The sequence below is a fragment of the Salvia miltiorrhiza genome, chromosome 8 (genome assembly GCF_028751815.1).
Source record: "Salvia miltiorrhiza cultivar Shanhuang (shh) chromosome 8, IMPLAD_Smil_shh, whole genome shotgun sequence".
Lineage (NCBI taxonomy): Eukaryota > Viridiplantae > Streptophyta > Magnoliopsida > Lamiales > Lamiaceae > Salvia > Salvia miltiorrhiza.
The window spans coordinates 32268830-32340918 of record NC_080394.1 but is presented as its reverse complement, the minus strand read 5'-3'; the positions used below and the strand labels follow the sequence as shown (position 1 = coordinate 32340918).

The window sequence follows — 72089 nt, the reverse complement described above, 5'->3', positions numbered from 1 at the left end:
AAAATTATGTTCGAAGTGTATAATGAATAAGTGTTCAATAATTAATTCAATAATTTTATTAAAGTTAAATTATTGCCATCAAAAGTTAATTGAGAATTAAGGACTTTAAAAGTCATATTAGCACTACCCCTATAAATTTACTTCTTTCTCCACTTACACCTACTTTAACAACTTTCTTAAAACTCGTGCCAAGTCTCAAATGGGACTCTTTTTCATGGGCGGAGGGAGTAGTAGTTTTTAATGCAGTTAAAAAGAAGAAATTTTGTATTAATTTTAATATAAATTTGTAAATAAGAAGTTAGTTATGTATCTTAATATTAAATTTAAAATATTATATATATTTATTTAATGAGTAAATATATAAAACTATCCACTTTCATATTGTAAAGATAAAAATTGTCCACTAAGATAAAAATAATAAAAACTGTCCACTTTTTGATTGAAAAGACGGAAATACCCTTAACTTTAAAAACATAAAAATTAACCACTTTTCTCTCATTCTCTCTCTCTCACTTCCACCGCCGTCACCACCTCTCTCTTCCTCCACCACCTCCTGCTTCACCACCACCGCCACATCTCCGATGCCGACCTCCGCACCACCGCCTAACGAGATCTACACCGCCTCGACCTCGTCGCCTCCGCCATCTCCTGCTTCGCCCCCCGCCGCGAAGCGCCGCCACCCCGGCCTCGACCTCGTCGCCTCCGCCATCTCCTGCTTCGCCCCCGCCGCGAAGCGCCGCCGCCCCGGTCTCGCCGCCCTCGTCATCTCCTGCTTCACCCCCGCCGCGACTTTAGCCTCCTCCCGCCACCAATTCCTTCGAAGTAGAGGAGGATGAGTGCGGCAGCGCTTCGAGTTCCGTGACAGCTGCAGAGGATCTCACCGACGCGCCGTTCTCCTGCGTTTTTCGGTGTTTCTGCCATCTCCTCTCTCTCCCTCTCTTTGCTGCGACGACATTCTCCGGTGTTTTACTATTAAGGATCCAAGCCACAATTTCCTCAACAGAATCCCCAAAATAAAATACTTGGTAATTTCATGTTGGCTCTGCTGTGATATTTCCCATCTGCACAAACTCGAAACATTGAAATTTTCCGGCTATTCCGTCTTATCAAAGTCAACTCTCGTGTCCCCATCAGATTTCAGATTACCTTTCTCTGTGAGAAACTTGTCTATTACTTGTTGTGAAATAGTTGTCGAATTCATGGAATATCTTTGTGAGGAGTTACCAAATCTTGAAGTTCTTAAACTTCGAGATTGCAATTGCAGGGTTAATTAATTAAATATTGAGAGTGTGTGTGATCAGATCAGATGTTTGTGTGTGTGTTTGGGAATTTCTGTTACCGGGATGGAGAGACATCAGACATCGCATTGGATTGTGAGAAAAGAAAAAATCATTATATTATTTGTTTATGAATTCACATCTTAATGTTTATAAATTCACAATTAGATCTATGAATTCACGACTATATATATGAATTCACAATTTAATATTCTCGAATTCACAATTAGATCTATGAATTCACAATTTAATATTCTCGAATTCACAACCATCTCGATAAATTCACAACTTATATTCTTGAATTCACAACCAGATTTATGAATTCACAACTAAAACTCGAATTCACAAACAAAATAAATTACTTTAGTCGTGAATTCAAACTTTAAAAATTCAAATTCACAACCAAAATAAATTATTGTTGTGAATTCGACTGATTGTGAATTCACAACCAAAATAAATTGTGGTTGTAATTAAATTGTAGTTGTGAATTCGACTGGTTGTGAATTAAATTTTGATTGTGAATTCGACTGGTTGTGAATTCACAAACAAAAAATTCTGGTTGTGAATTCGATTGGTTGTGAATTCACAATTCACAACCAGTGTGAATTCACAACAAAAAAATTTTGGTTGTGAATTCACACTGGTTGTGAATTGCGGGATTTTTTAAAGGGGTGATGTAAAGTGGACATTTTTTTAATTTTTAATGTGAAGGGTATTTTGGTAACAGTGGACATTTTTTAAGTTTTTTATTTTAGTGGACATTTTTTATTTTTACAATATGAAAGTGGCCATTTTAAAAATTCACTCTTATTTAATTATGCGTACAAATTATTTATTTATTTATATAAACATATTTGTTGTTATATATATTCTTTTTTATATTATTCGTATTTTTATATTTTTTAAATTAATTTTGGACTATTTAAATATGAATTTTTAATAATAATACAGTTTGGACTTTTGAGAGTCCAAAATTGTTATGATGACTATTAATAGGGTTAAGTACCAATTCCCCCTATCGATGGCGTCTCTATCGCGTACAGGACCCTATAATCAGGATACGCATTGTGTACTACCTCAACGTGGCAAAACTGAACCAATTTCCTTGCCCCCTCCCCGCCACTTAATGGACATTATCACCGTTAGATTAAATAATTTTTTTTATTTTTAATTAAGGTGGACCCCTATCGATAGGGGAAATTTGGTCCTGGGTGCAGTGGCTGGCCTCAAGCGGTGATTTCTTCTTCTTCTTCTTCACCGGCGACTGCGACCGCCGTCGGTCGCCGCCTTTTCTCTCTCTGACCTTCTTCGCCGGAGATAAACGCCACCGTGTGCCCAGCTTCCCTGACGAATGGAGAGCCACTGCTAGATTTCTCTTTTCCCTCTCTGAAAACCCTAGCCCCAAACCATGACAGCTCACCCACCTTCTTCGCCGGAGATAAAGGCCAACCACCGCACCCAGGACCGTCTTTCCCTCTCTGGCTCAGCGGCAGACATCGCCGCCAGGTTTACAGACGACAGCGCTGCCTCACTCCTGCGCTCGTGGCACCGCCGTCAACACCACAACAGTCGAACGGAATGGACAGCCATCGCCAACCATTTCTCTCCCTCCGCTGGATGAACAACAAGGTCCTGCCACCACCGGCGAAGAAGGTCAGAGAGAGAAGAGGCAGCGATCGACGGCGGTCGGTGTCGCCGGTGAAGAAAAAGAAGAAGGAAGTGCCGCCTGAGGCCAGCCACCGCATCCAGGGCCAAATTCCCCCTATCGATAGGGGGGAAATTGGTTCGATTTTGCCACGTTGAGGTAGTAACGACGCTTATCCTGACTATAGAGTCCTGTACGCGATATGGACGTCATCGATAGGGGGAATTTGGTACTTAAATCATTTTGTTATATTGATGGTTTAGTGTTATTTGCTTAATCAATGAGATTTGACTTAAATTATTTGCTTTGCAATCTATAAATTTAATTTATTAATATTATTATTATTATTATTATTATTATTATTATTATTATTATTATTATTATTATTTCTATTACTATTATTATTATTATTATTATTATTATTATTATTATTATTATTATTATTATTATTATTCAATTAGTATAAAATACTCATTGAATTTAAGGGTGGAAATTTAAAGTATCCACTTTGATAATGTGTCTTAGAAAACTACCCACCCATATAATATATCTTACAAAACTACCCAAAGCACAATTGATGTTGATAGGTTTAATTTGCATGATTTTTTGTAAAAGTTCTTACACTTTTCTTAAACAAGTACAATTGTATAAGAAATGTGTAAGATAAATAGTTAAAAAATGTACAAAATCTAATAAATGTGTATTTATTGTAAAGTCACGTCACTTTGTAACCCTAAAATGTCTTAAGTTTGAAGAAATGAGGACACGTTTGTGTGTTATAAAACATTACTACAAAGGCTGAAAAATTCAAATTTATGTATATCGTGAAACAAAAAAAATTCCGAAGCTAATGGATCAACTAGCCTTGGATAAACCCTAGCCGCTCTTTCACGCTCGTTTCAAGGGATGACTAAACCAATTTATGGGGTTTTAAACTAAAAAATACTCCAATGGGCCCTACCCACTAATCCATTAGCCTTTGAACACATAACTGAACCCGTGAAGTCAAAGTAAAATGCAGCCTTTAAATGTTGTTGCAAAATTAGGTGTAAGAGGTGTAAGAAAATTACTTTAAAACAAAAAAAAAATGCAACAATTAAATATAAAATATTATAAAGAGGTGAAAATTTTCAAACAACTATATATTGTGAGATAGAAAAATATTCTACACATAAAACAACAACTAGCCGTCTAAAAACCGTAGCTTGCGTCACTAGTCGATGGTGACAATTTTTTTTCCGGCTAGTGCGTTCGAATAAGATAATTAGGCGGCTAGTTTCATGGTTTGCTCGAAAATATTGTGTTGTTCATAATATATGAGTTTCGAAGTTTTTCTTCAAAAATTGTCTATTATTTTATGTCCAATCAAATTATGCATAAAGTGAGTATTATTACCCCCACTATAATCCAAATTTTGGCAGATTCATTATCTCTCATATTTCACATCTATGTGTGATGAGGACTAGAATACTCATCAGCGCTGTACTTAGCAATACAGGAACATATTACTTGATTACTATTACTGTTATCATTATTCTTATTGAACGAGGCCAACCAGCGCAGGTTTAATTGAAGACCTTAGATAATAAAGGGACTCGCCAGCGCAGACTACGGGATTTGGCGGCGCAGATTAAGGGACTCGCCAGCGCAGACTACGGGACTTGACGGCGCAGACTACCCAGGTTACTCGGCAGCAAAGACTAGCCTGCGCAGCTCAAGGGAGCTACTCAACATGAGCAACGAAGGACAGCGCAAATGGATTAACTCAAAACTAAAGTGTATTAAGGCATTAAAGGGCCTAAATCCAATTATTAGAGTTCATGGGCCTAAGGCCTTTAGGGCTCACTTTCACATCTATAAATAGAAGGTTAGCTTTAGCATTAAAGGGGGGATTTATCTTTCTAAGCAACACTTATGTAAAGATGTCGCAGCCCGCCCTAACTAAGGATAGTTAAGCCGAGTGATCTACGACTAGGGATGGGGTTAAAGAATAAGGAGAAGAAAGGGGCGTCATTTGGAATCTTAAAACTTACTCAACTTAAGAAAAACTCGTCATAATTCCTCATCAATACTCATTTAAACAGTCTATGAAAGACAACATAAAAACTTAATAAATATCATTAATCAAGTTGTACATCATATAAAACCATTCTCTTAAGACTCATAGTATGACATAACATACTATAACATCATAACATTTTTGCAGCGGAAAGTAGCTAGACATATGTAAGAAGACATATTCTAGACAGGTTAACTATTTATTAACAACCTTGGAGACTCCGCTCATTGCAGCACCATCATCACATCAGCTCAACCTGCACATTTTTGAAAAACATATGCAGGGCTGAGTACAAAAAGCACTCAGTGAACACATGCCAAACATCTCATCTCATCTCATGCTTATAAAGCTATAAATATTGCCATTGCCATTTCATATGCATAATACAAGGAATTTGTAGAAAGGCCCTGTATTAGCTAAACTCATTTTCATTTTCTCAAAGTTGTCTGCGCAGACTTTTCTCATCAGGTAAGTATCATATCTGTTATAACATCAAGTACTGAGAGGGAGGCCTCCCTCTGCAGCACTGTGATCGGCCAACCCGCTCGATGACTCACGACCACCTCAGTGTACACAAATCCTTACTAGTATCTACACTAGCATAGGACCGAATTCTTCATCTCAAGCAGATAGATAACATACCAAAACATCAAAAATTTGGCAATGCAATAACTTCAATATAACATCCTTCATATAATAATTCCCTTCATTTCATTTCATAAAGAACCATTCATCATTTGATCATTTTCATAAAATCGAAACTTAACAATTATATCATATCATTCATTTCATTTCGTATAAGAGGCCTGCCTGTATGCAGGGGATCTCTATATACGTGTTTAAGAAAGCCCACCTCGTTGTGTCTCTGTATCAATGAGTATCGTCACTCTCTCCCTCAAGTCGTTACTTCCCAAAAGGACCTTCATCGTTATGAAGAATCAGTGAGAAGTTATTAAAGAAAACTCGATTAATAATCTAATCTCTTTTATGAAACATTAGTATCTCTAATGTTCATCTCTCTTTTGACTATGCCCAAATCCTAATTTCACTAAGAAATTATAATGATTATTTGATGATATATCAAAGTATTCACTAAAAATTTCGGCATGACCTATTCATACATAACGTCAGCCACGAGATTTCAACGCGTGAATCTCACTACGTGAACTCGTCTCTCAACTCAAAACTTAACATCTTGACATCTCTTCAACGCAAACCAACAATTCAAAATCATCAAAACTCTTTATCAGTCAACTATCATTTATACTCGAAACCAATTGTTCGAGTGTCAGATACCAACATTTATGTGCGTTAAACATAACTCTCACACTCACTCCATTTAGACATATAATCGACAACAAACTCAAATAATAAATCATATCTTAACAATTTAACATGCTCATAATTCTCGATTAAATCTCGGACTTAGTAATTAAATACTAAATTCCAACTTTAATTAATAACATGCTTCTCTAATTTATTTATCTCATTTAAACTAATAAATCTAATCCATGCTAATTTCTCATACTTGGTCATTTTATATGCATTTCTCATGCAACTCAAAAACCTCGATAACTTACTAATCATGCTCATCTCATAAATACTCAAATAATTCATAAAGTCTTACTAACATTGCATTAACTCATATGCACTGCTAGTTCACTTACATGACTTCACATACGCCACATATCTCAACTTAAAATCGAGCATCGCTCGTCTCTGGCCTTATGACTCACGGCCTTCATCAAATTTGAACCTCGGTGTTCAAATTAATCTAAGTAAATTATATGTGCAATATTTAATAAATATAAACACATATAAACTCAAATCATTCATATAAAAATCAAATATTCACATCCGGGCATCAAACCATTCGGTCCTCATGCTTCTCGTTTCTAACCTTCCTCGAAAATTCCCAATTTAATCTAGCATGCTCATGTGATATCGTAGAACACATATATGCAATAATATTCATCATGCAACGTCCCAAACTTCACGAATTTAAATAATCATATTCTAAAAACTTATACAATTTTCGTGCTTGGAAAAATACGAATTTAATATATATCGATCCTAGCATACCCCTAAGCACAAATATCAAGTCAAAACGATCAAACAAAAATCGAAAGACAAGCTAATATGTGAAAAACGGGGCTGCCCTCATGGGTTTCATAGCTACGGTTCGTTCCGTTCTTACTCTCTTCATTAAACATGCTCGATATCTACCCAAGAACATCATACTAAAATTTCACGACGATCCGACGTCGTTTCAAAATAAAGTCGAGAATCGACGTTTTTCGACGTCGACGAAAATCGAAAAGAAAACCATCAAAACGTAGGTAGAGATCTTACCTACTTAGATACGTGATCGAAAAGATGATCGGCGCTCGTCTCGGTGCTCAAAACGGAGCTCAAAAGCTTGAGCTCAAGCTAAAATGGTGTTTGGCGTGAAGTGTGTGTGTGTTTTAGGTGTGTTTAATGTGTGTGCTGCGTGAGTTGGCTGATGTAGAGGGGTTTGGGCGGTTGGGGGGTGGTTAAGGGTAGGGTAGGTTAGATATTTAGTCGTTAAATATCTCGTCTCGTCTTGTCTCGTCTCGTTTTAACGACTAACTACCCATACTCTTCATTACTCGCCCTCTCAACTCCTACTCACTTTCATTACACTCGTAATTCTATATAAATATAGAAAATACAAGCTCGTTCTCGAAATTCTGATAAACGAGCTCGGTTCGTTTATCGAGAATTCCCGGTTTACTATTCACTCGTCGTCCAAAAATAAAAACTTTCATTATTGGACTCGTATCGAAAAACTAAGAATATTTCTCGACGACGTGCACATAAGATTTTGAAAGTCGACAAAAAGACGAAATAGCCGTATTTTACTATTCATTGTCAAAAAGTCAAAAATTTCAAAAACGTCTTAACGGACTCAGATTTCACTTCCGAGTTCACCGTTCTCATTCAAATAATTATCTAGAATTATTCAAATACTCAAACTCAAATACGGATATAAAATCCCACATCATTCTCACATCATCAAAAGAACATCTCAACATCTTTAAAATATAACAACAAAACTTCATATAACTCTTCATCTCTTTACAAAGTAAATCAAACAAGGGATCTAAACCCTAATTACTCAAACTCAATCAATTAAACACGTCATCAAAAGTCCGGGTATTACATACCCTCCCCCTTAAAATAAATTTCGTCCCGAAATTTGTACCTCCTGTAAATGTTTCGGGCACTTCTCTCACATCTTATCCTCAAGCTCTCTTTCCACTTCTTTCTAACTATCATATTTCCATTGGACCTTATCCAATGCAATCGACTTATTACTCAATTGCCGAATTTTATGATTTAGCATCATCTGAGGTCTCTCTCTCTTCATAACTCAAGTCAATTTCTAAGATCATTTCTTCTTAGTAAACCACATGGTTTGGATCGAAAATATATATCCTCTCAATTGTGACACGTGAAACACGTTATGCACATTTCCAAAGCTAGGTGGCAAAGCCAACCTGTACGCTATTGGACCTATCTTTTGCAAAATCTCATAAGGACTTATAACTCTGGGTCTAAGCTGTCCTTTAACTCCAAATCTATTCATCCCCTTTGAGGGTGAAACCTTCAAGAAAACTTCGTCTCCTATCTCGAAACTTTGTCTCACATCTTATAGGCAAACTCAATTTGTGGCAACACATTCTCCCGATGTACTCCTCTATCAAGGATAGTAGTTCTTATCATATCTTCTATCGTCTGGATGGTCTTTTCTGATTGTCCATCATTTTGGGGATGAAAGGCTATGCTGAAATTCATCCTTGTACCCAACTCTTTCTGTAAACTCATCCAAAAACGTGATGTAAATTTTGGATCTCTCTCTGAGGTGATCTTACATCGGTACTCAAAGCAATCTTATAATCTCACGAACGTACAATTGTGCTAACTTATCTGGTCCATACGCGATTAGGATCAGTATGAAATGTGCAGATTTTGTTAGTCGATCTACAATCACCCAAATTGCTGTATTTCCTCTTTGACTTTTCGGTAAAGCTATCACAAAATCCATCGCTATGTGATCTCATTTCCACTCGGGAATTTCCAACGGTTTTAACTTCCCATAGGGTCGTTGGTGTAATGCTTTCACTTGCTGACAAGCTAAGCATCGCTCTACAAACGAAGCTATGTTTCGTTTCATTCCGTCCCACAAAAATCTCTTTTTCACAACCTGATACATCTTTGTGTCTCCTGGGTAGGCGGTGTAAGGCGTGTCATGAGTCTCACTCATGATCGTATTCTTAAGTTCATCATCGCGGGGAATACATATTCTCCCCTCAAATAAGATAGCATTGTCTGATGTTTTTTTTTTTTGTAACTCTTGAGATCTCCTGCTCTTATCCTTTCTCGTAACTTGTTCATTGTCTCATCTTTCCTTGTGCTTCAATCACCATTTTCCTCAAACTAGGCATCGTCGCAACAATACTCGATATCGTCACCGGTGGTTTTATCATCTCTATCCTCATCATGTCAAAGTCCTTTATAAGCTCATCCTCTCTCGTGAGAAGACATCCTAACTTTGACGAGACCTTTCGGCTCAATGCATCGGCTACTACATTGCCAACATCCTTTACTAATTCGAGCCATCTCATTTGCCTCATGTTAATATCCTTATGCTCGAAAAAGTATTTCAAACTTTTGTGGTTCATGAAAATCTCACATCTAACTCCGTACAGATGATGTCTCCAAATTTTCAGGGCATGCACAACGGCTGCAAGCTCTAAATCATGCGTTGGATAATTTATCTCATGGGGTCTAAGTTGTCGTGATGCATAGACTATAACTCTCCCTTCTTGCATCAAAACACATCCTAGCCCATTCTTTGACGCATCTGCGTAGATGGTATACTCTTTATCCATTTCTAGGACTATCAGCACTGGTGCTGTAGTCAATTTCCTTTAAGCTCTTAAAAACTCTCTTCACACTCCTCTTTACAATTGTACTTAGCTTCTTTTCTAAGTAATTGTGTCATCGGTCTTGTTATCGTGGAAAATCCTTCAATAAACCTCTGATAGTATCCTGCTAAGCCTAAAAAGCTTGCGTATCTCGTTAGGCGTAGTTGGTGATCTCCACTCATGTACAGCTTGTACCTTGGCGGGGTCAACTTTAATTCCTTCGGGTGATACAATATGTCCTAGAAAAATTACTTCGTTCAACCAAAACTCGCACTTGGTGAATTTGGCAAAAAGCTTCTCAACTCTTAACGTTTCCAACATCGTTCTCAAATGTTTTGGCGCCCCTGCTCATTCTTCGAATAGATGAGAATATCATCTATGAAAACTAGGACAAATTTATCCGGTTATTGATGAAAACTCGATTCATGTGATCCATGAAAACTACTGGTGCCTTCGTCAAACCGAATGGCATAACTATGAACTCATAGTGCTCATACCTCATTTGAAAGCTTTCTTAGGTATATCCTTCTGTCAATATTTCAACTGGTGGTAATCTGATCTCAAGTCAACTTTTAAGAAAAAAGCTCGCTCCTCTTAATTGATCTAACAAGTCATCTATCCTCGGTAAAGCATATTTGTTCTTGAGTGTCAATTTATTCAGTTCTCGATAATCTATGCACATTCTCAACGTGTCATCCTTCTTTTTGACAAAAAGTACTGGTGCTCCCCACGGGGATACACTAGGTCAAATAGAACCTAACTCGAGCAATTCTTGCAGCTGAATCTTCAGCTCTTGTAGCTCCTTAGGCGCCATTCTATAGGGTGCCTTCGACACTGGTGCTGATCCAGGTTCTAGGTCGATAGTGAACTCCAACTGTCTTGTTGGTGGCAATCCTGGTAAGACCTCGGGAAATACATCTCTATATTCCCTTACCACTACTACATCCTCAAAGTTTTTTTTTTTTTTACTTGATTCTCCTTCATCATTCAAGTAAACTAGGTAAGCTTGTGCTCATTTCTTCTTTACCCAATTCGACGCCTGAAGTGCCAAAATGATTGGAACTCTCTTCTTTCTATCAATGCCGTGAAAACATGTATGTTCCTTCCCAGGTGGTTGGAAAGTTATCTGTCTCTTCTTACAATCAATCGGGCCAAAGTTCTCTGCTAACCATTCCATCCTTAGAATAATGTCTACGTTCCACATAGGCATTAAGTGCAAGGTTCTTGCTTTCATCTTTAGTGATCCTAACTCAAGCTCTAAGTTAGAAATCATGTGAGAAACTGTAGTAGCTCTTCCTACAGGAGTGATTACTCTCAACTCGGAACTAGCTTGTTTTGGTTCGAGTTTGAAGGTAACATGCTTCAAACAATTAAAGAATGCGAGGCTCCTGTATTAAACAAGATTCTAACTGGTGCATCCAATAACCTGCCCATACTACCTTAAAGTCCTGCCTTAAACCGGCACATAAAACTCAGAATCTCTTCATCAGTATCCATCTTCTGATGAGCAAATCGTGATAGCTCACAGAATTCTCGATTATACTCTACAACCGATTTCTTTCCTTGCATCAAACTTCGATAATCAGCCTATCGCTGCTTACTGTACTCCTCGGTACATACTTCTCAAGAGTAGTCTTCAATTGTTCTCAAGTATAGTCTACCAGTTGCTCAGGTGTTAAAGTCCTCTGACGTGGTGCCTCTCACTAGTCTTATACATCAAAAAAATCTAATAGGATAACTCAAAAGTTGTAAGGGTCCAACCCTAGAACGACATCAAAACAAATTGTTCAAGAGACTCAAATGAATGACCAGAGGGTAGAATGAAGTAACTACTAGGTCGAACAAAAATGACCTAGAGTAAGAACCCATCTGGCTTTTCAACCGAAAGTTGAAACACGTGGGTTTATAAACCCAAAACACGTCTACTGAGATTTGGATCATGCGGACTGGCCAGGTCCAACATAATCACTCCCCAGTCACACGGGATATACTATCCCGAACTTGGAAATTCTGTGTCTTCTATACCCTCAACATACTATACATAACAAAACTTAAGTTCGCACCAGCAAGCTAAAAGCTTAAACTTAGGGTCCTATGTTCTATACTCGTGTTCCGAATGCTCAACATTTTCAACTCTTCTCTCATGTTGCGGTATTGGTGGCGGAGTATTATCCCGCCTATCCCTCACATCACACTCTTGACGACATCTTTGAGGCACTTTGAAATCACAAAAGGAAAACTCAACTCGACCAACGCTCTAAGCATCCTCGAAACTCAAGTTCAATTTACGAACTCAACTTTAAGGAAACCCTCACGGTAACCTTAACATTCATCTGTAAGGCAATAAGCACTCACGAAAAGCTAACATAAAGACCACTCGGGTCCACCAAATATATCCATCAGTAGAATGTCCTCTTTATAGAGGACTTACATAAAGGGGTTATATAAACCCTACGAAAACCATAGTATCTATCGTGATGTCCCTTCTAAACCGACACCATTAATAGTACTATGTCTCGGTCTGGACCTCCTACGGTAATTGCTACCAGTTAACTCATCTAGTTGCTACTTTAGCACACTAGGAACATCCATCTATTTAACATCAGTAGGGTACTATATTCGCATGCTCATCTATCATCATGTCAAAAGCTCAAGTATCAGTATCTCCTAAGTAAGTTATATACATCGCAATGTAATTGAAATTAATAAAAAACGAGGGTGTACCACTCATACTCTCAAGATTATCCTTAGCTCTAGCCTACATCGGCTTCTCTTCTCATCCTCATCAACTCTAGCCCTCCTCGGCTACATCTCATCCTCATTATCGTTTATCATCTTATCATCTTCGGTGACTGATACTCAAGGATCGACTTGTATCTACTACACTCTTCTGGAGCCCCTGGTAGAAAATAGGCATCCGGTCAGTAGATCCGCATAGAAAATCTGGGTATCTGTAACAATTCTCATCTCATGTGGGTCCAGCGCTCAAAACGACACGTCCCATCATATTGAGAGGCTTTCTTCCTTGCTCAATCCTACCACTCGATTGGTAGCACGGGGACTAGGTGCACGATGCCATCCAGTCTAATAACAACCATAAGGCTTTCATCCTTTCATAGTCTATGAACATGTGTTTGAAAATCTGCTAGGGTATCTTTATACCACATACTGTACGCCTCATCCTCGTATTCGATCTTCTCTGAGTTCGTTCTCACAGCAGTGCACTTTCGTGCAGTGCCAACTGTCCTGGTCAACCTATAAGGAGAACTTAAAGGTGACTCTAGGGACTAACTCTACTTGGCTCCAGCAACAGAAATAAACAAAACATAACTTAGCAAAACTCGTACTAAGTAGTGATGTTCTCTTAAAACTCAAGCTCAAAACATCTAAATTCTCATCGCGTCCCATCTTTACATAGTAGGTAACCTCTCTAAACAATGATAGTAGATCCCTCAATCTAAATCATCGTGATTCAGTAAGACAACTCAAACAATTCTCTCTCAAAGCCATCTCCAAAGACTATGGCTCATGATACCTTCTCAAGTATCATTCAGGTTGCGTGAGCAAAACTCGCGTCACAAAACATCTCAACATATTGTACAATATCTCATTGCAGTATGCTAGTAACTCATCATTAATCATGTTATTATACTCAAGCTCATAACTCAAACTCATAACTCATACAAACAAGTACTTAAAGCAATTGCTTAATTCTCTCAAGCTTTAGCTCTAAGTTCTCATTTCATCCTTCTACTTAGTAGAAAATCTCTCATAACAATGACATTAGATTCCTTCATCTAAATCATCGTGACTTATCACAACTGCTCAAACAATTCTCATCACAAAACATCTAAAATACATCACATCATAACTCATAATTATGCATCCTCAATCATATAACATCATATGATATAAACCATCTCATGATTCATCATGTAACATCAACATCATACTCTTACAACATAATAACTCATTATTAATCATGTTGTCATCCTCAAACTCAAACTATGCACCTTCAAAGTGTAACATCATAACTCATCATATAACCTCAACATCATGCTCTTCAAAATTTAACGTCAACTAAACTTTGAAATTTTACATACCTCGTTGAGCCTGGTGTGATGGTGCGCTGAGCTCACGGTTGTTAATAACTATTAGTCTAGTGACTCATTCTAGACTAAACTCAAGACTTCTAATTCAGAGCTTTCCTTCGCTCTGATACCACTCTGTCGCAGCCCGCCCTAACTAAGGATAGTTAAGCCGAGTGATCTACGACTAGGGATGAGGTTAAAGAATAAGGGGAAGAAAGGGGCGTCATTTGGAATCTTAAAACTTACTCAACTTAAGAAAAACTCGTCATAATTCCTCATCAATACTCATTTAAACAGTCTATGAAAGACAACATAAAAACTTAATAAATATCATTAATCAAGTTGTACATCATATGAAACCATTCTCTTAAGACTCATAGTATGACATAACATACTATAACATCATAACATTTTTGCAGCGGAAAGTAGCTAGACATATGTATGAAGACATATTCTAGACAGGTTAACTATTTATTAACAACCTTGGAGACTCCGCTCATTGCAGCACCATCATCACATCAGCTCAACCTGCACATTTTTGAAAAACATATGCAGGGCTGAGTACAAAAAGCACTCAGTGAACACATGCCAAACATCTCATCTCATCTCATGCTTATAAAGCTATAAATATTGTCATTGCCATTTCATATGCATAATACAAGGAATTTGTAGAAAGGCCCTGTATTAGCTAAACTCATTTTCATTTTCTCAAAGTTGTCTGCGCAGACTTTTCTCATCAGGTAAGTATCATATCTGTTATAACATCAAGTACTGAGAGGGAGGCCTCCCTCTGCAGCACTGTGATCGGCCAACCCGCTCGATGACTCACGACCACCTCAGTGTACACAAATCCTTACTAGTATCTACACTAGCATAGGACCGAATTCTTCATCTCAAGCAGATAGATAACATACTAAAACATCAAAAATTTGGCAATGCAATAACTTCAATATAACATCCTTCATATAATAATTCCCTTCATTTCATTTCATTTCATTTCATTTCATAAAGAACCATTCATCATTTGATCATTTTCATAAAATCGAAACTTAACAATTATATCATATCATTCATTTCATTTCGTATAAGAGGCCTGTATGCAGGGGATCTCTATATACGTGTTTAAGAAAGCCCACCTCGTTGTGTCTCTGTATCAATGAGTATCGTCACTCTCTCCCTCAAGTCGTTACTTCCCAAAAGGACCTTCATCGTTATGAAGAATCAGTGAGAAGTTATTAAAGAAAACTCGATTAATAATCTAATCTCTTTTATGAAACATTAGTATCTCTAATGTTCATCTCTCTTTTGACTATGCCCAAATCCTAATTTCACTAAGAAATTATAATGATTATTTGATGATATATCAAAGTATTCACTAAAAATTTCGGCATGACCTATTCATACATAACGTCAGCCACGAGATTTCAACGCGTGAATCTCACTACGTGAACTCGTCTCTCAACTCAAAACTTAACATCTTGACATCTCTTCAACGCAAACCAACAATTCAAAATCATCAAAACTCTTTATCAGTCAACTATCATTTATACTCGAAACCAATTGTTCGAGTGTCAGATACCAACATTTATGTGCGTTAAACATAACTCTCACACTCACTCCATTTAGACATATAATCGACAACAAACTCAAATAATAAATCATATCTTAACAATTTAACATGCTCATAATTCTCGATTAAATCTCGGACTTAGTAATTAAATACTAAATTCCAACTTTAATTAATAACATGCTTCTCTAATTTATTTATCTCATTTAAACTAATAAATCTAATCCATGCTAATTTCTCATACTTGGTCATTTTATATGCATTTCTCATGCAACTCAAAAACCTCGATAACTTACTAATCATGCTCATCTCATAAATACTCAAATAATTCATAAAGTCTTACTAACATTGCATTAACTCATATGCACTGCTAGTTCACTTACATGACTTCACATACGCCACATATCTCAACTTAAAATCGAGCATCGCTCGTCTCTGGCCTTATGACTCACGGCCTTCATCAAATTTGAACCTCGGTGTTCAAATTAATCTAAGTAAATTATACGTGCAATATTTAATAAATATAAACACATATAAACTCAAATCATTCATATAAAAATCAAATATTCACATCCGGGCATCAAACCATTCGGTCCTCATGCTTCTCGTTTCTAACCTTCCTCGAAAATTCCCAATTTAATCTAGCATGCTCATGTGATATCGTAGAACACATATATGCAATAATATTCATCATGCAACGTCCCAAACTTCACGAATTTAAATAATCATATTCTAAAAACTTATACAATTTTCGTGCTTGGAAAAATACGAATTTAATATATATCGATCCTAGCATACCCCTAAGCACAAATATCAAGTCAAAACGATCAAACAAAAATCGAAAGACAAGCTAATATGTGAAAAACGGGGCTGCCCTCATGGGTTTCATAGCTACGGTTCGTTCCGTTCTTACTCTCTTCATTAAACATGCTCGATATCTACCCAAGAACATCATACTAAAATTTCACGACGATCCGACGTCGTTTCAAAATAAAGTCGAGAATCGACGTTTTTCGACGTCGACGAAAATCGAAAAGAAAACCATCAAAACGTAGGTAGAGATCTTACCTACTTAGATACGTGATCGAAAAGATGATCGGCGCTCGTCTCGGTGCTCAAAACGGAGCTCAAAAGCTTGAGCTCAAGCTAAAATGGTGTTTGGCGTGAAGTGTGTGTGTGTTTTAGGTGTGTTTAATGTGTGTGCTGCGTGAGTTGGCTGATGTAGAGGGGTTTGGGCGGTTGGGGGGTGGTTAAGGGTAGGGTAGGTTAGATATTTAGTCGTTAAATATCTCGTCTCGTCTTGTCTCGTCTCGTTTTAACGACTAACTACCCATACTCTTCATTACTCGCCCTCTCAACTCCTACTCACTTTCATTACACTCGTAATTCTATATAAATATAGAAAATACAAGCTCGTTCTCGAAATTCTGATAAACGAGCTCGGTTCGTTTATCGAGAATTCCCGGTTTACTATTCACTCGTCGTCCAAAAATAAAAACTTTCATTATTGGACTCGTATCGAAAAACTAAGAATATTTCTCGACGACGTGCACAGTAAGATTTTGAAAGTCGACAAAAAGACGAAATAGCCGTATTTTACTATTCATTGTCAAAAAGTCAAAAATTTCAAAAACGTCTTAACGGACTCAGATTTCACTTCCGAGTTCACCGTTCTCATTCAAATAATTATCTAGAATTATTCAAATACTCAAACTCAAATACGGATATAAAATCCCACATCATTCTCACATCATCAAAAGAACATCTCAACATCTTTAAAATATAACAACAAAACTTCATATAACTCTTCATCTCTTTACAAAGTAAATCAAACAAGGGATCTAAACCCTAATTACTCAAACTCAATCAATTAAACACGTCATCAAAAGCCCGGGTATTACATACCCTCCCCCTTAAAATAAATTTCGTCCCGAAATTTGTACCTCCTGTAAATGTTTCGGGCACTTCTCTCACATCTTATCCTCAAGCTCTCTTTCCACTTCTTTCTAACTATCATATTTCCATTGGACCTTATCCAATGCAATCGACTTATTACTCAATTGCCGAATTTTATGATTTAGCATCATCTGAGGTCTCTCTCTCTTCATAACTCAAGTCAATTTCTAAGATCATTTCTTCTTAGTAAACCACATGGTTTGGATCGAAAATATATATCCTCTCAATTGTGACACGTGAAACACGTTATGCACATTTCCAAAGCTAGGTGGCAAAGCCAACCTGTACGCTATTGGACCTATCTTTTGCAAAATCTCATAAGGACTTATAACTCTGGGTCTAAGCTGTCCTTTAACTCCAAATCTATTCATCCCCTTTGAGGGTGAAACCTTCAAGAAAACTTCGTCTCCTATCTCGAAACTTTGTCTCACATCTTATAGGCAAACTCAATTTGTGGCAACACATTCTCCCGATGTACTCCTCTATCAAGGATAGTAGTTCTTATCATATCTTCTATCGTCTGGATGGTCTTTTCTGATTGTCCATCATTTTGGGGATGAAAGGCTATGCTGAAATTCATCCTTGTACCCAACTCTTTCTGTAAACTCATCCAAAAACGTGATGTAAATTTTGGATCTCTCTCTGAGGTGATCTTACATCGGTACTCAAAGCAATCTTATAATCTCACGAACGTACAATTGTGCTAACTTATCTGGTCCATACGCGATTAGGATCAGTATGAAATGTGCAGATTTTGTTAGTCGATCTACAATCACCCAAATTGCTGTATTTCCTCTTTGACTTTTCGGTAAAGCTATCACAAAATCCATCGCTATGTGATCTCATTTCCACTCGGGAATTTCCAACGGTTTTAACTTCCCATAGGGTCGTTGGTGTAATGCTTTCACTTGCTGACAAGCTAAGCATCGCTCTACAAACGAAGCTATGTTTCGTTTCATTCCGTCCCACAAAAATCTCTTTTTCACAACCTGATACATCTTTGTGTCTCCTGGGTAGGCGGTGTAAGGCGTGTCATGAGTCTCACTCATGATCGTATTCTTAAGTTCATCATCGCGGGGAATACATATTCTCCCCTCAAATAAGATAGCATTGTCTGATGTTTTTTTTTTTGTAACTCTTGAGATCTCCTGCTCTTATCCTTTCTCGTAACTTGTTCATTGTCTCATCTTTCCTTGTGCTTCAATCACCATTTTCCTCAAACTAGGCATCGTCGCAACAATACTCGATATCGTCACCGGTGGTTTTATCATCTCTATCCTCATCATGTCAAAGTCCTTTATAAGCTCATCCTCTCTCGTGAGAAGACATCCTAACTTTGACGAGACCTTTCGGCTCAATGCATCGGCTACTACATTGCCAACATCCTTTACTAATTCGAGCCATCTCATTTGCCTCATGTTAATATCCTTATGCTCGAAAAAGTATTTCAAACTTTTGTGGTTCATGAAAATCTCACATCTAACTCCGTACAGATGATGTCTCCAAATTTTCAGGGCATGCACAACGGCTGCAAGCTCTAAATCATGCGTTGGATAATTTATCTCATGGGGTCTAAGTTGTCGTGATGCATAGACTATAACTCTCCCTTCTTGCATCAAAACACATCCTAGCCCATTCTTTGACGCATCTGCGTAGATGGTATACTCTTTATCCATTTCTAGGACTATCAGCACTGGTGCTGTAGTCAATTTCCTTTAAGCTCTTAAAAACTCTCTTCACACTCCTCTTTACAATTGTACTTAGCTTCTTTTCTAAGTAATTGTGTCATCGGTCTTGTTATCGTGGAAAATCCTTCAATAAACCTCTGATAGTATCCTGCTAAGCCTAAAAAGCTGCGTATCTCGTTAGGCGTAGTTGGTGATCTCCACTCATGTACAGCTTGTACCTTGGCGGGGTCAACTTTAATTCCTTCGGGTGATACAATATGTCCTAGAAAAATTACTTCGTTCAACCAAAACTCGCACTTGGTGAATTTGGCAAAAAGCTTCTCAACTCTTAACGTTTCCAACATCGTTCTCAAATGTTTTGGCGCCCCTGCTCATTCTTCGAATAGATGAGAATATCATCTATGAAAACTAGGACAAATTTATCCGGTTATTGATGAAAACTCGATTCATGTGATCCATGAAAACTACTGGTGCCTTCGTCAAACCGAATGGCATAACTATGAACTCATAGTGCTCATACCTCATTTGAAAGCTGTCTTAGGTATATCCTTCTGTCAATATTTCAACTGGTGGTAATCTGATCTCAAGTCAACTTTTAAGAAAAAAACTCGCTCCTCTTAATTGATCTAACAAGTCATCTATCCTCGGTAAAGCATATTTGTTCTTGAGTGTCAATTTATTCAGTTCTCGATAATCTATGCACATTCTCAACGTGTCATCCTTCTTTTTGACAAAAAGTACTGGTGCTCCCCACGGGGATACACTAGGTCAAATAGAACCTAACTCGAGCAATTCTTGCAGCTGAATCTTCAGCTCTTGTAGCTCCTTAGGCGCCATTCTATAGGGTGCCTTCGACACTGGTGCTGATCCAGGTTCTAGGTCGATAGTGAACTCCAACTGTCTTGTTGGTGGCAATCCTGGTAAGACCTCGGGAAATACATCTCTATATTCCCTTACCACTACTACATCCTCAAAGTTTTTTTTTTTTTTACTTGATTCTCCTTCATCATTCAAGTAAACTAGGTAAGCTTGTGCTCATTTCTTCTTTACCCAATTCGACGCCTGAAGTGCCAAAATGATTGGAACTCTCTTCTTTCTATCAATGCCGTGAAAACATGTATGTTCCTTCCCAGGTGGTTGGAAAGTTATCTGTCTCTTCTTACAATCAATCGGGCCAAAGTTCTCTGCTAACCATTCCATCCTTAGAATAATGTCTACGTTCCACATAGGCATTAAGTGCAAGGTTCTTGCTTTCATCTTTAGTGATCCTAACTCAAGCTCTAAGTTAGAAATCATGTGAGAAACTGTAGTAGCTCTTCCTACAGGAGTGATTACTCTCAACTCGGAACTAGCTTGTTTTGGTTCGAGTTTGAAGGTAACATGCTTCAAACAATTAAAGAATGCGAGGCTCCTGTATTAAACAAGATTCTAACTGGTGCATCCAATAACCTGCCCATACTACCTTAAAGTCCTGCCTTAAACCGGCACATAAAACTCAGAATCTCTTCATCAGTATCCATCTTCTGATGAGCAAATCGTGATAGCTCACAGAATTCTCGATTATACTCTACAACCGATTTCTTTCCTTGCATCAAACTTCGATAATCAGCCTATCGCTGCTTACTGTACTCCTCGGTACATACTTCTCAAGAGTAGTCTTCAATTGTTCTCAAGTATAGTCTACCAGTTGCTCAGGTGTTAAAGTCCTCTGACGTGGTGCCTCTCACTAGTCTTATACATCAAAAAAATCTAATAGGATAACTCAAAAGTTGTAAGGGTCCAACCCTAGAACGACATCAAAACAAATTGTTCAAGAGACTCAAATGAATGACCAGAGGGTAGAATGAAGTAACTACCAGGTCGAACAAAAATGACCTAGAGTAAGAACCCATCTGGCTTTTCAACCGAAAGTTGAAACACGTGGGTTTATAAACCCAAAACACGTCTACTGAGATTTGGATCATGCGGACTGGCCAGGTCCAACATAATCACTCCCCAGTCACACGGGATATACTATCCCGAACTTGGAAATTCTGTGTCTTCTATACCCTCAACATACTATACATAACAAAACTTAAGTTCGCACCAGCAAGCTAAAAGCTTAAACTTAGGGTCCTATGTTCTATACTCGTGTTCCGAATGCTCAACATTTTCAACTCTTCTCTCATGTTGCGGTATTGGTGGCGGAGTATTATCCCGCCTATCCCTCACATCACACTCTTGACGACATCTTTGAGGCACTTTGAAATCACAAAAGGAAAACTCAACTCGACCAACGCTCTAAGCATCCTCGAAACTCAAGTTCAATTTACGAACTCAACTTTAAGGAAACCCTCACGGTAACCTTAACATTCATCTGTAAGGCAATAAGCACTCACGAAAAGCTAACATAAAGACCACTCGGGTCCACCAAATATATCCATCAGTAGAATGTCTCTTTATAGAGGACTTACATAAAGGGGTTATATAAACCCTACGAAAACCATAGTATCTATCGTGATGTCCCTTCTAAACCGACACCATTAATAGTACTATGTCTCGGTCTGGACCTCCTACGGTAATTGCTACCAGTTAACTCATCTAGTTGCTACTTTAGCACACTAGGAACATCCATCTATTTAACATCAGTAGGGTACTATATTCGCATGCTCATCTATCATCATGTCAAAAGCTCAAGTATCAGTATCTCCTAAGTAAGTTATATACATCGCAATGTAATTGAAATTAATAAAAAACGAGGGTGTACCACTCATACTCTCAAGATTATCCTTAGCTCTAGCCTACATCGGCTTCTCTTCTCATCCTCATCAACTCTAGCCCTCCTCGGCTACATCTCATCCTCATTATCGTTTATCATCTTATCATCTTCGGTGACTGATACTCAAGGATCGACTTGTATCTACTACACTCTTCTGGAGCCCCTGGTAGAAAATAGGCATCCGGTCAGTAGATCCGCATAGAAAATCTGGGTATCTGTAACAATTCTCATCTCATGTGGGTCCAGCGCTCAAAACGACACGTCCCATCATATTGAGAGGCTTTCTTCCTTGCTCAATCCTACCACTCGATTGGTAGCACGGGGACTAGGTGCACGATGCCATCCAGTCTAATAACAACCATAAGGCTTTCATCCTTTCATAGTCTATGAACATGTGTTTGAAAATCTGCTAGGGTATCTTTATACCACATACTGTACGCCTCATCCTCGTATTCGATCTTCTCTGAGTTCGTTCTCACAGCAGTGCACTTTCGTGCAGTGCCAACTGTCCTGGTCAACCTATAAGGAGAACTTAAAGGTGACTCTAGGGACTAACTCTACTTGGCTCCAGCAACAGAAATAAACAAAACATAACTTAGCAAAACTCGTACTAAGTAGTGATGTTCTCTTAAAACTCAAGCTCAAAACATCTAAATTCTCATCGCGTCCCATCTTTACATAGTAGGTAACCTCTCTAAACAATGATAGTAGATCCCTCAATCTAAATCATCGTGATTCAGTAAGACAACTCAAACAATTCTCTCTCAAAGCCATCTCCAAAGACTATGGCTCATGATACCTTCTCAAGTATCATTCAGGTTGCGTGAGCAAAACTCGCGTCACAAAACATCTCAACATATTGTACAATATCTCATTGCAGTATGCTAGTAACTCATCATTAATCATGTTATTATACTCAAGCTCATAACTCAAACTCATAACTCATACAAACAAGTACTTAAAGCAATTGCTAATTCTCTCAAGCTTTAGCTCTAAGTTCTCATTTCATCCTTCTACTTAGTAGAAAATCTCTCATAACAATGACATTAGATTCCTTCATCTAAATCATCGTGACTTATCACAACTGCTCAAACAATTCTCATCACAAAACATCTAAAATACATCACATCATAACTCATAATTATGCATCCTCAATCATATAACATCATATGATATAAACCATCTCATGATTCATCATGTAACATCAACATCATACTCTTACAACATAATAACTCATTATTAATCATGTTGTCATCCTCAAACTCAAACTATGCACCTTCAAAGTGTAACATCATAACTCATCATATAACCTCAACATCATGCTCTTCAAAATTTAACGTCAACTAAACTTTGAAATTTTACATACCTCGTTGAGCCTGGTGTGATGGTGCGCTGAGCTCACGGTTGTTAATAACTATTAGTCTAGTGACTCATTCTAGACTAAACTCAAGACTTCTAATTCAGAGCTTTCCTTCGCTCTGATACCACTCTGTCGCAGCCCGCCCTAACTAAGGATAGTTAAGCCGAGTGATCTACGACTAGGGATGAGGTTAAAGAATAAGGGGAAGAAAGGGGCGTCATTTGGAATCTTAAAACTTACTCAACTTAAGAAAAACTCGTCATAATTCCTCATCAATACTCATTTAAACAGTCTATGAAAGACAACATAAAAACTTAATAAATATCATTAATCAAGTTGTACATCATATGAAACCATTCTCTTAAGACTCATAGTATGACATAACATACTATAACATCATAACATTTTTGCAGCGGAAAGTAGCTAGACATATGTATGAAGACATATTCTAGACAGGTTAACTATTTATTAACAACCTTGGAGACTCCGCTCATTGCAGCACCATCATCACATCAGCTCAACCTGCACATTTTTGAAAAACATATGCAGGGCTGAGTACAAAAAGCACTCAGTGAACACATGCCAAACATCTCATCTCATCTCATGCTTATAAAGCTATAAATATTGTCATTGCCATTTCATATGCATAATACAAGGAATTTGTAGAAAGGCCCTGTATTAGCTAAACTCATTTTCATTTTCTCAAAGTTGTCTGCGCAGACTTTTCTCATCAGGTAAGTATCATATCTGTTATAACATCAAGTACTGAGAGGGAGGCCTCCCTCTGCAGCACTGTGATCGGCCAACCCGCTCGATGACTCACGACCACCTCAGTGTACACAAATCCTTACTAGTATCTACACTAGCATAGGACCGAATTCTTCATCTCAAGCAGATAGATAACATACTAAAACATCAAAAATTTGGCAATGCAATAACTTCAATATAACATCCTTCATATAATAATTCCCTTCATTTCATTTCATTTCATTTCATTTCATAAAGAACCATTCATCATTTGATCATTTTCATAAAATCGAAACTTAACAATTATATCATATCATTCATTTCATTTCGTATAAGAGGCCTGTATGCAGGGGATCTCTATATACGTGTTTAAGAAAGCCCACCTCGTTGTGTCTCTGTATCAATGAGTATCGTCACTCTCTCCCTCAAGTCGTTACTTCCCAAAAGGACCTTCATCGTTATGAAGAATCAGTGAGAAGTTATTAAAGAAAACTCGATTAATAATCTAATCTCTTTTATGAAACATTAGTATCTCTAATGTTCATCTCTCTTTTGACTATGCCCAAATCCTAATTTCACTAAGAAATTATAATGATTATTTGATGATATATCAAAGTATTCACTAAAAATTTCGGCATGACCTATTCATACATAACGTCAGCCACGAGATTTCAACGCGTGAATCTCACTACGTGAACTCGTCTCTCAACTCAAAACTTAACATCTTGACATCTCTTCAACGCAAACCAACAATTCAAAATCATCAAAACTCTTTATCAGTCAACTATCATTTATACTCGAAACCAATTGTTCGAGTGTCAGATACCAACATTTATGTGCGTTAAACATAACTCTCACACTCACTCCATTTAGACATATAATCGACAACAAACTCAAATAATAAATCATATCTTAACAATTTAACATGCTCATAATTCTCGATTAAATCTCGGACTTAGTAATTAAATACTAAATTCCAACTTTAATTAATAACATGCTTCTCTAATTTATTTATCTCATTTAAACTAATAAATCTAATCCATGCTAATTTCTCATACTTGGTCATTTTATATGCATTTCTCATGCAACTCAAAAACCTCGATAACTTACTAATCATGCTCATCTCATAAATACTCAAATAATTCATAAAGTCTTACTAACATTGCATTAACTCATATGCACTGCTAGTTCACTTACATGACTTCACATACGCCACATATCTCAACTTAAAATCGAGCATCGCTCGTCTCTGGCCTTATGACTCACGGCCTTCATCAAATTTGAACCTCGGTGTTCAAATTAATCTAAGTAAATTATACGTGCAATATTTAATAAATATAAACACATATAAACTCAAATCATTCATATAAAAATCAAATATTCACATCCGGGCATCAAACCATTCGGTCCTCATGCTTCTCGTTTCTAACCTTCCTCGAAAATTCCCAATTTAATCTAGCATGCTCATGTGATATCGTAGAACACATATATGCAATAATATTCATCATGCAACGTCCCAAACTTCACGAATTTAAATAATCATATTCTAAAAACTTATACAATTTTCGTGCTTGGAAAAATACGAATTTAATATATATCGATCCTAGCATACCCCTAAGCACAAATATCAAGTCAAAACGATCAAACAAAAATCGAAAGACAAGCTAATATGTGAAAAACGGGGCTGCCCTCATGGGTTTCATAGCTACGGTTCGTTCCGTTCTTACTCTCTTCATTAAACATGCTCGATATCTACCCAAGAACATCATACTAAAATTTCACGACGATCCGACGTCGTTTCAAAATAAAGTCGAGAATCGACGTTTTTCGACGTCGACGAAAATCGAAAAGAAAACCATCAAAACGTAGGTAGAGATCTTACCTACTTAGATACGTGATCGAAAAGATGATCGGCGCTCGTCTCGGTGCTCAAAACGGAGCTCAAAAGCTTGAGCTCAAGCTAAAATGGTGTTTGGCGTGAAGTGTGTGTGTGTTTTAGGTGTGTTTAATGTGTGTGCTGCGTGAGTTGGCTGATGTAGAGGGGTTTGGGCGGTTGGGGGGTGGTTAAGGGTAGGGTAGGTTAGATATTTAGTCGTTAAATATCTCGTCTCGTCTTGTCTCGTCTCGTTTTAACGACTAACTACCCATACTCTTCATTACTCGCCCTCTCAACTCCTACTCACTTTCATTACACTCGTAATTCTATATAAATATAGAAAATACAAGCTCGTTCTCGAAATTCTGATAAACGAGCTCGGTTCGTTTATCGAGAAATCCCGGTTTACTATTCACTCGTCGTCCAAAAATAAAAACTTTCATTATTGGACTCGTATCGAAAAACTAAGAATATTTCTCGACGACGTGCACGTAAGATTTTGAAAGTCGACAAAAAGACGAAATAGCCGTATTTTACTATTCATCGTCAAAAAGTCAAAAATTTCAAAAACGTCTTAACGGACTCAGATTTCACTTCCGAGTTCACCGTTCTCATTCAAATAATTATCTAGAATTATTCAAATACTCAAACTCAAATACGGATATAAAATCCCACATCATTCTCACATCATCAAAAGAACATCTCAACATCTTTAAAATATAACAACAAAACTTCATATAACTCTTCATCTCTTTACAAAGTAAATCAAACAAGGGATCTAAACCCTAATTACTCAAACTCAATCAATTAAACACGTCATCAAAAGCCCGGGTATTACAAAAGACTCTCTCAAAGTATAGTGAAACCAACGAAGAACTCCCGTGGACGTAGATCATTTATGATCGAACCATGTACATCTTGTCTCGTTTATCGTTTTCTTAATTAGGGTAAGATTTCATGCTTCACCAACTGGCGCCGTCTGTGAGAAATTGAGCTTAAGGCGTGAGTTTCAAGGAGCATTCTTCTCGATTTTTGGAATTTCCAGATTCGGATTTACTGTTCATCGAATAAAGGGAGGAGGGTTACTGTTCATCGAAAAGAGATTTGGGAAATTAGGGATTTGAGTTACTGTTCATTTTGAAGTCAGGCTACTGTTCATCGTTTCAATTTCAAGGAAAGAAAATGGAGGGCTCGGTTCTTGCGGGAACATATTTTCCGGATATGTTTTTTTTCAATTTCCAGATTCTGGCAACACTCTATCGGCGATATCCGCAATATCCCCAATCAGGCGTGTAACATTTCTCGATCCTGACCCAATTTTTCATCATCGAGAATTCTGAAAAAATCTGAATCGAGAAAGGGATTTGTGAAAAGGGGGATTCGTTCTCTCTCTCTCTCATCTCAGAGTTCGCCCCTTCTCTCCTCAAAATCCGCCGACTGTTCCAAGTTCCAACCACGAAATTCGCCGACTATTCCAGCCGCCACAGTGGCTCCTGATAATCCGGCAAGGTCCGGCGCTATTCGACTTGTGTCGCCTTCTGCATCTCTTCGTCTCGGTTTCTCTCTTCTAAAAAGAAAAAATCGCTACTCTTGGTATATCTGGATCTACGATGGGAAAAATTGAATCTATGCCTTGATTTTCTCGGTCTTCTAGCCACTGCAGATACACGTCTCGGTCTCTCTCTTCTCTTCAAATACTCCGGTCAAAAGATGGCTGCGGCCACTCCCAACTCTCAAATCATTCATCCTCAGAAAAGTCGAGCTCGACCGCTGTGACCCAGCGAACCTAGACCAGGTTCAGCGCAGGTTTCGATTGAAGCCGCCGCCCTTCTTCCATAACTTTAACCTCCGATTGAAGACCCTAATCGCAGCGGAAACCAGCCACCACCGCCGCACCGAGCTCCCATCCTCTGAGCCGACCATTGGCATAGGGGAAAACCCCCAACTTTCTTACTCGTAGGAATTCCTCAATAATTCCATACAAATCCTGATAAAACTTAATATTTCTTTGTACTTCTTTGTGTTTCAAAGCAGATCACCAGTATTTTTCTTCGATCGAAGTTCGGCGAGCATCACCGCCGCTCTTGAGTTTCCATTGCGAGAAATTTCAAATTCCTCCAATTGGAATCCTGCATCGAGCTCGGGTTCGTCCTTCTCCTCTGGTAGCTGCGCAGCCAACTCGGGCACGCTCTTATCCTCTATGGTTACTCAGCTGCGCAGCCAGCTCGGGCACGCTCTTATCCTCTATGGTTACTCAGCTGCGCAGCCAGCTCGGGCGCGCTCTTATCCTCTACGGTTGCTCAGCTGCGCAACCAGCTCTGGCACGCTCATTTTATTTCTAATTATGTTCTGATCTTGCTCTGCTTCTTGTGATTTACTTGAGACTGCTGCTGTTGGGACTAATCGACATATGAACATTTGCATTTCTTGTTCTTTGCCTTCTTGATCATGTTTCGAAAGCAGTCTACTATGATTGGTTGTTTCTAGGAAAAATCCAGACGCTATAAGTATATGACAATTTTTCTTGATGTCTTTTGAATTCACATGTTGAGTAAACTACCATTTATAATCTTGGATTCGCATGTTGGCATTTGTTTGCTTTAAACTAGATGAAGTTACATATACTTCCCAAGTAGCATATACAAAGTATTCATGCATGAATTACTTGATCCCATATTGGATTCCGACTATAAGTTCGGTTATGGGAACACTTGAAAAATCATTAGAATCTGTGGCATAATTAGCTCTGTTATTTGGTTATGTTTTGGGGTGCAGAGAGAACACCAAATGATTGTGCACTCTGCTCATGCTTGCTAATGATGCTTACCTGAATATTTTATTATCTTGATGGGATATTCTTCACGCTTATATGAATGATTTATGGGATTGATTAGCTTTGGGATGATTAAAACAACGTGAGACTTCGCCTAAGTTTGACTGATGAACTGCAGTTATTATTGCATAGATTTCAAGATTAATAGTGTATTTTCATTGCGACTTGATTGATTCTAAGAATGGGACATAGCATGTCACAGCCCGCCTTAACTAAGGATAGTTAAGCCGAGTGATCTACGACTAGGGATGGGGTTAAAGAATAAGGGAAAGAAAGGGGCATCATTTGAAACCGTAAATCTTACTTAACTTAAGAAAAATCATCGTATTTACTCATTAATACTCTTTTGAACAGTCTATGAAAGACAACATAAAACTTAATTAATATCATTAATTAAGTTATACATCATATGAAACCATTCTCTTGAGACTCAAAGTATGACATAACATACTATAACATCAACAACATCTTGCAGCGGAAAGTAGCTAGACATATGTATGAAGACATATTCTAGACAGGTTAACTATTTATTAACAACCCTGGAGACTCCGCTCATTGCAGCACCATCATCACATCAGCTCAACCTGCACATTTAGAAAACATATGCAGGGCTGAGTACAAAAGCACTCAGTGGGCACGTATGCCTAGGTATAAAAATACATGCTTCAAAACTGTAAATTGTCATGCCATCATAAACAGTACAACAAGGGAGTTTTTCGCTAAAAAGGCCCAAGCTTACTAAATTCATTTGTGATTCTTAAAGTTCGTCTGCAGACTAAGTTCTCTTGTAATCTATCATATCTGGAACTTTGTGCCGGAGAGGTGGCCACCTCTCACGGTCACTTGACCGGCCAACCCGCTAGATGACTCACGGTCACTGGTGTACACTAGTCCTGGCAGGATAGCTATCAACTGCTCAGGACCCGAATTCGATTGCATCATTGGCAAAGCCAAAGCAGATAGATATCATACTAAAATTGAAACATTTTATGGCAAGACAATACTTGAAATAACTTTAACTCAAAGATTTTGTCATGAAATAACTTGTTTGAATGTAACATTTAAACTCATTTGATATATATGAAACTGAAATTAACAGTTAGATCATCTCATGCATTCATTCGTATAAGAGGCCTACGATACGTAGGGGATCTCTATATACGTATAGTAAAAGTAATGCCCACCTTGTTGTGTCTCTGTATCAATGAGTAACGTCACTCTCTCCCTCAAGTCGTTACTTCCCAAAAGGACCTTCATTGTTATGAAGAATTGATGAGAAGTTATAAAAGAAACCTCGATCAATAATCTAATCTCTTTTATGAAACATTAGTATCTCTAATGTTCATCTCTCTTGATTGTTAATCAATATAACAATTATTATCTCTCGTCATTACTCATTAATTATAACATCCTTATGTTATAATTAGCAGCTCTTCAATTAAAAGAAATATTTAACACATCGAAAAGTCCACTTTCTTAGCAGATCTATTCGCTCTCATCTCGTCTAATTAACCAATTAGAAGTTAAACTATCCATTAGGCATGTATTTGAGTCACGGGTCAACAAGAATTGACTATGCTCAAATCCTAATTTCACTAAAAATTTCGGCATGACCTATTCATATATAATGTCAACCACGAGATTTCAACGCGTGAATCTCACTACGTGAACTCGTCTCTCGACTCAAAACTTAACATCTTGACATCTTTTCAACGCAAACCAAATAATTCAAAATCATCAAAACTCTTTATCAGTAAACTATCATTTATACTCGACACCAATTGTTCGAGTGTCAGATACCAACATTTATGTGCGTTAATCATAACTCTCACACTCACTCCATTTAGACACATAATCGATATCAAACTCAAATAATAAATTATATCTTAACAATTTATCATGCTCATAGTTCTCGATTAAATCTCGGACTTTGTAATTAAATACTAAATTCCAACTTTAATTAATTAACATGCTTCTCTAATTTATTTATCTCATTTAAACTAATAAATCTAATCCATGCTAATTTCTCATACTTAGCCATTTTATATGCATTTATCATGCAATTCAAAAAGCTCAAAAACTTACTAATCATGCTCATCTCATAAATACTCAAATAATTCATATAGTCTTACTAACATAGCATTAACTCATATGCACTGCTAGTTCACTTACATGACTTCACATACTCCACATATCTCAACTTAATAAATCATCGAATAATTAGAAAATTTGTATTTAATGGAAATAAATTCCAAAAATTTAAATACAAATATTTTTAATTATTCTAAACACATTGGCATGCTCAAAATAACTCAATTAAAATCGAGCATCGCTCGTCTTTGGCCTTATGACTCACGGCCTTCATCAAATTTGAACCTTGGTGTTCAAATTAATCTAAGTAAATTATACGTGCAATATTTAATAAATATAAACACATATATAAACTCAAATCATTCAAATAAAAATCAAATATTCACATCCGGGCATCAAACCATTCGGTCCTCATGCTTCTCGTTTCTAACATTTCTCAAAAATTCTCAAATTAATCTAGCATGCTCATGTGATATCGTAGAACACATATACGCAATAATATTCATTATGCAACGTCCCAAACTTCACGAATTTAAATAATCATACTCTAAAAACTTATAAAATTTTCGTGCTTGGAAAAATACGAATTTAATATATATCGATCCTAGCATACCCCTAAGCACAAATATCAAGTCAAAACGATCAAACAAAAATCGAAAGACAAGCTAATATGTGAAAAACGGGGCTGCCCTCATGGGTTTCATAGCTACGGTTCGTTCCGTTCTTACTCCCTTCATTAAACATGCTCAACATCTACCCAAGAACAACATACTAAAATTTCACGACGATCCGACGTCGTTTCAAAATAAAGTCGAGAATCGACGTTTTTCGACATCGACGAAAATCGAAAAGAAAACCATCAAAACGTAGGTAGAGATCTTACCTACTTAGATACGTGATCGAAAAGATGATCGGCGTTCGTCTCGGTGCTCAAATCGGAAGTCAAAAGCTTGAACACCAAAGAAATGGTGTTAACGTGAAGTGTGTGTGTGTGTTTCTAATGTGTTTTAGTGTGTGTGCAGCACAAATTAGTGTGTGTGTTGTGTGTGCAGCGTGAGTTAGGTGAGATAGAGGGATAGTGGGCAGTTGGGGGGGTGGTTAGGGGTAGGGTAGGTTAGATATTTAGGATATTAACCCGTTAGTCGTTAAATATCTCGTTTCGTCTCGTTTTAACGATTAACTACCCATACTCTTCGTTACTCGCCCTCTCAACCTCTACTCACTTTCATTGCACTCGTAATTCTATATAAATATAGAAAACACAAGCTCGTTCTCGAAATTCTGATAAACGAGCTCGGTTCGTTTATCGAAAGAATCTAGTTCACTATTCACTCGTCGTCCAAAAATAAAAACTTTCATTATTGGACTCGTATCGAAAAACTAAGAATATTTTTCGACGACGTGCACGTAAGATTTTGAAAGTCGACAAAAAGACGAAATAACAGTATTTTACTATTCATCGTCAAAAAGTCAAAATTTTCAAAAACGTCTTAACGGACTCAGATCTCACTTCCGAGTTCACCGTTCTCATTCAAATAATTATCTCGAATTATTCGAATACTCAAACTCAATTTCGGATATAAAATCTCACATCATCCAAACATCATCAAAAGAACATCTCAACATCTTTAAAAAAAAAACTTCATATAACTCCTCATCTCTTTACAAAGTAATCAAACAAGGGATCTATACCCTAATTACTCAAACTTAAGCAATTAAACACGTCATCAAAAGCACGGGTATTACATAGCACGATACGAGTCACATTGTTGAAAAGGCTTGCACTACATTCAATTTCCTATGAAGTTGAACTTGATCACGTTATTCGAACTCAATATGTTTCATGTTGAACTGAATCCTCAAAATTTTGTTTGCTTGTCTTGCTAATCTCTTGTGATTCTGCTATTTTTGGGCGCGAGGGATCAGTGGATAACACCATCCACAACTGGACCATTGACGAGAATTCAAGGTGCTCAACGGAGCTTGCCGTCTCCAAAGCCTCCTCTGCTCCGTGGAGCTTCGATGGGTACTCGCTAGTCAGGTGCTTCAAACCAGATTTGCAGCAAGGGTCCAGAGTTGATAGAGCTTCAATAGAGTTGCCTGCTCATTGCCATCAGCTTCAGTTCTTAGCAATGAATCATCGGGCCGCCTCTCTCCTTTGTTCTTGTTCAGCAGCGCAGCCAGCTCTGGCCGCCTCTCTCTTTTGTTCTTGACCAGCCAGCGTAGGACAGAAGACAGTCCTCAATTTTTGGTTCTGTACTTCTTCAAGCCTGAGTAACTAGTTTTGCCCGGGGATGGAATATTACTGCTGTCGCTTGTTAAGCTTTGCATTGCGTCTCTGATATGTTCTTGTTGTGTATCTTATATCTATTGTTGGGGATTCTGGGCTGGATGCTGTGAAGTTGCTATTTTTATCAGAGTGGAATATATTCCAGTCATTATCTTGACCTGCACAGATTACATTTGGATTGGTTGGCATGCACTCTACATGGGCTTATGTCTACCTTTCATTTTTTTTAGCATCCCTTGCTGATTGCTGTTGCAAGCTGACTTGCTGGAAGAAGTGAATATGTCGACATGACATGACATGACAATGGCTTTCTTTCGTGTTATCTGCTCTTCTCAGCTTTTGATTTGCAGCCCTAGTCAAGTTATATAAGTTCTTTTGGTGTCTTCGTCTCCAATGCTTTTTGAATTTATAATTACTGCTGCTTATGAAATGAACAGGGAAGGCGAGGGATAGTTCATCAGCTGCGCCGCTGCGCTGATGCAGCGCAGGGAGAGCGAGGGATAGTTCATCAGCTGCTGCTGCGCTGATGCAACGCAGGGAGGGCGAGAGACAGTTCATCAGCTGCGCCGCTGCGCTGATGCAGCGCAGGAAGGGCGAGGGATAGTTCATCAACTGCGCCGCTGCGCTGATGCAGCACTCCTGCTCAGCCCTATAAGTTTTATTAAAATTTTGATACGAAGAAACTTTCCGGTATGACAAGAAGACTAAGCACTACTGCTCCGCCCGGGAAGAAGTGTCCTTTGATTATGATTTTTCGAGGGATCGAGCTTGATTACATTACTTGACATCCATTCCTTAATATTCGAATTTGTAGTTTAACTATCAAATTTGTTGTTCCTTTTATGGTACCTGCACTGGAAATATACACACATATACGTACAGAATTTTGAACTCAACTTTTCTATGATCTTCTTCTGATTTTGGGACCAATATTGCTAGACTTTACTACGATGCGGCGGTAATCTCGGGAGTCGGGACAGATGCTATAACTTTGTTATGATCTTAAGACTGATTCGGTTCTAATTTTTGCAAACTCAGTCCTTTCTAGCTGCATTGTCATGATCAATCTGTTTGGGGGTCATTTGGAGATTAATTAAATTAGTTCTGTCTGGAGTATCTGCCTTCTTTATTAACGAGTTTACAGCCCTGGGAAGGGCTCTCATATGTTACTAATACTTTTGCTTAAGAATTCCTACGGCGCAGGTTAAACATATTTTGGGAAAACATTTGAACAAATGTGATACACGCTATATTACAACACGGGAAACCCACTAAATAGTGATGATTCAGGTACTTCGCAGAACTAAAGTTTCTTATACATGATCTTAGTTATCGAAGCACGTGAGCATGATTGGGATTTGAAACTTGAACACTTGGGCATACTAGTGATTTATATCATCTTTGATGGGACTTGGGAATTTGATACTAAGTACACGAAGCTGCACACCTTCTGCATATGTGCCTAAGGCTAGAATATGAATTGACTAAGTACACGAAGCTGCATACTTTCTGCATATTAACTAGTACGAAGCTGGACACCTTCTGCATATGTGCCTAGGGCTTGAAACATAATTTGAATAACTTACTTCGCGACTATAGTCACGTCAGCGCTGCCACTAGCATCACAAGTAAAGACACCAAGCACAAATATACACATAACATGTTTAGTTGAATCATGCACATGTTACTAAGGGGGGGAGTGGAGTATATGCCACCATGTGTGTTTTCTCGAAAAACTTAGCAAGATATCTGAGCCTTAACGGCAACTAAGCCGCGTAGCGGATATTAAAACCTTAAATGGTAACTTAACCACGATCCAGAACTGTAAAACTCAGAATGTATCTGAGCTTTCTCAGCACAATTAGGACAGGCTATCTCAGCCTGCGCAGCTATCAACCTCAGAATGTATCTGAGCTTTCTCAGCGCAGCCAGGACAGGCTATCTCAGCCTGCGCAGCTATCAACCTCAGAATGTATCTGAGCTTTCTCAGCGCAGCCAGGACAGGCTATCTCAGCCTGCGCAGCTATCAACCTCAGAATGTATCTGAGCTTTCTCAGCGCAGCCAGGACAGGCTATCTCAGCCTGCGCAGCTATCAACCTCAGAATGTATCTGAGCTTTCTCAGCGCAGCCAGGACAGGCCATCTCAGCCTGCGCAGCTATCAACCTCAGAATGTATCTGAGCTATCTCAGTGCAGTCAGAGTAATTATATCAGCGTAACCAGTATGACTATCTCAGCGCAGTCAGAGCAGCTATTTCAAGTACAGGGAAAACAATTATCTCAGTTATCTTGGTCGGCGCAGATTGTTCGAGTCGTTGTCAGTTCACAGTGTCTATGCTCCGCGCAAAAATATTGTAAGCTGCGAAAGTTAGACAGGGTTCTTTGATTGTCTATGCTCCGCGCAAAAATATCGTAAGCCGCGAAAGTTAAACAGGGGCATTAATTGCACAATTCAAGGCATCAATTGCAAAATTCAAGGCATTAATTGCAAAATTCAAGGCATTAATTGCACAACTCAAGGCATTAATTGCAAAATTCAGGGGCATTAATTGCACAATTCAAGGCATTAATTGCACAACTCAAGGCATTAATTGCACAACTCAAGGCATTAATTGCAAAATTCAAGGCATTAACTGCATAACTCAAGGCATTAATTACAAAATTCAAGGCATTAATTGCACAACTCAAGGCATTAATTGCACGATGAAGGCCTCAATGTCTATGCTCCACGCAGAAACATCGTAAGCCGCAAAAGTTAGACTGAGGATGAGCCTTAAGGGGCAATTCAGTCGTTCTCCCGGGTCACTCCTCGGCACCGGTTTTTCAACCCTACTCGGGGGCATTCTCAACTCTTCCAAGTCTTCAACAATCGTGCTTGACTTCTAAAGTACGCGCACGACACTGGGGGGGAGTAGGGGGTGTATGCCCCCATCACCTCTTATATCCTATTTTTTAGGGATAAAAAAATTCAAAACCTAAGGGAAAAGGGGCTGTTCGTTGACACGGCTGTAATTGCCTAAGTACAAAGCTTCCGGAGCTGCCTTAGCACGAGCACAATAAAAAGTGGCTTAATGAACACGTTAGAAAGGGAGTTTCTTCATTGTTGTTCTTACTGTTGTTATTCTAAATATCTTGACAGGGTCGGGATATTTCTGGTGTTGACAAAATAGCAGGGATGTAACGTTCTATCATTGATTATTTTTGCAAACTCACAAGTATCCGATTTGTGATAAGTTACAGGGCTGCAGGGCTAAAAAACACTTGGACCCTACTCGGGAGAGCAGCACAGCGCTGACTCTATACCGCATACCACTAGTTGAACACGAAGAAGACATAGTTCAACCAGACTAGGGGGAGTAGCTGATGAGGACTAGAATACTCATCAGCGCTGTACTTAGCAATACAGGAACATCTTACTTGATTACTATTACTGTTATCATTATTCTTATTGAACGAGGCCAACCAGCGCAGGTTTAATTGAAGACCTTAGATAATAAAGGGACTCGCCAGCGCAGACTACGGGATTTGGCGGCGCAGATTAAGGGACTCGCCAGCGCAGACTACGGGACTTGGCGGCGCAGACTACCCAGGTTACTCGGCAGCAAAGACTAGCCTGCGCAGCTCAAGGGAGCTACTCAACATGAGCAACGAAGGACATCGCAAATGGATTAAGTCAAAACTAAAGTGTATTAAGGCATTAAAGGGCCTAAATCCAATTATTAGAGTTCATGGGCCTAAGGCCTTTAGGGCTCACTTTCACATCTATAAATAGAAGGTTAGCTTTAGCATTAAAGGGGGGATTTATCTTTCTAAGCAACACTTATGTAAAGACTCTCTCAAAGTATAGTGAAACCAACAAAGAACTCCCGTGGACGTAGATCATTTATGATCGAACCACGTACATCTTGTCTCGTTTATCGTTTTCTTAATTAGGGTAAGATTTCATGCTTCACCAATGTGTACTTCTTGTACTATAAAAAAACAAAATTTAAAATTAAAATAAAATCTCTAAATAACGGTACATATGTTTTAATAAAACATTATCACGAAGGCTAAAAAATTCAATATTATGTGCATTATGAAATCAAAAAAAATTCTGGAGTGAAATATGTAACTAGCCGCCTAAAATCCATAGACGGCGGCGAAATCGGAAAAAAAATGGCTAGGATAGAAGCAAATTATAAATCCAACGCAATGAAAATTAAAATATAAGTGCAAAAAAAAGAATATATTTTTAAAAAAAATAGTTCAAAAACAGGAAAATTATAAATCTAAAGCAATGAAAATAAAAATTTAAAAAAAAAACAAAAAAAACAAATGCAAAAAAAAATGAAAACAAGGGAGTGGATTTTGAAAATAGCCACTTTAGAATAGTAAATTTAAAAATTACCCACTAAGATAAAAAATAAAAAATAAAAAAATAAAAAATTTCTATTTTACCCTTGCATATAAAAATTTAAAAATTGCCCGAGAATTCAAAACCAGTCGAATTCACAACTATCATTAATTTTGGTTGTGAATTCAAGCTTTAAAACTCGAATTCACAACTGAATAGCTAGTATTGGTTGTGAATTCAAGTTTTAAAGTTTGAATTCACAACTAAACATAGTGTTAGTTGCGAAATCAAGTTTAAGAACATGAATTCACAACTATAAATAGTGTTAGTCGTGAATTCACGAAAATTCACAATTAGAAATATTGCTAGTCGTAAATTTGCGTGAATTCCAAACTATAAATAGTATTAGTCGTGAATTCAAGTTTTAAATGAATTCACAACTAAAAATATTGTTAATCGTGAATCCAAGCTTTAAAACTTAAATTCATGACAAACATTATTTCTAGTTGTGAATTCTAATTTTAATTGTGAATTTATAGATATGATTGTGAATTCAAGAACATTAAGTTGTGAATCCATAGATCTAGTCGTGAATTTAAGAACATTAAGGTGTGAATTCATAGATCTGATCGTGAATTTAAGAAAAGTAAATTGTGAATTCATAGATTTGGTTGTGAATTCAAGATTATTTATCAATGCAGATACATGAGTGTAATCTGCAATTTTCTAAAAAAATTCTCCTCAACTTGTGTCTAAGAGATGTACACGTCGTACCCGGAGCAATTAGGGATGGTAATCGGTAACCGAACCGGTTTGCCGGTTAATTCAGAACCAATTAACAGGCAAAATGATAACTGAAAACCGAACCAATTTTCTATTCGGTTAACCAATTAACCGGTTAATCTCAACAAATTTCAACAAATGACATCTTTCTGCCGTTAGTGTTTTCAAAAGTTTTAGCAGCAGCAGCCGCTGACTCAACCTAAAACACTTGCTAGTTTGACTCGCTATCGCACGAGGTAATCCTAGTGTAGTAAGCTAACCCAAGTCGTCTCACAAGGAAGGCTAAACAGGGCTTTAATCGTGCTACTCACAGGATACGGGAAAGAAAACCTAAACACTCTAATCGGAAGTTCGGTCGGGCAAACTCTCTAACCTTCTAGACATAAAATAACCAACAAGAAAGTAAAGTAACTAATTAAAAGACATTATGAGACTCATGCTAACATAAATGAAAGATAATCAACCAACGAAAAGAGGCTACGGGAAATAACTAAGGCAATAAAAGACTATTTCCTAGATGGCACTAATCTAACCTAATCGCGGGAAAGAAATCAATGAACGAAATGCAACGATTGTAGACAACCAAGGCATGAACATGACCACAATTACAATCTCATAAACTCGACTAATCAACTCAACAATCTTAAACGAAAGCGAAAACTTGTAAAAGCAATTAACTAGAAAATAAATAATTGAAGAACATCAAGCAATTAAAGCACGCAAATAAATCTCAAACATCACTAGCAAATTCATAAATAAACCAAGAACAAACCATAATTCAGGAAAATATCAATCTAAGAGTCTTACAATCATTCAAACGAGATTTCCAACGTTGCAATCCGAAACAATCTACGCGATGAACAACGATCCGTGGAATCAAAAGATGTTTCAACAAGTTTTAAAGCTCTAAAAAACTAAGGAAAATATGTAAAAATCGCCCTATGAGGTTGCTGGGGTCGGAAGTGGTGAATAAAACCCTAAAAATGAGTTTTATACATGAAAATCGCAACTGCCAGATTAACGCGGGCGGCGGCTGCCTGGAAGGCGGCCGCCGCCGCCCCACAGCGCTGCCGCCTACCCCATTCGCATCAAGTCACCAACAGAACGCAGGCGGGCGGCACTTATTTCGATGAGCACAACAGAATGAAGAGGAATTTGTATCATTTCAAATCCCTATTCTTATCGAAGAGAAGGAACGAGAAAAACCGAAATATGAATATTCCTACTCAAACAAGAAATCCTATAGTTTACAACTCTTCTTTATATAGTAATTCGACCTATTGCTCCGCATCCCCCCATCAGTTTAGAGACCCTATAGTCTCTATCCAGTGCTTTTCCGGCTAACTTTTTCTCATTGATCTAGTGGCATTCTGTCTTTCATCTCGTAGGCTAGTGGCTTGGTTCGAAAGAGCTACCCCTATCAGCTGATAGCAGGCAATCTTTTGGCATCTGGTTTAGGAATTGATTGCAATAAAACTACAAATAAGGCTTGTTGCGACCAGCTTGAACGTGGAAAGATGTCGGCATTTCTGCTCTTAGGTGAGCATCCGCTCTTGCTGGTCTTGTTGGAATAAGCGCTGCTATTGAAGACGGTCTTAGAGAAGGAGCTGCTAAAGCAACTGCCAAATCACTTTCCTGTTGATGCTACATAACCGCTCTTGTCGCGAAAAAGAGCGTCGAGCGTGTTCCCGCATAACAAACTCCCTCCCTGGAATCAACAAAACCTGGCCTTCTCCGCAATTCGTCTGCATTCGAAGGTTTGATTCTGATCCGTGACCATGCCCCTTCTCTTTCTCCTTTAACTTCACCATCGACATCAAGATCCCATATCATCTCTAGTACGCTCGGGAATCTCGGGTGAGGTTCCCGAAGCTATAGAGTAGCTTCCTATTGTTAACTTTCTCATAGCAGGGATCGAATTGGGTTGTCTCCACAGATTCGTTTTAAAAGAAAGAATCTTTTCTTTACATTCTTTTCTATCTTGATAAGAAAGCGCTCTTAGTTCAGTTCGGTAGAACGCGGGTCTCCAAAACCTGATGTCGTAGGTTCAAATCCTACAGAGCGTGATTTTTTCTTCATAGATCCAATTAAAATGAAATGAATTCCATAAACACCTAGCGAAGATATGGCACAAGATATGGGTGAATTCGTCTCTTTAATCGCCTTTTTAGGACCCTCTACCCACCATTACTGGGCGTAGAGAAAGGATTCCTCTTTTAGAGCATCAGAATGCCGCTTTAGCCGTGGGTACTACCTATGAAGATAGGTTCATACCTTTATCCCAACCAGGGATAGCCCAATTAGAATCATTACTTGCCCTGATTAGGGAAGACTCAAATCACCTACAAGAGGGACTTCAACAGGGCTTAAAAGCCTCTATAGCTATTTCTATATTATTTCGAGATTCAAAACAAAATCATAAATAAAATAGATTCATAGGTTTGATACATTGTCTACAACTCATGTTTCAAAGAAAGGTTCGATTATATAAATCAATAGTTCAAACCGCACTCAAAGGTAGTCTCTCTTCTTCATTGATCTGGGGGAAAAGGAAAGGTCTACCAGTTGGGAAGCTAGACATCAAGTAAGTGGCTTGATGAGGATAACTAAGCTGACACGCCGGAGTTGGCTGCTGGCACAAGAGGGTGGTGCCTTACCGCACCGCAGGCGGACGCGCGGTAGCGTTCGCGTGAGCCGGTGGGCGGCGCCGAGGCGGCGGTCGCCGGCTTCGAAAGACTTCAAAAACACTTCCCTTTCTTCCCAAAGTGCACGAAAACCTGATAAACTGCAAGGACAACACCAGTGCACGAAAAACCAACGAGCAAGTATAAAATGATACTAAAAAGCACAAAGCATGCTCGAAAATGCACCAAAACATTCACAAAACACGCCCAGAAATGAGGTCAAGCAACACCCACATCATCAAACGAAAACCACTAGTGATCCTACTCACCAACAAATCTCAAACCAATCCAAATCCCTTAAGATTGCCACATTTCCACAAAGTGTACAAGGTTAAAGCCATAAAATGCAACAACAGGATAATACAACTCAATCCGATCAGACCCAGTTCTCCGCTAGGAGTGAATTTCCTAATGCAATCGCCTTGACAATCAAATCTCATTTTTTTTCTTTTTTTTAGTCTCATTATTTTCTTGTTCTTGACAGATAAGCCATGTTTCACGAGATTACAACTTTTGGAGGTAATCCAAATTGTTCTCGCGTGGTTTCCCATGCTCATAATTAAACATCAAAGGAGCTGAGACCCAGAGCTATCAAGAACTCAATAACAAACCAAAATTCAACCACATTTGCACAGGAGATAAGATATTAGGAAATTGCAATGAAAACACTCCCCCTAGCATCTACCAGACAAATCACATCAAGAGTTGCTCATCAGGTTGTTGCATCCAAAACGTTAAACCCATAGCACTACTCAGGAATATATCAATCAAGATGAACGAGGACAACAACCAAAACCAACACAAAACCAAAATCACTAGCGAAACTTCATCAAAATCAAGGGTGTACTCAAAGACCATCAAATAATCAGAGCAAGGGGACCATTCGCCCTAAACCAAGCAGTCTATGCAAGCATAACAAGGGAAACAGTCGTCCCAGAAAATACAATCCACGACCAATGCAGCACACATGCAACGCATACCAAACACCCTAAGGTCCCCAACAAAACACACACACCCCCCTCATACGTAGAAACATGCACTGTCCTCAGGGCATACAAACATGAAAGTTAGAGAACTTCCCTGAAATGAAGTGCAGCCAATGAGTCCGTGGCGGAGTGAGAGGGTGGTAACACGAACCAACACAGGGAGCAACAGAAATAAACACTAAAATAGTAAAAAGAGACAAGAAAAAAAATAAAGAAGAAAACAAAAAATGTACAAGGAGAAAGGAAGGAAGTTGCTCACAGAGGCCCCGGAGGCGGGGGCGGGAGGTGGTGGAACTGGTCACGATGCTGCAAAGAGATGTCAGTCCACTGAGCTTGGAATGCCTGTAGACTGTCATCATTATCAGCTAGGTGCTGATTGTCGGAAGCCATGCGAGCGTCATAAGCAGACACTTGGGCGCACAGATGCGACATCTCCCCGCTAACGGCGCCAAAATTTGACTCAACCTAAAACACTTGTTAGATTGACTCGCAATCGCACGAGGTCATCCTAGTGTAGTAAGCTAACCCAAGTCGTTTCACAAGGAAGGCTAAACAGGGCTTTAATCGTGCTACTCACAGGATACGGGAAAGAAAACCTAAACACTCTAATCGGAAGTTGGGTCGGGCAAACTCTCTAACCTTCTAGACATAAAATAACCAACAAGAAAGCAAAGTAACTAATTAAAAGACATTATGAAACTCATGCTAACATAAATGAAAGATAATCAACCAACGAAAAGAGGCTACGGGAAATAACTGAGGCAATAAAAGACTATTTCCTAGATGGCACTAATCTAACCTAATCGCGGGAAAGAAATCAATGAACGAAATGCAACGATTGTAGACAACCAAGGCATGAACATGACCACAATTACAAACTCATAAACTCGACTAATCAACTCAACAATCTTAAACGAAAGCGAAAACTTGTAAAAGTAATTAACTAGAAAATAAATAATTGAAGAACATCAAGCAATTAAAGCACGCAAATAAATCTCAAACATCACTAGCAAATTCATAAATAAACCGAGAACAAACCAGAATTCAGGAAAATATCAATCTAAGAGTCTTACAATCATTCAAACGAGATTTCCAACGTTGCAATCCAAAATAATCTACGCGATGAACAACGATCCGTGGAATCAAAAGATGTTTCAACAAGTTTTAAAGCTCTAAAAAACTAAGAAAAATATGTAAAAATCGCTTTAGGAGGCTGCTAGGGTCGAAAGTGGTGAAGAAAACCCTAAAAATGGGTTTAATACATGAAAATTGCAACTACCAAATTAACGCGGGCGGCGTGGCGCTGCCGCCTACCCCATTCGCATCAAGTCACCAACTGAACACAGGCGGGCGGCGCCGAGGCGGCGGTGGCCGGCTTCGAAAAACTTCAAAAACACCTTCCTTTCTTCCCAAAGTGCACGAAAACCTGATAAACTGCAAGGACAACACCAGTGCGCGAAAAACCAACGAGCAAGTATAAAATGATACTAAAAAGCACAGAGCATGCTCGAAAATGCACCAAAAACTTCACAAAACACGCCCAAAAATGAGGTAAACAGCCGCCCTCTTTCCCGTCAGCCACCGCCTTTCCTGTCAACCTGCCTGCCGCCTTTTCCATCAGCTGCCGGCGCGGTCCGTGGTAGCTGCCAATATAGGGAGATGAGAGAGACAGACAGACAGAGGTTAAGAGGCAGAGAGAGTTCGAGAGGGAAAAAGAGAGATGGGAGGGGGTCGAGGCTTACCTGAGGCGGCTGAGGCAGGGAGGACGACAGGGAGAGGTTCAGGCGGCGGCAGTAGCAGCGGCGATGGCAGAGTTCATCGGAGAAGTGGAACTGAAGGGGGAAATTTAGAGAACCCTAGGTAGCTTTAATTTGAGGAATTGGGGAAATAGTGAAGATAGAAATGAGGAGGAAGGGCGAGAACCGGCGACGTCCGCCGGGGAAGGAAACGGCCCACAGAGAAGCACAATACCCCATTCCCATTCTTTCTTCAACCTCGATGATACACACACCCTCAAACAGATCTCTCTCTCTCTCTCACCAAAATCTGCCCCTCCTCCATCAGAAATCCGTCGTCGCGGAAGCTCGCTGGAGCAACGGTGGTAATTGGTAAGCGTCTTCAGAGCGGAGAGAGAGACCGTAGAATGAAGAGAGAGTCAAAGAGATTGGCAGATTGCGTGCGATTTGCGAATAAATTATTAAATATAATTTGTATTTGTTGTGCTGTTATTTTCTAAATTTTAATATAATAAAGGCTAATTGTCGCAAAAACCATATACTTTTTTCGATTTTTTGTTTTTTTCCATGACAAAAAAATCTGAACTGAACTACATCAATTGGAAAATTAATTGCAATTTTTCCCCGCGTCCATTTTTCGGCGAGCTCCGGTGTAGCTCCGATTAAACGTGGCATAATTCATTCCATCTGTCAAAATAAATTAATAACTAGGCAGCCACATAAACAGAAGGGAAATTTCTCCGCCGCCTGCTGACTTGGGCACCTGTTGAAACTTGTCGTTGCCCGGCGAAGACGCTAAGGAGACGTCGGAAGTCATAATCAAAGCTGAACATCTATACTCCCGCCGCCGTCCAACAAATGTTTTTTTCCCCCAAATTCAAGAAATCCAAGAAAACCAAACCAAAAATCAAGAAAAAGAGAGTGTAGGCGGAAGAACCTCTGTTAAATGTTCACAAATCTATCCTTATCGCCGATGCCTGAAACCCAAATTTCTGAAAGAGGCGCCACAGATTTGGTTCTGTCTCCCTCCCCCTGCTTTGTCAAGCAATGAGCCCTAATTAATGAGAATGGAGGCGAGCGAACTGGAAGAGAAAAGGGGAGTGCGGAGGCAGTGTGTGGAAGCGGCGAGGCGAGAGGGCGGAGGTCGGAGGCGAGACGAGGGCGGCGAAGGTGGGAGCCGGGATCTGAATCAGTTCTCTCAAAACTAATTTTCATGCCAACTCCCAATCGCTTCCGGCATCGGGGACTCGGGGTGGAGTCATGAGGCTCGGGCAAGGTGACCGTTGACTGGTCTGCTGGCGCCGGAGGTCAAGGTGACGGGACTCAAAAAAGCTTCACTACCGCCGCAAAACTCCAATCCAGGCGACCATTGACTGGTCTGCTGGCGTCATTTAATTAAAATTAAAACGGCGTCGTCTCGTTCAATTCCTGGCGATGACACGCTGGAAATCCGATTGCCACCTCGGATTCAATTTGGGGAAAAAATGGACGCGGGGAAAAATTGCAATAAATTTTCCAATTGATGTATTTCAGTTCAGATTTTTTTGGTCATGGGAAAAAACCAAAAATCGAAAAAGTATATGGTTTTTGCGGAAATTAACCCCATAATAAAATATAAATTAATATAATAAAATACAAATTAATTAATTAATTAATTTAAGGGTTAATGTTGTCAAAATACACCAACTTTCTTTCAATTTTGAATTTAAACATGAACTTTCAGTTTGTTGTCAAAATACATGAACTTTCAGAATTCGTTCAATTTCGACATGCCAATTCTTAATAATTAAAAGCCTACCCCTGCATTGATACAAAACTCACAAATACCCTCAAATGACTTTTCTTCAGACTAAATAATCTATATGAGTTTCTTAAAATTATAAGGTCAAAATTAAATCAAATTATTAGGCCCAACATGCTTCCATATCACTTCAAAATTAATCTATGCATAATCCAACTTCATACCATTGGTCGAATGGTCTTCTTCGGGAGTCAGTTCCTGTTGCGTTTTACGGACCGTCTGCCCCCAGGCTTCATCCAACCACGCGCTCGCAAGGGATGGTTGCAACCTTCCTCCTTTACTAAGTTTCGACGTAAAATATTTTGTTGGAAAATGAAAGAAAACTTTTACTAAACCGGAAAGTTGATGAAAAAGAAAGCGTTTATAGAGGAATTATAAAATATTTAATTTATTTCATAAAATCTCCCCAAGGGAGGAGACAAACTTGTTTAGCTACTCATTCGTAGCTAATACTGGTGTACATAAATTAAAAGAAACTAAAACTAAAATGGAAAAACTTTGAAAAACAGAAATTTAAAAAATTACAAAGATAATTTCTAGAGAGAGAGAGTGTGTTGTGTGAAAGTGTTGTGAATTTTCGGATGTCCTTCTTCTCTCCAGAGCTTGGGTATTTATAGAGGTCGAATCCCCTCTATTAAGTCTTGGTGGTTGGCCTCGGATTCTTCTCTACCGAAGCCAACTCATGGATTGTGACTGCCACCTTCTTTTGTCGGTCATGATTGCCGACACTAGTTAGTACCTTCACATGGAGCTGAACCTTCCTTTTATTATCTTGTAATAATTATTGGTAGGGGCCAACTGCTTTTTCTTCCACTCAGCCTTGTTTTCTACCTTTTGGTGAGTGGAGCTTCTATAGGATTACCCACTTCCGTCTTTTCTGCTAGTGGGTAATTAGTCTGCATCCACCCACTTTTGTCGTTTTTCTTTTAGTGGGTGGTCCTCCTGTCTCGAGTCACATGACTCCATTTTTCTTGTCGGGCATCTTACTTTTTTGGTGCCCGATGTGCTCGTCCTCGTGGAGTCCTGTGCTCCTCATACTCGTCGGATCGAAATTTCTTCTTGTTAGGCTTCGGGAGGAAGCCTTTTCCGAACTCCGGTTCCATCTGCGTAGGACACTCTGCGCAGATGTGATCAACCCAATGGCCTAGATGAGCCATATTGCAAAACTTGCGACGGGTCTCTTTGCTTTCCGCCATCTTGTTGCGCCAGAGTGTTTGCATTTTCTCTTCAAAGGCCTTCTCGGCGAAGCTTGTGGTTGTTCATGTGATGGTATTCAACAAGAACGATCCAAGTCCTGAATTATGAGAGAACTTGAACTTATACTTTACTTTGTCCATCTCCGTGAGACAGACCCATAATCCCCATGCACGCCTTGCAGAGATTTGATCCTCCGAAAAAATAGGTGACAATGGAGACTTGGTGTTCTGGTGCCTTAATCTGGTTTAAGGCCTCCGTATCGGGTCTCCGAAGCTTAATAAAATGAAAAGCTTCGTGATTTCCCTTTCCTGCGGGTTCCGATGCTGCACTGATAAAATACAGTTCCAGAACGTCTCCCCTATTAAGGGATGGGTTGTTTGACCAGGCATCATGAACGGTCTCCTGGATCCATCTTGGTAGACCCTTGATTTCGCTGAAGGCTGGCGACATAGTATAAACTGAGGCTAGCGTCCCCAAATTCATACCACTTCTTGACCTCCTGAGAATTGGCCCCGGTGGTCATCCAAACACGAGGATATTTTCCTCCAATATCAACCCGGCTATATCCCGAATTAATACCCTTCCTGGTATTGAGTTTCTCCCATCTAGACTGGTACATCTGCCAAATAGGAGATATTTCAATAGTGTTAGTATCAATCTTTGATTTTCCTGTCAGCGGCCTAAGATTGATATCTCCCTCTTTTACCCCAGAAGTGAAGGGTTGACATGTTGGTTTGGGCGATAAAGCCTTAGAAACATCTTTTTCTTGAGGATCCGGTTTTGACACCTTAGCCTCAGAACTTGTGCTAGGGGTACTTGAATCCCCTGCTACCGGTACGGTAACGCCTGCTTCAATCAGGGGAGCCCTGATCCCGCGCAGGAGCGGCTTGTAGATTACCTCATGACGAATTATCATCTTCTTAAGACTTTCTTGTATACGGTTAGATACTTTGGCTTCATCAGCCGTCTGCATCCTTCCAGCTTGTTTAGCATGGAGTACACACTCTTGCCATTCTTGTTGAAGCATTTCCATGTTTTCTTTGAGCTGCCTCTGGTTTATAATGATGGCGTCAACCTCAGTTGGCTCCATCCCTTGTTAAGAAATCTGCAAGAACATTATCATCAGATTTCAAAATGACAATATCAAAATCATAATATTGACATTCAGCCTGCCATCTTAGTAATCTAGCCTTTTTCAGGTTTAGATTCAATTTTCTTAGTTAAGAAAGCCTTAATATTAGTGTTATCGACTTTCAAAATGAATTTCTTTGCAAGTAAAAATAGTGGCCCTTTTTTGAACGCCTTTATGACTGCATAGAATTCCTTCTCGTTGATGTGCCAATGAACAGCCTCACTGTCGGAAAAGAGATCACTACAGTATCTGCATGGTTTTTCTCCATAAGGGGTGATTTTAGTGAGTACGGCTGCCCACCAAAAATCACTCGCATCAGTGTATAGGACTAGTTCGTCCTCATCTTGTGGTATTGAAAGCTTTGGGAGATTTTTACAAATCTCTTTAGCTTTTTCATACCCTCGCGATGCTCCTCCTTCCATATGAATGGAACATCTTTCTTCAGTAGTGGACTGAAGATTTTCCTGTGCTCTGCAAGTTAACAACTCCAAGAAAGCTTTGGAGTTGCTTCTTTTCCTTAGAGATCCTCTGGAAACTTCTGGACTTTTTCCACAATATGATCTTGCAGGATTATTCCAGTTTCATCGATCTCAATTCCCAGGAACTCCATCTTCTGGGTAGCAATGACTGCCTTCTTTTCAGACAGCACTAATCCTTCTTGTTGACAAACATCCGCAAAGATCTCCAGATGCCTGACATGTTCATGAATGTTTTTTGATGCAATAAGAATATCATCAATATAAACAAACATGAATGAAGAATAATCTTTGAAAAGATTATCCATCTTCCTTTGGAATATCTGAGGCGCATTGGCTAACCCCATTGGCATGAGATTCCAGACATAGTGTCTTTGTGGAGTTGAGAAAGCTGTGAACTTCTTACTCCTTTCTTCCATGCGAATCTGGTAAAACCCTGATTTGCAATCAAACTTTGAGAATACCTTTGCACTTCTGATGCAGTTGATAAGGTGTTCTCTGCTTGGGATAAAATATCCATCGAACTCAAGAATGTCATTAATCCCTTTGTAATTAATGATCAATCTTGGCTTTCCTCGTTTGATCTCCCCATGATTTCTCACCAGAAATCCAGGATTGCTGTAAGGCGAATTCCCTGGTTCGATCAACTTCAAATCAAGGTGTTCCTTGATTATGCTCCTCATATCCTGCTGATCTTGAGTATTCATCAGGATAGGTCTGAACCTTACGAATTCATGCTCCTTTCCAGTTTTAACTTTCAAGGTAGCTTTGAGCTAGTTCTTATCCCACTATGCCAAAGGGTCCTCGTGATAACACTTCTGGATTCTCCTTTTGACGTCGGCTATGGACATCTATTCTTCCTCCCTAATATCTTTGTGTGATATCAAGGAAACTTTGAGGATTTGTATTTCTTCCTCGGAGAGATCTGGAAATCCCTCAGCTCTGCGTTTGAGCAGAACATCTCTGAATCTCCGTTGATCCTTCATTTGTGGTCTCCGGAGTCTGCCATCATCACCACGCTTGCTGCGGAATTTGACTGGCATCGAGCGATTAAAAGCTCATTCGAGCCTTTGTACAATGATTTTGTGGTCACAATTGGTTGTGAACACAAGCCTCCTAGCTTCATTGTCTTGTGTATACCCTTTGAAGGTTTGCAGAAAATTGTTTCCAAACAAAATATCTGCTCCTGTATCATGGAAATAGATAGGTGGAGTCTTAACCTTATACCAAGGTGTTTGTCCTGTTCCGCCGATCAATATTTCTGTCTATTTTACTCGTGTTGATAAGAGTAAAATCTTCTTTGAGAAATCCCTTCCCGCAATTCGAGGTAGTTCTTATTCAACATCTGCTGGAAAGACTCCTCGTTTTGCTGTACAGATTCCTGCTCCTGAATCAACATAAGCAGCAAAATATTCTGCTTTGTACTTCTCGTATAACATCCCTACAGAGATGTATATTGAGAATGGACTCGTCATTGGATCAGCAACCTTTTTTCGCCGATTGTGATCTCAAACCCGCTTGCCTTCCTTGACCATGGTTGATAATTGTCAAGGAAATTCCGTCCTAAAATCAGGACGTCATCTTCTTGTCCGGCTTTGCCTTCGAATGGAATCTCAAAGCCCCCAATCTCCAGAATTCCAATGTATCGATTGCTTTCTGGATTTGCCAAATAATACAACGTGTTTTGCAAGGAAATTGATTCTTCCTTTCAGTTGTATCAAATTTTGGGGAGACACTTCTCCAGCCTTCGGGGCACTTGAGTTTTACTCTTATGCCTTGAATTGGTGCTTCCTGGATTGCTTTTCTCTCGTAGGAATGAGAAAAGCTTATTTCCAAAGGCCTTGATGTAAGCCTTTTTCCCTGGAATGACAACCTTGGCGCTCTTAATCTAAGGATTTGATCGTAGTTCAGCACCTGCTTGTCTCCGATTTGGATGTCAATTTCCCTTATTTGTGGGATTTCGACTTGGTCAGGGCTAATAGCCTTGGCCATCTCCTTGCATATTTTTGGGATTTCAATAAAATCTTTTCCCAAAAATAGATTCGTATGGTGGGAATTTGATAGGGCATACGAAACTTGATACGTAATCGAATATGGCCTATTTCTTCCCGTTAAAAGATCATTCCTCTTGTAGTCCTGATATAGTGTCAGGGCTCGGCTGAAGGCTGCATCTTGAAGATTATAAGCGATCTGTGGATACAACTCGGCTATAATCTGCTTGGCATAAAGATTGCCTGAGAAGGCTCCCAGTACTGAATCTCTTGCATTTGTGACTCTCTTGTCACAAATCGCAATGTCGATTGGTGTATCTGTTCCTGGATAAAGAGCAGATTTGACCACCAGCTGAATTGCTCCGATATGAATCCATTTCATCGTATTAGCGACTTCTGGCTTTATTTTAGAGAGATCCTTCCGCACATCTTCGGTTGGAATTAACTGGATCTCTACTTGGTTGTTTGTCAATTCTATTCGAAGTGACAGCTCCCGGCTAGTTGTGCCGAAGAAAACATGATGCTTTCTTTTGAATGGACTCAAGATTTGTATAACTTGACCCATCCTTCCTCTTGAAAACCCTTGGAATATTTGTGTATCCACGGTTTTATTCTTGATTTTTTCCACGAGTCTATCCACCACCTTTTTCTGTGGGATCAGAGAATGGCTGGTATATACATTCTGATCGTCCTTCTACAGGTGGGTAACAACCTCGTCTTCTTTAGTTTGACTCATCTCCGGATGGTCCATCTGTCATATCTGATTCTTCAGAGCTAAAGACCTCTTCTTGCTCGTATATACTCTCGTCGGAGGATATATCTTCGAACTGATACACGGGTATCAGTTCCTGGTTGTAGAGGGCATCTTCGATATCCGGTGTGGATTTGAATTTCCTTATCCCTCTTTTCTCGTTGTCTGGGCAATTGATGGAAATATGCCCTTTTGCACTGCACGTCCAGCAGTTACAATCTTTAAAACTTTCATTGGTTTTGGCTTGGGTATGCCTGAAAGTTTTCCTCGCCGGGATTCGCTTTTGAGATTAAAATCGACTCCTCGATGGTCCGCTCCGTTGGCCTGATTTGTAGGAGCGTGCCTCTGTCTGGTCCACATAGTTCTTGGCTTCCAAGAACTCCGCCTTGTTCTTGATTTTCTTTCATAGGGTTGATACCTATGTTTCTTCTTTCTCCTTTGTTGATACAACAACTCAGCTCCAATCTCCGTTGGAAGATCAAGATTGTTGCACATCAATGGAGATTCTTTATTGAGCTTCCTCAATTTCTTGAGATTTCTCTGGTCCGCCGCCTTCTGGCACCATTCGGACAGCTTCTTGTGAACATATGACATCCTTCTTGATGCACTATCAAGTGGATATTCTCCTGGTGATACGTACTCGTTGATGAGCATCTCCCTCCATGGACTCGGGAACTTCGTGAAAAAGAGGTCCCTGGCAGTCTGATCATCAACTAACCTCATATGGACATATAGCGCATATAGGCAAAAAAATTCATCGAGAGCTTTTGGCTCTAGCACCACCAATCTTAGATTGTAAAGTGCCTGTCGATATTTTTTGCGCTTCTCTTCTGCTGATGCTTCAAAGAAACTCATTCCAAGAAAATGGATTTTGATTTGGTGGGCGGCATTTTCAAGGATTTCCAGAGCTGATTCTTTGGTGAACAACTCATTCTTCGCCTCTGTTGATGCATTATCCCAGAATTGTTTTACCATGCCGACAAAACTCGCCTCGAAGATTTTGATGAATTCATTTCTATCATATTCAATCGTGGCAATCACAACCTTCATAGCTGAAGCCCAGTCCTCGATGAGAACTTCCCAATCTTTAAAGCTGGCTTTATCGAGGTTGAGAATCAATCCATAGGGGTGGATTGGTTCAAGTGTAACCTTCCCTACAGGGGTGTCCTGCATCTTAGGCCGGTGTCTTCTGGTTCGTTGATAATGGCTCGAATTTTCACGAGCCCCACCTTTCCTTTATGATTCTTCTTGTGGGTGCTATGTTTTGGGCACCTCTCCTCCTTGGTTCATCTTTAGATCAACCATATTTAAGTTAGCAAATGATTCTGCTAACTCTTATTGTTAGGTCCGGAGGGTCTCGAATAGGTGTATGGGGGGGGGGAATACACCTATAGGCTATTTTTATGAAATCAGAGGCATCTCAAGATAGAGATCAAAATGAAGCTTTACACACAAACTAAGACGCCTGTTTACTGAAAAGAGTTTTGACCAAACAGGGTTGACGATTGATACTGAAATACTCTTCGTAATGAGTTATCAGTTAAGTCACTGGAACTTAACTGATACACGTTAAGGCTTCAGTCGAGTTTGCTAAAACAGAGATGTTATAAATCTTCCTGACTATCAAATGATAGATCAGGCAGACTGATAACATACGCAGCGGAAATACTTTTGTTTCGTAATAGCCTTTTGTTTCGCCGCTCGCCCCGGGTCTTACCTTCGACGCCGCCTCGCATCTGCCCGGGTCGCCAGCGCGCACGCCGCCTCCTCTCCCCGCATCGATCCAGCGCTCGCAACGAGCGTTGGAGATGCTCTTACTGATCGACTGATCATTGTAGTCAGTCGATACCACTGATCCTGGTTGACTTATCAGGATGAGTTTCCTTCAGAAGAAGACTTGTCTTCATTGCTTTCCACGTCAGCAATCATAGATCAGCAGTTGGTTGCCCATCAGTCAGCATGACTGTTTGAGGAGATCTTCAAACACAGCATCACTCTTCTGGGTTGATGAGGCCGATCCTTCCACACAGATCGTTGAACTTTTCTTCTGGAAGAGCTTTGGTCAGCAAGTCTGCTCTCTGAACTGCGGTCGGAATCCATTCAACATAGATGTTCTTCTTTTCGACGTGATCACGAATGAAGTGATGTCAAATGGCAATATGCTTGAATCTGGTGTGATGAACTGGATTTTGGGAGATTGCAATAGCACTGGAGCTGTCGCAATAGATTTGGACTTCCTTTTCTTCGATCCCATAGTCCTTCAACTGTTGGACTAACCATAGGAGTTGTGAACAGCAGCTTCCCGCAGCAACATATTCAGCTTCAGTTGTGGAGGTGGCGACTGAAGTCTGCTTCTTTGAAAACCATGAGATGAGCTTGTTGCCTAGGAATTGACAAGTTCCTGAAGTCGATTTGCGATCAATTTTGCATCCTGCAAAATCTGAGTCTGAATATCCGGTGAGCTTGAAGTCATCGTCAGCTGGGTACCACAATCCTAAGTTGGGTGTGCCTTTGAGATATTGCAAAATTCGTTTTGCAGCATCCATATGAGCTTCCATTGGATCTGACTGATATCTTGCACAAACCCCGACTGCATATGCGATATTTGTTCTGCTCGCAGTCAAATACAGCAATGATCCAATGATTTCTCTGTATTTGGTTGAAGATACAGATTTTCCTTCTGATCCTGGATCTACTTTCCAGTTTGTATTCATAGGAATCTTGACTGATTTCATGTGCTGAATACCGAACTTGGCGATCAGTTCTTTGGCGTACTTTGACTGATTGATCAGTATTCCTTCGCTGGTCTACTTGACTTGTAATCCAAGAAAGAAATTCATTTCTCCCATCATGGACATTTGAAACTTGTTAGAGCATCCACAATGGTGGGTGCGATGGCCGGATCGAACCCGGCCTATCGCACCCACCACCATTGCCGCACCCGGGTGTGAAGGAGGGGAGGCGAAGCTACGCACTCGTGAATAGTGGGTGCGATGGAGGGGGCGTGTAAAACACGCGCCCCTTTTCGGCCGAAAAAATAAATAAATTAAAAACTAGCCGTTTTCGACCGTTTTTACTTTTCCGTTGCAGATTTTTCTTTTTTTTTTAAATTTCTATACTCCCTCTATATATACATATACAACCTCATTCTCTTCTTCATCATCTATCATTCATCCATTCTACTCATTCATCCATTCCCCTCATCTTCTAAATTATTTCAACAAATAGCAATGGAAGGCGATTGGAGCAACTATTGGCGTGAACATCCTCAAAATCCATCCCCCGACGAATCAAATGCTTCCAGGCAAGGATTCTCGCCGTTCATGCAAGAATCCAATGCCTTTCAAGCGGCGGGCACCAATTTGAACCCCCGTTTTGCCGCCGTTGCCGAGCCCGAGCCCGACGTGGAGGAGATTGCTTCTATGCCGGCGGCATCCAAACGTAGCAACTATTATCCGGCAGAAACGGTGCTAATTTGCCGTTTGTATTGCGAGCACACCCACGACTCTGTGGTGGGTGTCGATCAAAAAGGGACGAAGTTTTGGGGCTCCCTCTGCGCCGAGTACAACGCTAAAAGGCCCGAAGGATCTATTTCACGCGACGTCACGCAAATCAAATCTCACTTTCAACGGGTGTCGAAGGATACGAAGAGGTTTGAGGCCATGCACAAAAAATGCCATGATCAATGGAAATCAGGCATGAGTGATATTCAAATCCTGGAGCAAGCAGAGGCAATGTGGCTAGCCGAGTACCGTGTTCCGTTCCGGTATTCACATGCATGGAAGATCTTGCGCGAGTCGAAGAAATTTTCAAGTCTCGGCGGGGATGTTCACTCCGATGTCCATTCGGACAAACGATCAAAGGGGTCCGACGGTCAAGAGAGACAAGCGGAAAGGCAAGAAAAAGGCCGAAGAGACGTCGGAGGATAACCAAAAAGCTCTCGGGTACATGGCGAATATGGTGAATGCAATGGAAACGTTCTCCCAAGTTCAACGTGACCTCGCCGATAGCATGTTGATGAGCCGGGACACCTCTCAAATGAATCCCGACGAATTGGCGTTTCACATGTGCAAGGTGGCGGAGATCAAGCAACGACACAACATCCCGTAGATTTTTAGGATTTTTTATTTTATGTTTGTTTTAATTTAAGTAATTTAGGATTTTAATTTCTTGTATTTCTTTTATTTCTAACAATGTAGGATTTGAATTTTAATTCAATGAAATTTTAATTTCTTAATTATTGTAAAATGGAAACTAGAATAAAACTAATTCAAAAATAAAATAAAATCTATTGCACCCATAGTGAGTGCAATACCATTGTGGGAGTGGGTGCAATAGAAGTGGGACCCATTCTATTGCACCCACTATGGGTGCAAGCATTGTGGATGCTCTTAGTCATGATATCAGCAAACTTCTTGCACATGCGATCGGATTTGGATCCAAAAATTATGTCATCGACATAAATCTGAACAAGTAGGAGATCTTCTCCTTCTTTGAGAGTGAACAACGTTCTGTCCACTGATCCTTTCTTGAAACCTTGTTCAACAAGACACTCGGAAACAGTATCATACCATGCTCTTGGAGCTTGTTTCAAGCCATAGAGCGTTTTTTTCAGCTTGTACATCTTTTCTGATCCTGCAACCTCAAAACCTGGAGGTTTCATCGGTGAGCACTCCGTTGAGAAATGCACACTTCACATCCATTTGGTGTACCCTGAATCCTTTGTGAGCTGCGAAGGCTAAGAAGAGTCTGACTATTTCCAATCTGGCAACTGGGGCAAACGTCTCATCGTAGTCGATTCCTTCTTCTTAACTGTAACCTTTTGCTACAAGCCTTGCTTTGTTTCTCACAACATTTCCTTCTTCGTCTTTCTTATTTTTGAAAATCCATTTCAAACCAATCACCTTTGCATCATCTGGTCGATCCACAAGCTCCCAAACTGAATTCCGATTGAACTCATTGAGTTCTTCTTGCATTGCGATGACCCATTGAGTGGACTTCAGAGCTTCTTCGACATCCTTGGGCTCTGTAGATGATAAGAAACAGCTAAAATTCTTATCTTCGTTGATGCAGTTCTGGTTGATATCAAAGACGAGGTTGCACAATGATCTTCGAGTCTTTACACCGTTTGATGGTTCTCCAATGATGTTCTCCTTTGAATAGAGTTCAAACCATCTTCGATACTTCTTGATCTCTTCAGGTGATGGTGGAGGTTCTTCAGTCAGAATAGTTCTGAAACGTTGAGCATCTTCTAGAGCAGGAGAGAGTTGAATTGGAGCTGCTTCGGCATGTTCAACTCGTTCTTCGGCAACTGGAGTTCCCCCTTGACTGATGCCATCTATGTGGCTCCAGTCTGATCTTCAGACCTTTGACTGATCTTCTGATACTGAAACTTTTCAGTATCTTCATCTTTTCCTGGTCCCCACACCAATACTGTAGAAGGTTCGGTGTTAATTATTTCAGTTCTGGAAACTTCAGTGTTCTCAACACTTCTTTCAGTTTCCTGTTTCCTGAAATCATCAGCAGACTCATCAAAAACAACATGTGGTGTTTCTTCAACACAAAGAGTTTGAGAATTAAACACTCAATAGGCTTTGCTGGATCGTTCAGTTCCAGAGTATCCAAGAAAGATTCCTGGATCAGCCTTGCTATCAAATGTGTTTAATCTCCTCTTATCATTTTGTGGATGAAACACCTAGAACCGAAAGCATGAAAATATGAGATTGAATGCTTCCTGTTCTTCTATAGCTCGTATGGAGTTTTTCCATGTCTTTGAGTGAGGAAGGAGCGATTTTGTGTGTAGCATGAGTTGTTGACTGCTTCAGCCCAAAACTTTAAGGGGGGTTTTGATTCGGCTAGCATCGTCCTTGCTGCTTCCTTCAAAAACCTGTTTCTTCTTTCTGCTACTCCGTTTTGTTGAGGAGTCCTTGCTACAGAAGTTTGATGACTGATTCCTTGTTCCTCACAATACTCACGAATGACAGTATTGAGGAATTCAGTCCCACGATCTGATCTGATGCTGATGATGTTGACTTCCTTTTCAACGCTTAGTCTTCTCGACAGCTTTGGCAATTCCAGCAGTGTCTCTCTTTTGGTGTAGAGAAAGATAACCTAAGTATATCGTGAATAATCATCCACAACAACTAAGGTATACTTCCTACCATTGTAACTTCTGGGAGAGATTGGGCCAAACAGATCCATGTGAAGTAGTTGAAGAATCCTTTCAAAGGAGTGTCCTGACTTTGACTTGAATGACGTCCTTGTCTGCTTTCCTCTTTGACATGCTTCACATTCTTGCTTCTTCTGGAACACAAGAAGGCAAACCTTCTACCAATTGATGTTTAGCAAGCTTGTTGATCGTTTTGAAGTTGAGGTGGTTGAGTCTCCTGTGCCACAGCCAGTTGAGCTCCGAGCTGCTTTTGCTGATGAGACATATTTCTAGAGGGTTGTCTTCCCATGAGACGACGTAGAGACTTCCTTGTCTGATTCCTCTCAGAACCACCTTTCTTTGACTGTTTCTAACAGTGAATTCATCCTTTTTTATCTTCACTGCGAAACCGTTGTCACAAAATTGACTCACATACAACAGATTATGTTTAAGACCAGAAACAAAGCTAACATTACTGATACTAGCGTTACCCATGTCGAGCACACCATAACCTTTTGTTTCTCCAATTGAGTTGTCTCCGAATGCAACTTTTGATCCAGCTTTCTCAACATATTGCGTTAGATATTCTTTGTATCCCGTCATGTGCTTCGAACAGCCGCTATCCAGATAACATGTTCTTATTGAAGCTTTAACTTCTTTCTTCTTTTTATGGTTCCTGTTTTTGACCTGCAAGGAAGAGTTAATTTAGGTACCCAATCAATGTTTGGGTCCTTCAATGTTAGCTCGTGTTCCCTTTGGAACCCATATCTGCTTCAGAACTGATCTTGGTGATGATCTCTTGCACTTTGTTGGTTGTCTGGTTGGCGCTCCAGTTGGCACATGAGCATTCTTCTGTTGAGCTTTCCTTTTGAGAACCTCACTCTTGTAGAAGCTTTGTCTGATGAGTTGTTGAGGTCTTCTTTGCTCTACAAAGTATCTTCCTTGAGATACTTGAGTCATTCTAGACTGATGGACACTTGACTGATGTTGTGGAACATGAGTCATATGATGTCCAGTCGCTTGTCGTCGTGATTGGCGTTTGGCTCGTCTGAACCTATCATTGCTTTGTCTCCATGGATGTTGTTCTATTTGGAACTGAACTGATTTCAGTTTCTGACTGATGTTGTTGTTCTTTCCCCTAGACTAGTGAGGAAGAATCTTCTTGAGTCCTGATGTTCCTTGCCCAATCTTTGACTGAAATCCACTTTCCAGTCTTCTCAGTAGGATGATCTGGTTGGGGGCCTCCTTTGCTCGTCTGTAGCTTTGTGGAGGAGGAACATTTGTCCTTGCCATCAGTTTGCGTTTCCGAACTTCATCCATATCATGATCTCTTGATTTTTCTGAATTGTAGTTTTCAGAGGCATCTTCCACTGCGTTGATCATGATATTCTTTCCTTCATCAGTTGCAGCAACCTTTCCTCCAATGCTTTGAACGAGGCCTTTTGATGGAAAGTTGCTCATCATAGGAGACTTCATCATGCAGTCCTTGACTGTTTCTTCCAGTTTGTGATTGAGCCTCTTGATTTCATGAGATGCTCTGTCACATTCTGTGTTGGAGACTCTGAGCTTTTCTTCCAGTCGACTGTTCTCCATGATTAGTTGATCAAGACAAGTTTCATCCGGAAAGTAGATGATTGTCTGATTCTTGGCTCGTTCATCATCGATCTCTTTTTCCATTTTCTGAATCTGCTTGAGGAGATCTTCGAACATTTTCCTCATCTGACAGTGATCAGTCATGAGCTGTTCGAACTCGTCAGTTTCATCGGCTGAGCTTTCTCCTGATCCTGAATGATCTCCTGAAAACACCAGGGAGTTATCAGTATAAGGAGTTTTTGAGTGAGAGTTTACCTCTGGGCCATTCATTCCATTGTCGTAGCTGTTGTCGGCCACGCTTTCATTTTCGTTGGCCATCAGGGCTTGGCTCTTATCATCTGAGCTGGTAGAGTTGAAGTCGGATGATTCTGATGTATCTTCGGAAGATCTAGCATCGTCAGCAACCATCGCTTTCTTCTTCGCAAACTTGCGATCTTTCTTGGCTTTTAGCTCTTTGTGCTCAGACTGCGTCAGTTCAGGGCATTCAGTTCGAAAGTGCCCTTTCTTTTTGCATCCAAAGCATTCCACATCTTTCAAGTCAAAGGAGGTTGACTTTCTTTCTCCGCTTCGATCAGTGGAATATCTGGGGTTGCTTTCTTTTTCTTTGTAGTGCTGCTTGTGGAACCTTCTGTACTTGCGGAATTTGGACTCCATCTTGTTGAATCTTTCAGTCAACAAAGTATATTGACTGAAGAAGTCATCGGATTTGAGTTGCGCTGGTTCCTTTGTCTGCTTCTTACTTTCTCTCGCTGAAACTTTCAGTGTTGCTCCTCTTGAGGTTGATGGACCATCTTCGTCTGATCCTCTAGCCTTCTTGATTCCAAGATTTCTCTGGATGTCTAACTCATTTGCCAAGAGGTCAGAGAAGAGCTTGTTTGTCGAGAGCTGACTGAATCCAGGCTTGTTCTGATGAGCGATTGAATAGATCTGTCAATCTCCTCGCGGCAGTGCTCAAAGAATCTTCAGGTTGATTTCTCGTTTAGTGTATTTGTCCTTCGAGATGGATTGAACTTCATTCAGGATCTGATTGAATCTGAGTTCCATCTCGTCGACAGATTCATTCTTGAGCATGAGGAAGGAGTCGAACTTCTGACAAGCTATGGACAGCTTGTTCTCCTTGATTTCCTCGGATCCTACGCACATTCTTTCAAGAATGTCCCACATCTCCTTTGCAGTTTTGTACTTGATGATCTTGGTGACATGCTTGTCTGGAACTGTGCCGGAGATGATGCTTTTGGCGAGGTTGTCTAGCTCATCTTGCTTTCTTTCTTCTGTGGTAAAGTCTGCCTTCAGCTTGATCTGGACCTCATCGTATGGATCCCGAGTTGGGTCAACGGGAACTCTTTTGACGGTTTCGATGATGATGATTGGTCCGTTGGTGATGACTTCCCACATTCGGCAAGGTTGGGCGGTGAGGAAGCTTTCAAGCCGAAACTTCCATATGTCGTATTTTTCAATACTAAACATAAGTAGAGAGGATAATCTGGTGTGGTTAGTCTCTATCAAAAAAGAGAGAACAGGTAACAACAGATAAGGCAAATAGTAAGCACTTTTAGAAAGAGAAAAGTTTTTCGAGACCTTTGAGAAAAATGATCTAGTTCAATTAGAACCTAATCAGAAACAGAATGTTCTTGCGAACAACCTGCTCTGATACCAATTGTTAGGTCCGCAGGGTCTCGAATAGGTGTATTGGGGGGGGGGAATACACCTATAGGCTATTTTTATGAAATAAGAGGGATCTCAAGATAGAGATCAAAACGAAACTTTACACACAAACTAAGACGCCTGTTTACTGAAAAGAGTGTTGACCAAACAGGGTTGACGACTGATACTGAAATACTCTTCAGTAATGAGTTATCAGTTAAATCACTGGAACTTAACTGATGTACGTTAAGGCTTCAGTCGAGTTTGCTAAAACAGAGATGTTATAAATCTTCCTGATTATCAGATGATAGATCAGTCAGACTGATAACATACGCAGCGGAAATACTTTTATTTCGTAATAGCCTTTGTTGAGCACGTTGTTAGTCTTACGTTTCTCTTTGTATTTAATTCAGTATTCAGTTTATCAATCGTAAGAACACAAGTAGGAAAGTAAAACTGAAAGCTGTAAATAACACAGAGATTTTTACGTGGTTCGGAAAACACTTCCTACATCCACGGTCGGTTGATCAGACCAACAACTTCACTCTACAAGTGCTTACGGGTGCACAGCAAACCTATTCGTGTGCTTAGCCGGGTGCACACAACCGAATTAACTGAAGATCCAATCTTCAGTACCAACAACTTCTCTCTTGTTGGATTTCTCACTCCTAGCACGAACTGGCACTAGGATCTCACGGAGTCAGAGTACCTTCCTGAACTCCTTTTCAACTCAAACACTCGATTCTATCGGTCGAATGGAGGTTTGAAATCTTGCCAACTAAACTTCAAAGAACAAGTTCTTTGGAGTTAGTTTTGACCTAGGCTCTGGGTAAACAGGGGTTTGCCTAAGGTCTAAGAGAATATATGTAATCAGCAGTGACTGATATTTGGCGTTGGTATTCTCTTCTTCGATTCAAGCTTTGGAGAGGTTAAGCTTTGGCTGAGAAATAATTTTGGCAGAGTTTCAGCTTATGTCGTTGAATCGGTTAAGATTGAAGTGATCCTCGAGCGCTACTTATAGGAGAGGTCTTGAATAGATCCGTTGACGGAGAACGTCTTCAAGATTTCTTCCGTTGGAGAACTTTTTGAATTTGGGCTGAGGCTTCAATCTTCGAGGTTCCTTGTTTGGTGGGAACGGCTATGTTGAGGAGCAGGAGATGCGACGTCTCTGATAAAGTAGCCACCAAATAGGAATGACCTCTGCAGAGAAGGATGATCCTGAGATACCTGCATTTAATGCGGCTGTACTTTTGGAGTACGTGGCTTCCTTTGAACGTTGGAGGTTCAGTCCGAGGAAGAATGTTTAACTGATACTTGACTTTAGTATCAGTCCGCTGAATCCACGTGGCACGCATTAAGTAATCAGTTTCGGACTGATTCTTCAACTGATACTTCAGTTGGCAACTTCAGCCTTCAGTCTTCAGTCATTCGTCCTTCAGTCTTCAGTCTTCAGAACAGCAACTAAACTAGAAAAGAACTCTAACACTTGAGTTCGAACAGTTCTAGTCTATTACAATCAAGGCCTATGGATTTTGGTATCATCAAAACAAGGATTAGGATATTCCATTAAGTTCCCAACACTTGTAGATCCTCTAATCTGATTCGATCAAGGTTATTCATGATTTTTCCCTTTCACGATTCGAATTATGTCTTCCGGCTGCAGTTCCTTGGGTGCTGCATCAAGTGGTAGTGGATACGTCGGGTCTTTGGACCATGTATTCCGAAGTCTTCTGAAACATGGTTTCCGTCTTTCGATGTCCTCCACCCTCTTCTGAATATCACGCAAGAGTTTTAAGATTTCCTCTTGTTTGAGTGATATTTGGCTCATTTCCATCGGTAGATCATATAGCTTGAAGCCATAGTATTCCACCGTTTTTTGAATCTCCCGCAAATTGACATTGTCGGAAGAGTTTGGCTCGATCTTTTGATAGCTTGGATAAGCTAGTCCTACTTTGTCTTTCTGTTCCATCAAATGTGTAGTTGATTTGGCTCTGGCTCGTTCATTTGCCGATTTGCCTTCGGCAATTTCTAGTAGGGCATCAAGATAACCCTGTATGTTCGTAATAATCTAACGAACAGTCTCCTCATCTTCGGTGATGTGAACCGCTAGGGTTCGCCGAAACACTCGTAATTTGCCTAATAGGCGACTGTTTTTTCTTTTTTCAAATATTGGAAAGAAATCCTGTATACAAGACATCTCAGACACTCGTCCGGATCAATAAATTTTCAATTGAGTCTCCTCCCACATTGGTTAATTATAAAATAAATTAAATATAATATAATTCCTCTATAAAAACCCGCTCTGATACCATTTCTGGCGAGAGCGTGAAAAATCGTGAAAAACCTTGATAATTTTAAAGAACAAATTCATTAGGGTTATTAGTCTGAGATTGGGGTTTTTTGCACAAGTCATGGTAATGTTGGGTCTTTGTGCAATTAACTAAAGTATGGGGCATTTTTGAAAATATAAAAAATTGGATGGTGTCAAATTTGGACAAACCTTGAAAGTTGGTGTATTTTGATGAAAAATTGAAAGTTCATGTTAAAATTCAAAATAGTAGGAAAGTTGGTGTATTTAAACAATAATTACCCTTAATTTAATAATAAACCGATTAAACCGATTAATCGGTTAACGGAAAAACCCATAACCGATAACTGAACCGAACCGAAAAAAATTGGTTTAACCGATAATCGATTTTTTTCGGTTCAATAACAGTTTTAACCGGATAATCGAAATCGGTTTACCAGCCCTAGGAGCAATCAAGCACCAGATTAACCTTGCATAACAGAACTCGAAATGCTCCATACGTAACCTCTGAATTTGAAAACTTTATTCAAAATTACTCATCAACCTTCTCAATAATTCAACGAAAACAATGGAGCATTCTCAAATTAAAATGCGAGACGAATTCAAAAAATACTGCGAGACAAATTCAAAACAACGAAAACACCTTGCATAGAAAGACTAAGAATGTCTGATGAATTCAAAATAAATTGAACTTCAGCTTTTGCGTACAAATAGATAGATAGATAGAGAAAAAGAGAAAGGGGGGAGAGAGAGAGAGAGAGTTTACGTAAGAAAAAGTGAGAGGAGGGAGGGAGAGCGAAGAGATCTGATAGTTTTTTGAAAATGTGTAATGTATTTGTAATGATGCATTTGTGGGTAATTTTTTAATATGTGGCTCTCTTGCGCAGCTATAGTGACGCGAGAAGGCTGACTTTAATTAAAAAACAGAGCTCTACCGCTGGAGGGATCGAACATTTGGCAGGCACCTAGATCGGGGGTTTTGAGATTAGATATTGATGTCGCCTTCTAAGAGGGTGAACGGAGAAAGGGTGTTGGTTTTGTACTCAGATATCATCGTGGAAAAGTCATGGCGGCTGTTAGCTAACGTGTCGGATCGATGGCTACTGTATTGATGGATGAACTCAACGCAATGATTCTGGGAATTGGTTTCCGTCTAGAATATGATTTTGGGCCTATTGTTATTTTCACGAATTCTCTCCTTGCTATACACGTTCTACATGATACTTATGGGGGAATGGATTCGTTGTGTGATGATTTATGGGAAGTTTTCGAGCATGCACAAAATCATTTGGTGCTTGACTTCTGCCATGTTCGCAGAGACGCAAATAAGGCGACTCGTGAGCTAGCTAGTTTTGCTTTGGTTTCTTAGGACTTTTAATTTGTCATCTTGACTTCTTGATATTGTACATTCAGATTTGGAGTAATATATTTTCTTTTTTCGCTTAAAAAAATTGTTACTCCCTCCGTCCCAGGCCAATAGGCCCAGTTCATTTCGGCACGGAGATTAAGAAACTCATTTTTAGTAGGTAAATGGTGTGGTCCACCAATAATTAAGGTTTTAAATGTTCCCTTATTTTTCCTTAATCATATTTGCCTCATTATCTCATTTTTCATTTAATTTAACTAAATTAAATTTGCATTGCAATTTATTGCACGAATTAATCAGGGGAAATTCTGGAAATTAATTAGAGGAATCAAACACTACGAATTCAATAGCAGCACCCAACAAAATTCTGAGAAAGAACTTAGAAAATCGTCCTTCTACCCATTTGACAATCAACAAAATCAACAAATCAACAAATCGACCTTCTATCCATTTCTCAGAGTTTGAAAATTAATAAATCAACAAAATCGTCCTTCTACCCATTTGACAGCAACAAATCAACAAATCAAAGAACTTAGAAATCAAACTCAGAGAAAGAAAATTCCAGATCTACAACCCCACCCAAAATCAACGATTTCAGCCACCACATCGTCTCCCTCACCAGATCTGGGGATCCTGATGTACAAGGCGGCTGGAGGTGGTGGAGACCGAAGACGCGGTGGAGACGGTAGAACGCGGTGGAGACAGAGAACGCGGTGGAGGCGGCTAGGGTTTACGTCGCTAGAGACGACGGTAGAGGTTCCGGGATCTGGAGGGGGAGAAGACCACCATAACTGGGAGAGGGGAGAAAGAGAGCGACGACGGCGGCGGAAATGGCGGTGGCGCTCGTCGTTGAGAGAGAGAATGGAAAAGGCGGAAGATGGGAGAAGGAGAGGGGAGAAGAACAGCGGCCGAGTGAATTCCAAAATGAGAGTTTTTAGAGTTTTAATTATGGTTTAATCAAGTAGTTATAATTTTAATTAGAGCCCTAATTATTTCCTATTTTAGACTGGGCCTATTGGAGTGGAACGTCCCAAAAAGAAAGCGAGCCTATTGGGCTGGGACGGAGGGAGTATTACAAAAATCAAAATTTGAATTACAAATATCTCAATCTATTCCTTATTACTGCATAAGGGTGGTTTTATTAAATATTATTTCATTTCAAATGAAATAATGACTTATTAATTGATTATAATGCAATTTGACAAAAATAATAGTCATATATACTCCCTCCGTTCCACTCCAATAGGCTCACTTCTTTTGGGCACGTAAATTAAGAAAATTTATTTTTTAGTAGGAAAGTGGTAGTAAAGTGGTGTGGTCCACACCAATTAAGTACAACTTTTTTATCCAAAAAAGAAAATGAGCCTATTGGAGTGGGACGGAGGGAGTAATATTTAGTGTTAATAGGTAAAAATGTCATATTTCTTATGTTGTATATGAAAAATGTCCTACATTATAAACTTAAGTATTTTATGCCTAAATTATGTGAAGTACCTATTTTACCCTTTGATGTTGATGAGTTTGTTTGATTTTTTTGTGAACGTCAACGATTTGACAACTATCAATCAAGAGTACATATGACCGGTAGGTGGCTAGATCATGTGGTCGGCCGGCGCGGACACATGATTTTATCGGCTAGACACATGATCTAGCCTAAATCATATGTCTAGCCGGTAAAATCATGTGTCCGGCCGACCGACTACATGATCTAGCCACCCACCGGTCATATGTACTTTTAATTGATAGCAGTTAAATCGATCAAATATATAAGACTTTCACAAAAAATCAAACAAACTCCACAAAATCAAAGAATATTTAAAAAATATGACATAGAATACTTATATTTATAAAAAAAATATTTTTCATATATAACTTAAGAAAGAAGACATTTTAAATTTTCACTCTAATATTTATACACATAATAGTACGTATGAATAACACAACTCATTATTTAATTACCAGCGGTTGCCGCAATCGAATATCAAACTTAAAGGTCAATGTTTTGAAGTTAAAAAGTTGGGTTTTGGTCCAACCACGTGACTTCTGTCCCCGACATTAACTCTTCATCTTTGTCTTATTTTTGTCCTACACTTGTTAATTATCATAATCAAATTCTAATTTTATATAAGAGGTAACTGTCTCTGAATACATTACCTTTTCTCATTTTTTTGAATTACATATCATCTTTAAAATTCGCCTTATTATACATAACTTTTCTTTTTCTTCTGGAATTGCACATGGTCAACCAACCACCAACCAAAAAAATAATGTGGATGCCGGAAACGCCACATATACAAGCCGAAAAAAAAAATTAATTGATGTGGCAGCCATGTAGGAAATTATAATTTTTTTTGCTATTAAATTCGAATTTCCAGAATATAGAATTAAGGTATTAATTTCCCAAATCTCCAATTTTCCCCTAAATTCTCTAATTTTACAATTTCTCCCATTTTACGATTGTCCTAGCGTTCAGACTTGAATTTCGATCTGCTCTACAATTGCCCTTGCGTCCAGCGATCTGCGCCACATTGCCCTAGCTCCAGCGATTACACCAACACCAAGAGAGGCTCCAGCTCCGGCGATTACACTTGCTCTAGCGATTACACCAAGATGAACCAGCAGCTTCGGCGTGGGTTGCTTTATTTATCCAGGGCCTACTATGCTGAAAACTTAGTTGATATAATCCTTTTTTGGCTGGTTTAAATGCATTTATCGTTGTCGTGTTGTTGATTATGGTATAACTGCAGAGCTGATGGGAAATTGTTATTTTCGTGGGATCTAGTGATGGAAGGTTGCGATCAGCGATGTCAGGAGGCCAACCATCGGGTTCAGCGCAAGCCAATAAAGATCTGTCGGTTCGACAATTTGTTGCGAATGGGGAAATTGTAAAACTAGGGGAAAATTGGGGATTTGAGAAATTAATGCCTTAATTCTATATTCTGAAAATTCGAATTTAATAGCAAAAAAAATTATAATTTCCTACATGGCTGCCACATCAATTAATTTTTTTTTCGGCGTGTATATGTGGCGTTTTCGGTATCCACGTCATTTTTTCGGTTGGTGGTTGGCTGACCATGTACAATTTCAGAAGAAAAAGAAAGATTATGTATTATGAAGTGGATTTTAAAGATGATGTGCAATTTCAAATAATGGAAAAATGTAATGTATTTAGGGGCAATTACCCTTATGTATAATCCCTCACTTGTAACTGAATTTAGTCAACTCTTTTCGATGATTTCGGATCATAGTTTACAATTCTAGGATAACCGTGCACGCAAAAAATATGCACCAGTCTCCAGATCCCATACACATTGTTATGTTTGTTTGTATGGTTGAATCTTGAATGAAATATTATTCATACTTTAAAAATATTCTTTATCTATCTATCTCAACAAACTTCAGTATTTTTGGATAAAAAATGAAATCCAATAACCATAAATCTCTTAAATATTCATTTTTAGGATATCCCTATATCAGTGATCTTGACAATTATTGGCGTTCCATAGTTTATTAGCCAATTTGGTTCTCAAAAAAAAGTTTGTTAGCCAATTGACAAACATTTGATGGTTTAATTTATTTATCTTCTGTAAGAACAAAATTTGCAAACATGAGATAAATAAGATTGCAAATAAAATTTAGTTACATTTTATATCAAACTTATGCTGTACAAAGAAAATTCAGGCCAGCTAACTTCACCTGAGAAAACCAACAAGAAACTGCCTCTCTCTCAAAATCTCTTAAATCAGCAAACATTATGCTATGAGATAAAGTCCAACATGTTCATTCCCATTAAAGGAATGCCTTAACAAAAATTGTGAAAAAAAACTAACATGAATTTTCCTACATAAAGCCTCACCTCATGCAAAAAGGCAAAGAAACAAGATCAGTTTTCGTTGCCTACGCTGAACCAACCTTTTAGCTGAGCTTGCAAGTCGCGGAGTACTCCGACGATGGAGGCGGCAGCTCGTGATCGATGGGAGAAATTTCCCTTATTACACATCCAGAAGCAGAAAAGAAATTAGGAGTGAGGCTTTCCCATCATTCTGCAGTATAGTCAGAAAAGCGAAGCACAAATTATGTAGGAACATGTCTATACTTCTACATTGTCACTGCTCGAATCAGCTAAGATCGTTAACCTCCTTGTAGTTTTCATAAAGTTACTGCAACGCAACAAAGAAATGAAAATAGGTTCCATTAGTAACTGTTAAGACGCGATAAGAAGTCATGCAACGAAACTAACAAATCAGTCTCACCTAAACGGTTGGTCGCCAACTTTCTTGACTCTGCCCACGGCATCTCTGTAGAGAACACGATTCAGCATTTCTGAGATTTCAATGCCAAACATATCCGCGAGTTTTCTGTAAAGTTGTTCATAAGAACAGAGCAAAGAAAGATCTAGTGTACGGCCTACGTCTTCAGATTCCATGAAAACCTTGCAGTGACCGGTCTCCAAAAGCTCCGACTGAATTCCTTCACACGATGAGGGCTCTGGTGCTTCGTTTTGATTAAGGCCGGAACCAGATCCATCAGAAGTATTTCCCTGTTTTCTCCCCATTCCCATCAGAGGAACTATTGCCAGTTCGAGCGGGGGAAACTGTATCGCTGGAGCAACTCAGAGAAATATGCTTCACTGGAAGTATTGGTGTACCAAAAAGCACAAACGGAGCTGCCTTGCCGTTATTAGGTTTATTTGATCCTTGAGTTGAATTTCCCATTGTAAGTAGACAAGAGATGTTTTCATTGTTACCCGCCTTCGGAATGAGGGGACTGGACGGTCCGGTAGGAACTCTATCAAGAGGCAGAAAACCAACAGGAAACAAACCCGGGTGCAATTGTTTATTAACTTGGAGACTTGATAACGATAAACCATATTGAGCATGCCTGGCTCCCTGCATGCCAGCAGGAGTGGTATTAGGAAGACACCCGAAGGGGTTGCTAGACCCGACAAGTTGGTGGCTGAATGGTGGCCGAGGAATCTGTCCATCGAAAGGCTGATCCGAATGCTGTGGTAATCTCATTTTCTTTCTTGGAGGTGAGAAAGGGGAGAGGTGAATGGCGGGCATGTTTGATACTAGTTCAACGAGCCAAGGACTCACTCGTTTCACATTTTGAAGCAGGTCAGGCTCGTCCCAGGCCACCTGCCATCATTTACATGTTGGTTTAGACACTATCAAATTTGCATACTTGACATTAAAAATTAAGCAATATCAATAATAATATCTCATGTGTTAAATTATCCTGAACATCTCCAATCAATATTTATTACTCTTAAATGCAAGACATTGAAATGGAATCAATGATTAAGGACTACATAACACATTGACTGACAGTCAACACCTAAAATATCATGAGTTGTCAATCCAGAGACTAGTACAGGCAACTACAATGAACAAGAGTTGAGACTAAAATGTGGCATGAAGAGGAGTAAATTCAAGATGAAATGAAATAAGCTGAAACGGACTGCAGTTATACAAGCAAATGTCCATATAGAGAAAGTATATGACAAACTTAAACAATATTAATTAATCTTAAAACCCGAAATTACCTGGAGTAGCCTCCAAGGTGAATCAGGCCATCGAATAGGATCAGCGACCTGAACCGCTGATATGGTTCCCATGAACCAGCTTATGCGCGAGGAATCCTCCGTCTCAAATGCCATCTTAAACCTCATACCCGAGCACCAGCGTATTTGCATTGCCACCTTCACCAGAGAGGCCTTCACACAGAATTCGGGAGTGCTTGCTCTGGGATAATACACCACCTCAAACGGGTGCCCACTGGCAGCAAGGCTTGCAGCTTGAACCACATCTTCCGCCTTCACTCTCCCCCTTCCTATCCAATTCCCATTGCTACTCCTCCCCAGCTTGCTCTCATCATCCCTCAGAAACGACGAATATCCTCCATAAGGCACAATAGAGTTCCCAGCTGTTGGATTCCACCCTGTCGATATCTCAGGTCCGCCAGCAATCCCCCTCTTCGCCCGTCTGATCCCAACGCAAAGGTCACCATTCTCCGCCCTCATGAACACGATGGAATCCCCCGCCACGAGCTTCTTATGGTTCACAAAAGTACTCCAGCCGGTTGTGAGGAGATGCCGCCTTGGCGTCCCTCTGTAGATGTGCCTAAACTTCCAGGTGTCGCCATGAACATCCTTGGCAAGAATGGTCTGCACCGGAGGGTCAGCCGAGTAGTCGAGCCGGGGGAAAATGGTCTCGGCGCAGTACCTAGGCACTGAAAAACCCCCACCATTGTTGGCATCAGACTGAGTTAGAGTCTTTGCAAAGGATGTGGGCTTTTCTTGATTCTCAGAGCCACTGATCCCAACAGCGCCGTCGTCGTCGACATCTTTCCCACCAGCCGGAGCCAGTCTCATCTTGGCAAACACCTCATCCGTATCAGGATCCGCCATGAAACTAATGGAGGAAACTCTACATGCTATGTAAGCAGGAGTTCTCGGGCAGCTCCTAAAATCAACATTCCCAGAGCTGTGCTCAGAGTGGCCCTGTGGGAAGTAAAACACCTTGGAATTCACGGATGGCATTTGCACCATGCTGCCGGCGCAGGCATGCCATAATTGAGAATCCAAACATCTCTCTGTTTCTTTCATTTTCTCTTTCGATTCCATAAAGGTAATCATTTCAATCCACAATTTTATATCATTTGCTGCCACAAACCCAAGAGCCAGATTTCTCAGACAGAATCGCATAGCCGGTAACAGAATAAGGAATCCAATTAAACTTGAAAAACTTCAAATTCTTACCTCCTTATTTGAAGCAGACACATAAGCCCATCCGCAGAAACAGCAGCTGCAGCATATACATGTGTATGCTAGTTTATATTTGGCCCTTCCTCACAATCAAAATCTTATCTTCACAAAATCAAAATTCTGACACTAGTCAAAAAGTTTTTTTTTTTTTTTTTTCTTATATCTTCGATCAAATATCACACTTTCTTCAATTTGACCCCCATATCAGCACAAGAAACCCATGACCTTGGACCAGATAAATATCCTTTTTCGAAAAAAAGATTAAATTATCCCACCTCTTTTCTCTTCAAATTGTACTCTTCCACTTCAATCACTCAAATGTTTTAAATCCCTACAGGCTAAAGTAAACAATCAGAAATCAAAAGCACATTAACTCAGAGAAAAAAACAAAAAAAAGAAATGAAGCATAAAGCGAAAACGGATTTAGTTAAAGACGGCAAAAGTCCTGACAGAAAACAGAATAGACGAGAACCGGATTTTTTTGCTTTTACTTAATAAACCCCCCCTCTTTCATTCTTCCATATTTCATACTCAACTCCATTCACACGTATCTCTCTCTCTCTCTCTCTCTCTCTGTACAACTACTTTCTCTCTCTATATATATATATGTAATTGTATATGTATTTGTAAAAGTATGCTTGTATGCAGAGTGTCTTTTTGGCAAGTCTTCCCTCAATTAATTTTATTTTCTTTTTTCTTTTTTCTACTCACCTGAATTATTATCGTAATCTAATTAATTCCTCTTTAAAAGGGATATAAATTAATATTGCCTGCCCTTTTCTTCGGATCTGAAGAAACTTCTGATGTACCTTGCACAACAAAACAACAAAGATCTTAATAACCTACTTATTTTTGGTAGCAGAAATTGAATAAATTATTGAGTATTAAAATAATATTATATTTATTCTGCTGCTTACGGTGTCGGATTTTAATCTGGATATTGTGGTGATTACGGTAGTTCAATTAGTTTAGTCTATTGGGGTGGTGGGGCTTAATTGATATTGAAAGGACCAATGTATTGTAGTGAGTGAAACAGTCTTAATTTAAACAAAGTCTAATCTTTACTTTAATTGAGGCAAGTCAATAGTTGCTCTAAAAGCAAGGTACTCTTAAGTAGACAAACAGATTGCGCGCTTAACTATGGTTAGGATTTGTCTTTACTTTACCTCACCTGGGGCATCATAGTAATTTCATACTTCTT

General features: G+C 39.5%; 2 protein-coding genes, 2 long non-coding RNA genes and 1 other non-coding gene across 6 annotated transcripts; 3 read left to right on the top strand and 2 right to left on the bottom strand.

Annotated features, from left to right (window-relative positions):
* Window positions 1-29225: 29225 nt before the first annotated feature.
* Window positions 29226-31938, bottom strand: LOC130997751 (uncharacterized). The gene is made up of 3 exons (XR_009093174.1): window positions 31784-31938; window positions 29994-30060; window positions 29226-29393 (listed from the first exon to the last, which is right to left on the bottom strand). It is a non-coding gene; the product is annotated as an uncharacterized LOC130997751 (long non-coding RNA).
* A 712-nt stretch (window positions 31939-32650) lies between these two features.
* On the top strand, window positions 32651-36913 carry LOC130997749 (uncharacterized). Of its 2 annotated transcripts, none has more exons than XR_009093173.1 (3): window positions 32651-34480; window positions 36431-36580; window positions 36662-36913. It is a non-coding gene; the product is annotated as an uncharacterized LOC130997749 (long non-coding RNA). The 2 variants fall into 2 exon arrangements; XR_009093172.1 differs by having other exon boundaries at window positions 36425-36580.
* A 3388-nt stretch (window positions 36914-40301) lies between these two features.
* Window positions 40302-40375, top strand: TRNAW-CCA (transfer RNA tryptophan (anticodon CCA)). The gene has a single exon. It is a non-coding gene; the product is annotated as a tRNA-Trp (tRNA).
* A 14011-nt stretch (window positions 40376-54386) lies between these two features.
* On the top strand, window positions 54387-58055 carry LOC130998338 (uncharacterized). Its single transcript, XM_057923763.1, has 2 exons — window positions 54387-54958; window positions 57989-58055. Exons 1-2 carry the CDS (start codon window positions 54387-54389, stop codon window positions 58053-58055), a joined length of 639 nt encoding a protein of 212 aa, XP_057779746.1.
* Window positions 58056-67744: 9689 nt separating this feature from the next.
* Window positions 67745-71515, bottom strand: LOC130997748 (auxin response factor 18-like). The gene is given in 4 exon segments (XM_057923160.1): window positions 67745-68282; window positions 68376-68668; window positions 68670-69260; window positions 69668-71515. Coding segments are annotated over 4 exon segments (2115 nt in total). The 5' UTR covers window positions 70829-71515; the 3' UTR covers window positions 67745-68212.
* Window positions 71516-72089: the final 574 nt, after the last annotated feature.

What these genes read in the sequence shown, in the direction of transcription:
- LOC130998338 (XM_057923763.1), top strand. Translation starts at nt 54,387, where the DNA reads ATGCAAGAATCCAATGCCTTTCAAGCGGCGGGCACCAATTTGAACCCC. An exon ending in CAAGAGAGACAAGCGGAAAG is followed by an intron (nt 54,959 to 57,988) that starts GCAAGAAAAAGG and finishes TATCTGCTTCAG; the next exon opens with AACTGATCTTGGTGATGATC.